This window comes from Girardinichthys multiradiatus, chromosome X (assembly GCF_021462225.1).
Source record: "Girardinichthys multiradiatus isolate DD_20200921_A chromosome X, DD_fGirMul_XY1, whole genome shotgun sequence".
Classification (NCBI taxonomy): domain Eukaryota; kingdom Metazoa; phylum Chordata; class Actinopteri; order Cyprinodontiformes; family Goodeidae; genus Girardinichthys; species Girardinichthys multiradiatus.
The window spans coordinates 37,917,934-37,990,022 of NC_061817.1; the positions used below are offsets into that span (position 1 = coordinate 37,917,934).

At 40.4% G+C, this 72,089-nt stretch overlaps 2 protein-coding genes across 3 annotated transcripts; both read left to right on the forward strand.

Moving 5' to 3' along the window:
- The first annotated feature begins 22,958 nt into the window (after window positions 1-22,958).
- LOC124863236 (ectonucleotide pyrophosphatase/phosphodiesterase family member 7-like) lies at window positions 22,959-37,656 on the forward strand. 2 transcript variants are annotated; one of them, XM_047357539.1, is made up of 7 exons: window positions 22,959-23,231; window positions 30,420-31,099; window positions 31,283-31,428; window positions 31,950-32,579; window positions 35,152-35,380; window positions 36,489-36,612; window positions 36,775-37,656. In XM_047357539.1, the coding sequence occupies exons 2-7, from the start codon at window positions 30,865-30,867 to the stop codon at window positions 36,821-36,823; spliced, it is 1,413 nt and encodes a 470-aa protein (XP_047213495.1). In that variant the 5' UTR covers window positions 22,959-23,231; window positions 30,420-30,864; the 3' UTR covers window positions 36,824-37,656. The 2 variants fall into 2 exon arrangements, with proteins under 2 accessions (XP_047213495.1, XP_047213494.1); XM_047357538.1 differs by having other exon boundaries at window positions 22,959-23,170.
- Window positions 37,657-38,727: 1,071 nt separating this feature from the next.
- On the forward strand, window positions 38,728-47,013 carry LOC124862257 (chromobox protein homolog 2-like). The gene is made up of 5 exons (XM_047356075.1): window positions 38,728-38,841; window positions 38,952-38,995; window positions 42,370-42,435; window positions 45,331-45,400; window positions 45,476-47,013. The coding sequence occupies exons 1-5, from the start codon at window positions 38,770-38,772 to the stop codon at window positions 46,817-46,819; spliced, it is 1,596 nt and encodes a 531-aa protein (XP_047212031.1). The 5' UTR covers window positions 38,728-38,769; the 3' UTR covers window positions 46,820-47,013.
- Window positions 47,014-72,089: the final 25,076 nt, after the last annotated feature.

A 72,089-nucleotide genomic window follows, 5' to 3' on the forward strand; every position in this document is an offset into this window, starting at 1 on the left:
TTCCTACCAGAGGTGGTACCAACTCAGTATTTTGCACAGGCAAGTTTCAAGTCTTCACTTCAGACTCTAGTCAAGATATTAGAAACCAAAGTCAAAGTGTATAAATTGTAAGTAGTGAATGTTAAGACCTAAACAAATAATTTTACCAAATATATGAAAATATGCAAAATAATGAACGAAATGAGTATAAAGGGTCAGAACTAGTAGATCTGGGGAAGTTTAGGTCCATTTTAATGGAACAAAGGAAAAGCTCGGCTGGTCCGTTGATGCTCTGGTGTTGCTTTGACTGCTCTCTTACTTCTGCTGATTATCATCTGTATTTATAATGGATATGATTGAGAGTTTTGGATGTTATATGTTCAATTTAATTCAATTCAGTTTATTTATATAGCGCCAATTCACAACACATGTCGTCTCAAGGCATTTCACAACAGTCAGGTTCATACATTCCAATTAATCGTAACCATTGAACAGTTCAGTCGGATTCAGTTATTTATTCAAATTGGATAAAAAGTTTTTCTATCTAAGGAAACCCAGCAGATTGCATCCAGTCAGTGACTTGCAGCATTCACTCCTCCTGGATGAGCATGTAGAGACAGTGGACAGTCACTGGCGTTGACTTTGCAGCAATCCCTCATACTGAGCATGCATGTAGCGACAGTGGAGAGGAAAAACTCCCTTTTAACACTATATGTGTTGTTGCTCCAGTGTTTTAATGTCACTGAGACATTTTATCTTTCCAAATAGTAATAATTTCCATGGGTGGATTTATTTATATCCTCTTTACAAGACAACATGAGGATTTTGATGTTTCTCTCATATTTAACTGTAACTTACTCATTATTCTTTTCTTAAACTTTCTTCCTTGGGCACAATTGGCTTTTATTCACAGTAATGAGACAGGACATGGACAGAGACAGAGGAGGACATGCAGGAATGGTCAGATTAATGCTATGATATCAGCATTTGTTTTCCTTATTTATTGCATTTTTTATTGTGTTGTGTTGTTTTAAAATTACATCAATGTTACCTTATGCTCTTATGGTCTGTCAGTGAAAAGTTGTCTCTGAAATATCTTTATATGGTTTCAACTTTTCCTACAGAAGCTACTGCGGACTTAGAGTCGATGGGAAAGTAGTGCTTTTTTCTGGCCACTTTAAGCTGTAGGACTCTTTGCAGGTTTGTGTCCTTGTCCACAGGAGGAACTTCCATCTTCTGTCGCAGGACTGAAGTGGGGAGAAAGCCTGCCAAACAGCCAAGAATTACAGCTGTCACAGTTACAGATGATGAGCTCAAAAACGGCAGTCTGAAAAATGCTAACTGTCAGGGAAAATGAGTCTCACTGCTTCAAGAAGCTGTCAGGATAGAGTGTGGGTCTATGACTGATAAACACAATACACAAACGATGCCTTTTAAGCATTACCGCATTTCATGTTTCACTTAGAGAAGAAAAAAGGTTTAAATGATGGGGACAGTGTCATGCTTGGATTAATGGCATCTCAGGGAAACACTGGAGTTTAGGATGAACAAGGAAAGTTTGCAGAAGCTTTGAAAGTTTTTCACAATTTGTTCGTTTTCTGTTTGTTCTTGTGTTTATATCTTCCAACCAAGTCAAAGGTAACACTGGTAGTAGCAGGTGTTGGTTTAAGTTGCTGAAAGTTTAAGACTGAATGTCTCTTTTACTAAAGTTTCATGCTACTAGAATTTAACTGTGACAGTTAATTAGATTAGAAAAGTGTGTAAAAGTCTTGATCCAGCCCTCATTTCTTCACTTTTCCTTACAAGCAGCTAGATCTTCTTGTAATCGTGTGAAGATGTTTTGATCAGTACATCTACAGGATTTCTCAAGCTTTTTCAGTGTTTTTTAATGCTTTCGCTGCTTTTTACTTATTCACGGTTTGTTTGTGAAGCCACCTAACTCTGACCTATGAATCATTCAGGCAGAAAGACTAAACTATTGTTGTGTTGACACAAACATGGTGCTCCTTTTTAAATGCATCAAGGTGGGCGTAAGTAGAGGCTACCTTTACAGGACCATTTTCTTTCTTGAACCTTTCTGCTAAATTCTGTGCATTCTTCAAAAGGTGAAAATTGTAAACCTGAGTCTCTAGACCAGCATTTCTCAAAGTCCTGACTCTGATCCGTAATAAACAAGTCCTTCCAGAGCCAGCTCACACCTTGTTTTAAAATGTGGCTGGAATCGCACAATTGGAAATATCTAATCTACCTAAAATTTGGTAGATTGTGGATTTTTTTTTCGACACATAATGAGTTTTCTCGTGGTTGGTGTACGCTTTACATCACTCGTGTCAAACTAAAGTCCAGTCCTTAGGTGGAGGACTCGGCAGAACCTGAGTGGATGAGGAAGTTATCCTAACCAGGGATAGAGGCACAGTTAAGTCAGGTGATCCTCAAAAAACAGACGATAAAACTACACAATTTAGTTTTGATTGAACATTAGAACAGCTTTCCGATGCCCAGTAAAGAAGATTTGGTGCAGAAACTCTGGGAGGGAATGTTGGTAGATTACTTAAAGAAACAAAGCATCCTGGAAATGATGAGTTAGTTAACACATAATGCTGATGAAATTTAGTTTCACATCTGAATTTTTATTTTACAAGGAAGACATTTTATTAATTTTACATGAAACTTGTGCAACTATTTTATTACAAAATACACTGCTGAAAAAAATAAAGTGAACACTTAAACAACACAATATAACTCCAAGTAAATCAAACGTCTGTGAAATCAAACTGTCCACTTAGGAAGCAACACTGATTGACAATCAATTTCACAGCTGTTGCTTTCTGGATGATGTTTTGGTCACTTTTGAATGTTGGTGGTGCTTTCACACTCGTGGTAGGATGAGACGGACTCTACAACCCACACAAGTGGCTCAGGTAGTGCAGCTCATCCAGGATGGCACATCAATGCGAGCTGTGGCAAGAAGGTTTGCTGTCTGTCAGCGTAGTGTCCAGAACCTGGAGGCGCTACCAGGAGACAGGCCAGTACACCAGGAGACGTGGAGGAGGCCGTAGGAAGGCAACAACCCAGCAGCAGGACCACTACCTCCACCTTTGTGCAAGGAGGAACAGGAGGAGCACTGCCAGAGCCCTGCAAAATGACCTCCAGCAGGCCACAAATGTGCATGTGTCTGCAGAAGCCGACTCTATTAGGATGGTATGAGGGCCCGACGTCCACAAATGGGGGTTGTGCTCACAGCCCAACACCGTGCAGGACGCTTGGCATTAGCCAGAGAACACCAGGATTGGCAAATTCGCCACTGGTGCCCTGTGGTCTTCACAGATGAAAGCAGGTTCACACTGAGCACATGTGACAGACGTGACAGAGTCTGGAGACACCGTGGAGAGAGATCTGCTGCCTGCAACATCCTTCAGCATGACCGGTTTGGCAGTGGGTCAGTAATGGTGTGGGGTGGCATTTCTTTCCATGTGCTCGCCAGAGGTAGTCTGACTGCCATTAGGTACCAAGATGAGATCCTCAGACCCCTTGTGAGACCATATGCTGGTGCGGTTGGCCCTGGGTTCCTCCTATTGCAGAACAATGCTAGACCTCATGTGGCTGGAGTGTGTCAGCAGTTCCTGCAAGATGAAGACATTGAAGCTATGGACTGGCCCGCCCGTTCCCCAGACCTGAATCCGATTGAGCACATCTGGGACATCATGTCTCGCTCCATCCACCAACGTCACGTTGCTCCACAGACTGTCCAGGAGTTGGTGGATGGTTTAGTCCAGGTCTGGGAGGAGATCCCTCAGGAGACCATCCTCCGTCTCATCAGGAGCATCTCCAGGCGTTGTAGGGAGGTCATACAGACACGTGGAGGTCACACACAATACTGGGCCTCATTTTGACTTGTTTTAAGAACATTACATCAAAGTTGGATCAGCCTGTAGTGTGTTAATTAAAGTAAATTTTTTGTGTGACTCCAAATCCAGGCCTCCATTGGTTCATAAATTTGAATTCCATTGATTTTTGTGTGATTTTGTTGTTAGCACATTTAATTCATTCAGATATAGGATGTGTTGAGTGTTCCCTTTATTTATTTTTTTAGCAGTGTATTTAGAAGTACTTAGAACTACTTATAACTAACTGACAGGTAGATTTGTAAATTTGTAAACAAAATAAACTCTAATTCCATCTATGTTGCTTTGTACATTTTAACTGTCTCTGGATTGTTTAAGCTTTACCTTAGTTTTGCTCATGTTACAGTGTCTTATATTTGTGACATGCTTCCAAGTGGAAGCAAAATCCTGTTTAATGAATGTTCATACAAAAGACCACTTGCCAACAGACCCATGAGTGTCTGACTTTTATCTTTCGTTATACAGTACCAACTGTGACAAACCCTCCTGCTTCTTCAAGCTGACTCGGAGCAAGAGAACATTTTCCAGAAGGATGATGACCAAGAATTGTTGGATGAGCTGGAAGAGGTAGTCACCTGAAATGGTTTTCACTTCACAGGTGGGCCCTGTCAGGTTTAATAAGTGGGATTTCAAGCCTTATAAATGGGGTTGGAACCATCAGTTGTGTTGTGCAGGAGGTGGATACAGTACACAGCTGATAGTCCTACTGAATAGACTGTCAGAATTTGTATTATGGCAAGAAAAAAGCAGCTAAGTAAAGAAAAACGAGTGGCCATCATTACTTTAAGAAATGAAGGTCAGTCAGTCCAAACAATTGGGAAAACTTTGAAAGTGTCCCCAAGTGTAGTCGCAAAAACCATCAAGCACTACAAAGAAACTGGCTCACATGAGGACCGCCCCAGGAAAGGAAGACCAAGAGTCACCTCTGCTGCGGACGATACGTTCATCCGAGTCACCTGCCTCAGAAATCGCAGGTTAACAGCAGCTCAGATTAGAGAACAGGTCAATGCCACACAGAGTTCTAGCAGCAGACACATCTCTAGAACAACTGTTAAGAGGAGACTGTGTGAATCAGGCCTTCATGGTAAAATAGCTGCTAGGAAACTACTGCTAAGGACAAGCAACAAGCAGAAGAGACTTGTTTGGGCTAAAGAACACAAGGAATGGACATTAGACCAATGGAAATCTGTGCTTTGGTCTGATGAGTCCAAGTTTGAGATCTTTGGTTCCAACCACCGTGTCTTTGTGCGGCGCAGAAGAGGTGAAAGGATGGACTCTACATGCCTGGTTCCCACCGTGAAGCATGGAGGAGGAGGTGTGATGGTGTGGGGGTGCTTTGCTGGTGACACTGTTGGGGATTTATTCAAAATTGAAGGCATACTGAACCAGCATGGCTACCACAGCATCTTGCAGCGGCATGCTATTCCATCCGGTTTGCTTTTAGTTGGACCATCATTTATTTTTCAACAGGACAATGACCCCAAACACACCTCCAGGCTGTGTAAGGGCTATTTGACCAAGAAGGAGAGTGATGGGGTGCTGCGCCAGATGACCTGGCCTCCACAGTCACCGGACCTGAACCCAATCAAGATGGTTTGGGGTGAGCTGGACCACAGAGTGAAGGTAAAAGGGCCAACAAGTGCTAAGCATCTCTGGGAACTCCTTCAAGACTGTTGGAAAACCATTTCAGGTGACGACCTCTTGAAGCTCATCAACAGAATGTCAAGAGTGTGCGGAGCAGTAATCAAAGCAAAAGGTGGCTACTTTGAAGAACCTAGAATATAAGACATATTTTCAGTTGTTTCACACTTTTTTGTTCAGTATATAACTTTTGGTCTGTACTGTATATATATATATATATATATATATATAGATTTATATATATAGATATATATACGTAGTATATATACTAAATATGTATATATACTGTGAGTGTGTATATTACTCTTTATATTTGTTTGTGTTTGTGTATTTGTTCAGGATAGTGTCAGGATGTACTGCAGTCTGGAGCTCAGGTACTGGGTTGCTTTCAGTCTTCATTACATGAGATAGAAACTGGTACTGAGACTCAAGTCTCAGACCACGAGTCCAAGTCAAGTCTCAAGTCTTTAGGGCTCAGCTCTAAGTCAAGATGTCTTTAATTTTTGCCACTTAAATGCGACTGGAGTGGAGTAAAAAACTCCAGTCGGGTAGAAATCATCTCTGGTTTCTACCAGTCATTAGCTCTTGTCTTTCCTTTCCTTTTTGGTTGAATCATTAATTTGTGCATTACGTCTACTCAAGTTCCAATCCTGAGAAATATACATAAATATCTGGATTCTTCCCACAGTATGCAACAGAAGTGGCTCCCAAGAAACACAAAAAGTTAATACATCAGACTGTATTTGATAGATTATGAAATTGATTGATTTATGAATATTTTTCCTAATTTTGAATAGCTTAATGGAAACTAAATGGAAACTAAATGGAAACCTAGTATTTGGTCGTTTTACTTTACCTGTTCAACTGTTTGTGTCTCCTCCAACATTTCAGGCCAGAGCTTTTTATCCTGTTTTTTTCATGAACTTGGATTCAAACAGCTAAAATGTCTTCTATTTTTTATGCTGTGCAGTCCCTTCACAATTATCCGTCACTTCAAAGTAATTAGGTCAAAACACAATAAATCATTCAAGTCCTCTGTGCTCTTCTTTAATTCAGCATCGTTCTGATTTTCTAATTCTAAGTATTCATTTATCTGGTCATGTATGCAGTAACAGAGCCTATGTTAATTATACCATATTGCTAAAAGTATTGGGTCACAGCAAAAGAACAATGAATTCTTGTGGTCCAATCGCTTCCATGGCTGCAGTTGTGGAGAAACTGGACTGATCTGCACAGAGTCCTGACCTCAACCTTCTTGAACACCCTTGGGATGGATTAGAGCAGAAGCTGCGGTTCTCGTGTTCTCCTCTAACTATGAACACACTCCTAAATCTTGTGAAAGATGTTTATAAAATAGTTCAAGTTGCTATTGCTTCATCAACAAATTTGACCTTATAGGTTAAGAACAGGACGTCATCCGAGTTCGTTTACATGTAAAGGTAGCCAGACAAATATTTTGGCGATATAGTGTAACAGATCTGGATTAATGCTGTCTTACTATCTGGATTCATCTTTTTTAAATACTACGACACACTGGAACAGCGGTATTTCTGCAGGCAGAGAGCTTCTGCTGTGTTGACGGTAGTGGGAGGTGAGAAGAGGCAGCTGATGTTCATTTCCAAGAGAGGAAGGCCGCTCTCAGAGAGGATGAGTGGAAAGGGGCCTTTTAGAAGATCTCTGAGTCAGAATGAGTGGGGAGGCATCAGGATATTATTAGGGAGGTGTTCCTGCTGCCTTTCTGTTGGAGCTGAAATAAATGACTGTTGCTCCAGACTCAAGACCAACCTGCCTTATGTCGTTTGATCCGGGTTTCCACATGAGGAGTGGGAGACACTTGGTGCTATTAGACCTGTAATTCCCAACAGATTATAGATCTAGTGACACTTTGGATTACTGAGAAAAGTAGCCAGCTTGACATCTGCTCCTGGTAATGTGGCTGCTGCAAGCAAAAACCATTGACTTTTGGGGGTAATTAGCCCACCATCGTCTCCTCAGGTTTATGTTGGCTACCTGAAATACTGACAATCTGTTGTAAAACAAAGCTCACAATTAAAGAAACCCAACTGAGGACCTGCTTGTTATTCTGAGGCTCTACAGACTCTGTTTTATCTCAAGTGAAACAGCCACAGTGCATTTAATCGCCAGTTTAAATGCACCTAAAGAAATGATAGAAAGTAAAGCACAAAAACAGAATGTCACTGATGAACACTTTTTTAAAGCTTTGTGCAAAACATAATGGCAGAAAGAAAAATGTTAATGAATTGTCTACAGAATAGAAGATCAGAGCGGCCAAACAACTTTCATATCACACCTAAAGACCTGGCATTTAATTAAACTGGCCTGAAAAAGTGCTGCTTGGTTGGCTGACAACTGTTTCTCTTGAAGCAAATTAAAGAAATCAATTACTGCTGTGTGAAAGTGTAATGCCAGCACACCGGAGTCCCACAACGCCACAGTGAGACACCAGGCCTATTGGAGAGGAGCGAGAAGGAGGAGGAGGTGCCACATCTGATGGGCTCGGCTGCAGAGTTTATCACGTCAACCTGTTATAGGCAACAGAGCCTGAAAGGGCCCACACGCTGGAACAAAGCCGCAAATCAGCCGAGCTGCCTCCACAAGCCTGAGCATCCTCCACTCCCTTCCCAGCTCTTACTCATCCTCTCACATTCTCTGTGGTTCACACAAATTCACAACAAACACATATGCTACATAAGTTCAGCATGTTCTAGAGTAATAATAATCATAAACTACAGAATGTAGATTCCCTCATAAATAAATACTGCCCACTACAAATATATAACAACACCTGGAACAGTTTTGATAAGGTTGTATTGCCATTGTTGAAAGTTTTGGAGACATATAATCACCCATGAGACAATGTTTTCATGCATATTTCCACCAAAACCAACCAGAAAGGAATAGAGAAATGTCAGTTAATCTCAAAGAAGCACCAGAACAATCAGAGTGTTTTCTGTTTTGCCTGATGTTGGGGTTTAAAGCTCAAGTAGCACCAATAAATACAGCCCATACTGGTGTAGTTATCCCCTTCTTTCATTGACCATACCCAGTACTTTCCCACAACTTACAGGGAACGTTCCTAAAATTCATTAATTGTATTCTTTAAATTTGTCAGGGTCTGAACGGCTGATCGTGTCAGTAATCAGTTTCCTCACTAGGTGTCGCAGGAGTCCTGGAATCTGGAGGCTGACAGGTGCAGCCTATCTGGTCATCAGCCACGGTGCTATAAGAAGGAGGACTGCCAACACTTCAGCGGCTGACTGTTTTGCCCCCTGTGGTATTACACCCAGCTCTCTTCGAATCTTGTGTTTTCAAGTGTTTGTCAAACCGAAGCTCCTTTCACACAGGTCTTGCTCTATGCATCGTTACCTTGGTTTCGAAGAATCTTTGGAAAGTCCCACAGACCGTGAACCTCACCGGACATCTTACCTTGGCTAGCAGCCCGACCGGATCAGAGTACCGTTTCAGTTGCGAACCTTGTCCACCCTCCTCGAAGGATTACCTACCTGGCTCCTGTCGGCACCTCACTCTGGATCAGCACTCAGTCCCGACACATTCTCTCCCTGGCGGATACCGACGCCCCATCAGTAAGCATATCTGCAAACTTACCCTTGTTCCTCCCCATCACAGTTCAGCTTGGCTTCCTTGTCACCGGACCCTCGTTCCAGTCTTTAAATAAAATAACTAAAACGTTCTTGGTTTCTGAGTGTTCTCTGCATGTGGGTCAAGTCGGCAGTCAGAACTATGACAAAATTAAATTAGTTACTTTACCAGAATATATGAGTTACTTTCCTGAAATGCTACAGAAACTTTGCTAGGACTTAGAAGTTCCAGGAAAGTTCCTTAAAGCTCCAGGAAATTTCCCCTACTCCATGAAAGGTATGCTATAATGTCAGTGCGAGTAACCAGCAAATTTGGTGAAAATAAACAGTTCATTCCATTAAAGGTTTTGTAAAAGTACCTAATAAGTCCTAAAGAAATCATAAAACTACTGCAAATTATCCAGTAAATTCCAGGAGATAACCTGGAAAGTGAAGGAATAAGTGTATCATGTAGTGCGACCCATGATTTTTACAAGCCCAAAGGGCCTCCAATATATAGATAGATAGATATACACAGCTAAAGCAAGGCCACTTGAGAAGTTCTGGATAAAGATGCTCTTAATCTTAAATGCAAAACATATAATTTATGTAATATTTTGGCTTATTTATTTGGCCTATAGCTTTTTCAGCAAAAGGCATGTTTCAGAGTCTATATACAGGGGTTGGACAATGAAACACCTGTCATTTTAGTGTGGGAGGTTTCATGGCTAAATTGGACCAGCCTGGTAGCCAGTCTTCATTGATTGCACATTGCACCAGTAAGAGCAGAGTGTGAAGGTTCAATTATCAGGGTAAGAGCACAGTTTTGCTTAAAATATTGAAATACACACCACATTATGGGTGACATACCAGAGTTCAAAAGAGGACAAATTGTTGGTGCACGTCTTGCTGGTGCATCTGTGACCAAGACAGCAAGTCTTTGTGATGTATCAAGAGCCACGGTATCCAGGGTAATGTCAGCATACCACCAAGAAGGACGAACCACATCCAACAGGATTAACTGTGGACGCAAGAGGAAGCTGTCTGAAAGGGATGTTCGGGTGCTAACCCGGATTGTATCCAAAAAACATAAAACCACGGCTGCCCAAATCACGGCAGAATTAAATGTGCACCTCAACTCTCCTGTTTCCACCAGAACTGTCTGTCAGGAGCTCCACAGGGTCAATATACAAGGCCGGGCTGCTATAGCCAAACCTTTGGTCACTCATGCCAATGCCAAACGTCGGTTTCAAAGGTGCAAGGAGTGCAAATCTTGGGCTGTGGACAATGTGAAACATGTATTGTTCTCTGATGAGTCCACCTTTACTGTTTTCCCCACATCTGGGAGAGTTACGGTGTGGAGAAGCCCCAAAGAAGCGTACCACCCAGACTGTTGCATGCCCAGAGTGAAGCATGGGGGTGGATCAGTGATGGTTTGGGCTGCCATATCATGGCATTCCCTTGGCCCAATACTTGTGCTAGATGGGCGTCACTGCCAAGGACTACCGAACCATTCTTGAGGACAATGTGCATCCAATGGTTCAAACATTGTATCCTGAAGGCGGTGCCGTGTATCAGGATGACAATGCACCAATACACACAGCAAGACTGGTGAAAGATTGGTTTGATGAACATGAAAGTGAAGTTGAACATCTCCCATGGCCTGCACAGTCACCAGATCTAAATATTATTGAGCCACTTTGGGGTGTTTTGGAGGAGCGAGTCAGGAAACGTTTTCCTCCACCAGTATCACGTAGTGACCTGGCCACTATCCTGCAAGAAGAATGGCTTAAAATCCCTCTGACCACTGTGCAGGACTTGTATATGTCATTCCCAAGACGAATTGACGCTGTATTGGCCGCAAAAGGAGGCCCTACACCATACTAATAAATTATTGTGGTCTAAAACCAGGTGTTTCAGTAGTATATATATATATATATATATATATATATATATATATATATATATATATATATATGTACACCCATTGTACACCCATTACCCTATTAAGACACTGTCTTAATAGGGTAATGGGTGGGTAGCAGTACAGAAGCTGCAGAGAGGAGTGTTAAACTACGACCCTGCTTCCTGGTCTAAACCCTGGGTGCACGCACATGAGTGTGATGACGTCAGTAGCCGCTGGTAATGTCAATAAAGCAAGGATGGCTGATGGAAAGCCCTCGAAAGTATGGATCCACTTTTCAAAATGCAGTGCAGATTAAATAATAAAGAGACCCATTAAGTGAGAAAGTGCAGACTAATACAGAGTTGCAGAAAAGGCATAAAACAATCTTAGTTTTAATTTACTTCATAAACCTGATTGTTCAATGAACAACCTTTTAATGTACAAGATATTAAAGGAGGAATGATTGGGATAATATTGGATTTCACAGCTTCTGAAGCCGTCCTGGAAGGAGCTGGTATCAACAGGCTTTTTTTTTCTTGGTGCGTCAGCTACTTTCGTCTGAAGCCTATTTTATTTTCTGACCACTAATTAAGAACAATTAAACACATTTTATAATACATTCGAAGGCTTTTAATAGCAAAAACATCAAATTTCTGTGAAGATTCAATATTTCCAGGGTTGATCCTTGTTCTTCACACCTTCTGTAGTTCTCTATAAACATGCTGGAGATCACATCTAAACTGATGGTGAATCATTTCTGTCTTATAGAGCTTGAAGTCGATCCCAGTTTGTTTTCTTCTGTTTCTTCCCCTGCTGATTGACAACTGACCACAGGTTCTCATAAGGGATTCAGACCTGGAGCAAAAGTTCAAAATGTCCGTGTCAAGTTTGTGACATGATGCTCTATCATGCTGGAATATTCACAGATCATCACTAAACTGCTCCTGGGTTGCTCCCAGAGGACATTTTAACGTCCTGCTTTACCCACAGGAGCATTCTTGGACAGAACTGAGAGAAAGCCCTCTCAGGAGAAGCAATGCCACACATGGATTGGATTAAGATGCATTACTCTTTGCATTTTAGCTCTCACTTTTTGTTCTCCAGATGTCCCACACATTCAGAATGAGGATTCAACAAAGAAAATAACTTATCTGCTGTCCATCCTTGTATTTTCTTCTAAATGTTGATAACTTTCTTTGGAAAAGTTCTGCAAACGTTCTATTCTGCCCTTGTCACAAGGCTGTTGTCCAAAAGTCTTCACCCACCCCCCTGAAAATGTTGTGTAAGCTCTGCTCTGGTGGCAACACTATTCTGTGATGCCTCAAGAGATTATCTTCAAGGCTATGTTCCAGGAACGTACCATTTATTTTCCTGGAACTTACTAGTTACCTTCACAGAGTTTGCAATATATTTTCAGAAAATTATGTAATGGAAAATTCTTTTAAAGTGCTCTGATATTCCCTTCACCTCTCACATTTGTTTCTGTGTTGTATCACTCACAGGTGACCTTCCATCTACCTCTCACCTCTGACCTCTGTGTTTGATGAGTGTTCTGTTTTATTTAGCAGATGGACTCTAAATTCACATGCTGGAGAGTTTTATGGTTAACCCTTCCTGAAGTGTATATTTCAAAGGAAGGTAGATGGGTGCCCTCATAAATAACTTTGTTAACTCTGACCCGGGGAGGGTCTAGGGGCCATATTTCTAAAACTCTTTGAAGTTGAGATAACACCCTCATTTTTAGTATAAATACTGTTTGTGATTTCTGTTCGTGGCTCTGTTTCACTGACTAACCTCAGTGTCAGGGTCTTCAAACGCTGAATGCCTTTGAATAAAACTTATAAGACAAAGTCCGGATTTTCTCTTGTTATGAGTCAACTTCTACCCACTTTGATAAGAAAATTCCACAACAATTTTGGCGTCACGAACAGGATCTAACGTGCCAGAGGAGACCGCAGGATGGGACACGGACGCCTGGCCAGCCTGAGAGTTGTTCTCAGTCCACCTCCATATTACGGTAGTGGAGTCCTCATGCCCGCCTGCGGCGTCTGGCTGATTAGATCCGAACAATTTGTCTTCAAATATATCTGGGTGAGAAGTTGCTCTGTATGATATAATGTATATTATTATTTTTATTACACATTAACCATCATCTCCTAACTAATTAATTAGGTTCCAGAGTTGCGAGAGGGAGGACATCAGCTGAGGGCCCGGTTACCCTGCAAAAGGAATTGCAGGGAGGTTCTTATTGGTAACAATAAGATAAAGCAAAACACAGGGTTTTGCGGGTGGTTTTTAGCAATTTTCTACACCTCATAAAGGAGAAAAGCCAGTGGGCAGACGTGCCGCTGAACAGGTAAAAAAAAAATGGTTCCGGAACCTTGAGGCATCAGGGGTGTCTCCTTCTTCAGACTCTGATTTATAAAATAATGAAAGGAAAAAGTGGGGATGATTGTGTTAAATGTGCTTTAATTTGGAAGATAAGTTTGGTTTTTCACAGCGTGGACGTTTGAGTGTAAATAAGTTAAATAGTTTAAAAAGTTTCAAGTAAAACAGTTGATGGAAAAATAAAAAAAAAAAACAAGAAAAGATTAAAAAGCACAGAGTGCATCAATTAAGGGGTTAAAGAGTTAAAACTTTCCTGAAGGAAGTTTCGTTTGTCTTAAATATTGCGATCAGTCGGTAAAGAAGGTAAAATTGAAAAAAGGACATTAGAGATGCGAAAATAAAGTTGTTTTAGAAAGGAGTATAGTGCATGTTGTGGAAGGAAGTGACAGGCAGGGGGACAACTGACTGACTGACTGATAATATGTATTTGTACAAAATCTGAACCTATACTAAACTTTTCTTCTGCCTCTCTCACACACAAATACACACATATATGGGATTTAAGTTCAACATCTGCGTTTTTGAGTCTGGATTTTAGAAACCTGCCCTTCTCCAAGGCTACTCCACCAGAGACGCTTCTCCAGCACGGCCTGAAAGAGAGAGATCTGCCTTCCTGCATGTTGAAAATCGCAGTGTGACTTTCTACAAGAAAAAAAAACGAAACTCAGAAGAAAATCCGGATTCTCTGAGATGGACAAAGATCCATGCTGTTTGCAAGAGCCAGAAGAGCGATACACTGGATTTATATTGAAAGCACATCTTATGTGGGCAGAAGAGAAACCGGAGCAAAGTTTCTTCTTTCTCCCTCCTGGAGAAGTTAAAGTGGACAAAGAATGATTGAATGTCTCACCAACAGACCTGGGAAGGGCCTGGTTGTTTTTTGGACTGTTAGAGGACTGTGTGCCATGACAGTCTGACTCTGGAGCGATTAAGAAACTGATGGGGGTAACGTACAAACACACACACATTTGCATAAATCTTTTCCTATTTTCTGCAATGAAGAACGCTTATTAACCGCTTCTCATGTGATGCTTACTTGACGTTGACAGATATAGCGGGTTAAAATATTATTTTAGGGTTAGAAAAGTATCTTTAAAAGGGTGATAACTTAACTCATTTGATACTTTCCAGTTAATTATTTTAGAGGAACAAGTTCTCTTTCGTCGTGGAATATTCAGGGTCAATTATTCTAGTTATTAAAAGTTATTAAAAGCAGAGGAAGTTACAACATCTCCAAAACTCAGCAGTAACCAAGTGTTTCTATGTTATTCTCAGGACAGATCTCATGAAGGAGTATTTTTAAAACCCAGCGAATGCGTAAAACCTGATGGGTTTCTCCTTCAGATATTATTTTCTGTTGTCAGAGTTTGTATCCCATAAATCTAATGGGTAGAGACCTCATTAAAACAGTCTTAGTTCTACTGCAGATGGTCTTCATACAGTCTCTGACACAGTACTTACAGTTTGGTGCAGTTTTTGTCCGCAAGTGTTAACTGACGCTTATGAAAAGTACAAATTCATTGTTTTTCACAGCAGCTGCTGGGAAGAGGTTATATTAGGTTTTTCTTCCCTCTTCTGATTCATGCAGCGTGTTGATTTACACTGTACCTTATATCAGGTCCTGACAAAAAAACTATGAAAGGTTTGGTTCTGCAGGTTCTTTTTTCTCCCTTTGGAGAAGGAAAGGACACCTGATCAGTTCTGTGTTGCACAGAAATATTAAAACACTTGTTGTTTTCTAAGATATCACCAGCTTAAAACTTTTAAAACTTTTGAGAGTAATTGGTTTTGTTAAACATATTTCCCTTGGTAAAACAAACCTTTAAAATGAGTATGAAAAAATTGGGTTATTTAGAAAGAATTTGATTGGACAGTGGTACCACACAAAAATTAAACTGCTTCCTAAAAGACTCTGCATGAAAAGGCCTTCAGAACCGTGGAGTTATTTTCCACCACAGTACCAAGTTTTTAAGCATGCTTTTTCTTTATTTTAAAACAGATCTGGTTTTTGTTTTGTTTTTGGCTTTTTAGCATAATGTTGTCTGAAGCTTCTTATGAACTGGGATAGGAGCAAATATGATCTGAGGTAAATTAGGAGCTGTGAACTAATAATTTTAAATCTGATTATTGTCCAAGCAGAAATAATATATTTAGCCAATCCTTCAATCTCTGCAGAAAGTTAACACCATTGTTCAATGCAGTAGTACTCAACTTGTGGTTCCTGGACTCCTGAAGCCTGTAAGCCATAGATTTTGGGTCCATGAAATTATAAGACTTAATTAAAGGTAGGCTGATTACTTATTAAAATAGATCTAAGCCAATGATGAGTTCCAGTCATTTTGGTGACTTTGAAATGCAATAATACTCAAAATTTCTACTCTGGTGAACACAGATTGGGGTTGAAGAGTTTAGTTTTGGAACCAAGGTTAGGACTTGTATAACGGAATAAAGACAAGTAAAATCCTTTATTTTAGGAAAAGAAAAGAAATAAAGGCTCTCTTAACAGTAAGAGGATGGTCGGCTCAAACTCAAGTCTCCTTGTTTGATTTCTTAGGGTTTAAAGATTAAAGGAATACATAGGAGTACAAAGGTACACAAGGTGATTTCAGATTACTAAGAGATAAAATATTGGAACATTTATCACCATTGGATTATTAAAGAGGGGTTCTAGTGATAAGTTCTCCCCAACTCTCAAAATTTAAATAGCCAAATTAAAGAAAATGATGTTTGTTCTTTTTTGAAACATTATGTGGGAAAAAGTCCAGTTTGGAGACAAGCTTCTTATCTTAATTTATGATTAAGTCAAACACTGCAGTTTTGTTTAGTTTGGGTATAACATAAAAATGTCAATGCTGACTTTTCTAATTTCCCCTCGGGGATCAATAAAGTATCTTTGAATTTGAATTGAATTAAATTAAAAATACTTCTTTGCATTTAACTTGAAATTCTGCAATGCAGCTGCGATCAAATTGAGCCAAACAAAAAGAGAACTATAACAATAACTCTCAGGATTGTAGTTATTATTATTACAGAGTTACAGTACAAAGAATTAGCAAAAGGTTTCAGCATCAGTAAATTTGGATTCATATAAGAGAAAACTGTTGCTGTGCTTCTAAATACTTTGAGATCTCTTTGGACTATGTGCACTCATTTTTAAAAAAAACAATCCTGAAGATTGTCATAACAACATTGATCAATTATAGCATTAAAAGATATGGTTGAGAAAACATATTCTGAAAAGAGATTGTTAAAAATTTCTTTGAATTCTTGAAGCTTCAAATTTGGCCATTTGTCTGTCTCTGATGTTTTGTCTTTGTTTTGTTGGTATGAATGTTTGATTATATGTTGCATGAAACAATAATCCATGTTTGGAATAATGTTTCTAAATCTCAGATTGATTAAAACTTTGAGTTTTCAGGAGAGTTAAGAAGCAGCTTGTTTCTGAGGTAGGTGCATGTTAATAGCTTTGCAGTTTAAGTTACACTAATGTGGGATGGGATGAAGAAACTGTGGGTCCGCCCATAGGCTGTCAATCAGAGGTTAGTTCTGCCTGACTCCGCCCACCTACTAGATTGGTTCATGCCTTTGCTGTCATGGTAACGCTCAGCACCTCCCTTCCTGAGTTTTAACACTGTTTAAGAGACAATAGAGTCAAAATGCTTGTAGTGATTGTTGCCTTAAAAACATGTTTTTTTGTATAATAATTAAGGATGTAGCATGACTTTTAGATTTATGTATTTTACTATTAAAAGGTTAATGAAATAGTTTAAACTAGTTTGAAGAATTAGTTTTGCATACAGAATCATTGGTGATTTATTAGATTGAAAGTTTCCCTGGTACCATTAAGCTAGCTGACAGTTCAAGATATGCAAAAGTAAGGAATATATTTTTGATAAAGAATCAGAGTCATGCCTTTATACTTGGTGGGAATTATTTATTAGATTCAATTTGTAGGGTTTATTCATCCAAATTACATTGGATGTCCATTAATCTAATACTCATCTTTGTACAAGACAAATTAGGATGATATGTGACTAATTTCTAAGTGAAACATTGATGAACTAAATAATTACAGTTTGTGTTTAGTTGTTAATGGAACTGAATTGCAGTTAAAAACATCTGGATTTTCTTTATGTTGCTTTCGTTAAATTCATAGTGACACATAGTTATGTCAGAATTCATTTCTTTGGTTCTAGGTTATGTGATCTTGGTTACTAAAACATTTTTGTACAAACTTTTTGCTGGATTGTCGCATGGGTTGGACCCTGCGCCAGAAGAGGGGAATGTCAGAATAAAGTAACATGGGGTTCCAAAAGTTTTAGCACTCATGGGAAAAAGGGTAGCTCAGACCTCCAGTGAGGACTTAGTGACAATGCGAGAGAAACGTTGTACTTTGTTTATATAAATGGTGCATAGCTCCCTAAGACCACATTATGAAAACCTCTCTGAAATTATGGTGTTGATTCTTTTGTGAAATTTTACATCTCCATAGATTAGACCATTTTTGAAATTATTTTTGGGTATTCTGAAACTATGAAATATTGACCTGTAATCAGACCTTCCTCAAACATCATGTCACATTTTTGATATTCAGAATATTTAGCTGATGGTCATTGCTAGTATATCAGGTGAAGTCAGAAGATCAATTATTTGGATTTTGTTGGATGTTTTGATGAAGTTCATGTAGTTAAGCACTTAGGTTTGAGAATGGGACTTTGAATTGAAAATTAGCCAAGTGTTGTGAAGGCTCTGCCTATTGTTCTCACTTATATGAGATTGAGACAAAGGACACAGGCAAATCTCAGTCCTTTTGAAGTGCTGTGTGGCAGGTCTCCTAATTTGGACATGGGGATATTGCCAAGATAATTTTCTTCCACATCTTTGTGTGAAGATAGGATGTTGTTTTACTGTCAAAACCTGTCTACTGTGTTTTCTCAAGTTTCACAGACGGTGAAGGCTGCATTACCAGAAACAGCCACTTCCACCCTCCAGTCCTTTATTCCTGGCGACTGGATTCTGGTCAGAGAATTTAGGAGAAAACACTGGAAGTCCAGGTGCTGGAATGGCCCATATCAGATCCTACTAGACAGCCAGAAAAGCTGCAGGAAAGCTGCAGGAAAGCTCCAGCTCCTCCAGTTTCATCTGGCTTCCAGGACGCAAGTCATCTTCCAACTGGATCATCCACGGCCTGAAAGGTGTGAGGACAGCGGACCACCATAAGATAAAGAACTGTAAGCTGATCACTGGCGAGTGATTGAACAGGTGGTTGAAGAACACTGTTCTTACAAGGGCACAATAATCCCTTGGGCAGTGCAACGTTATTTCAGAATCTACTTAAGGCCATCGCATTGCCTGAAAGTTAAAAATCATAAGTTGGACTATGGAAGCCTAACTTCAAGCTGGTTAGAGTTCCTGTTTCTAAACATATTTCTAGAGGAGCTTCCTACGACCGCCCACCTGTACCAGACTGGTAACAGGGCAGCTTGAAGCGCAGAAGCCACTCAGGAGAGGCAGCAGGATTTTTGTTTTTTTTAAAGTTGTTTATAATTTGTTTTCTTTGAGAAAAAACTGTTTGCTTTCAGTACCAGAAGAAAGGACATTCCACTTCAAGGTCACGATGCAGTTAAATGGAAGATGGTCTGTTCTGATGCTAATGATTGGTATTTCAAGTATTTTTATAACTCTTGTGTTCATTTGGGAAAAGGTGCAGCAAAGACAATGTAAGGCTAATTTGAGGAATTGTGTAAATAATAGTCATCAGCTGATTCGAAGAGAGATCCATCACTTTTCTGACTACTATGATCATACTGATAATGTCTGGTGGCAACTGATGCATCAAACCATGAGGAAGATAAGAAATGATAGTTGCTATGTTTGTTGTTTGATTCCACATGCTATTAATGATCAACCATTTTTGGTACCAGTTCCTATTGATACTGCTTATACTCTAGCTACTTTCTTTCCAGATAACCGGTTGGTGGAGGTCATTTTTCCTTGGGTGAGGAATTATGCGGTACGGAAAAGCAGAAATGTTGGTAAATTTTCTAGTGAGACTAATTTAACGTGTGCGTCTACAGGAACTCTTTATAGATTTCGGGGTAATAGAAATCCAATTAAAGATCCAGATATTTGTATTGCTCAGGAGGAAAGCACACCTTATTTCCTTGGAAAGACGGTGGGTTGTAAAACTATTATACCAGTTTCATGTGCCTTGATCCACAGTAATACATCTAGACCTTGTCCTGTCAGAACTGATCCGTATACTATTTCAGAATCTTTGGCTCCAGATCCTTTTGTGTTAACTCTTAATCTTACAGCCTTACCGAATGGAAGTCAATTGTATGGCATGGCAGGTAAATTAACCAGGGTTCTTGTTACTTTTCCTAGTAGAGATGGGTTCTCGTGTCCTAAGAACATGGTTTGGATGTGTGGAAACAGATCATATCTGTATCTGCCTGCTAATTGGTCTGGAGTATGTTATCTAGCTCATTTACTACCTACAGTCACGACTTATGATTCAATCAGCCCATTATTAGAGAGGAAGACAATGCTCAAACGGCAAAAGAGAGCTAGGATCCCACATTGGAAAGGGATTTTGGGTACAATTTTTCCTAATTATGGTGCTGCTAACGCCGCCCATAGGATTAATGAGTTGTCAGTTGAGTTAGAAAATCTTACTGCTTTATCTGAGGAAGGTTTCACTGTTCTACCTACGGAGCAGCAGGCTATAAGAACTATGAGTTTGCAAAATAGAATGGCTTTGGATTATCTGTTAGCTGAGAGGGGTGGTGTTTGTCATTTAATTGGGGAACAATGTTGCACTTTTATTCCCGATGTGTCTAAGAACATGACGAATATTCATGATAAGTTTGAGGACTTGCTGACGACCCAACAGAAGGAGAATATGAGTTCCTCTTGGACTCCTTGGTCTTGGTTCTTTACTGGTGGATGGACATCTTGGTTAGTAAAGATTGGAGTGATTCTTTTATGTTTCTTTTTGATTTTGATGTTTCTTTCATGTTGTATTATTCCAATGGTTAGGGGAATGGTGATGAGACTGGTACGTTTTTCTGTGTTGCCTGTTGATGAGGATGTGAACTTAATTTCTGTTTGTCATGATTGTGATGATTCTGCATTTACAGTGGCAGATGGTATGGATACCAATGGATTTTATGTTGCTTGAGATGCTTTACAGTAGATCTTAGAGGAAGCCATGACATAACACATGTATTTGTTATGTATTCTTTTCTTTTATTAGTTTTACTTTGATTATAAGCTTTGGGTGATGGTTTTGTAGAATTTTCTTTTAGTTTTGTGATTATCTTGTAATCAGAAGAAAGGAGTGTAATGGAAAATTCTTTTAAAGTGCTCTGATATTCCCTTCACCTCTCTCATTTGTTTCTGTGTTGTATCACTCACAGGTGACCTTCCATCTACCTCTCACCTCTGACCTCTGTGTTTGATGAGTGTTCTGTTTTATTTAGCAGATGGACTCTAAATTCACATGCTGGAGAGTTTTATGGTTAACCCTTCCTGAAGTGTATATTTCAAAGGAAGGTAGATGGGTGCCCTCATAAATAACTTTGTTAACTCTGACCCGGGGAGGGTCTAGGGGCCATATTTCTAAAACTCTTTGAAGTTGAGATAACACCCTCATTTTTAGTATAAATACTGTTTGTGATTTCTGTTCGTGGCTCTGTTTCACTGACTAACCTCAGTGTCAGGGTCTTCAAACGCTGAATGCCTTTGAATAAAACTTATAAGACAAAGTCCGGATTTTCTCTTGTTATGAGTCAACTTCTACCCACTTTGATAAGAAAATTCCACAACAATTACCAGTTACCTTCCCATTACTTGCAGATTACTTTTCCCTTTAAGATAAAAAAAAAAACTTCTTTCAACTGCTAGATTCTCTGAAGCAATTTCCTCATGTAAGGCTGTTTTGATGCAAAGGGATGTAGGTGGCAGCTTTTCTTGGAGGTATCCAACGGTAACACAAGCAAAGCAATGCTTTCAGAACAATTAAATCAACCAGTCTGCTGAAGAGCTTGATGGAGTGATTTCAGCTGGAATCTTCCACAGGTTCACATTAGCTAGCTGATGTGAAGACATCAGCTAGCTTGATGTCTTCACTCACCTCGAGCTAGCTGATTATTTTTGGACCAAAATACAGTGAAATATTTGTGCCACGGTAAAAACATGTTTGAACGGCTTGTGTTGACAGCAGGATGTTTTTGGAACAACTTTGAAAAAACGATTAAACCACTGAATATTAAGCGTTTTTTACAATTTCAGTAACTGTGGTTCACTGGTTCCACTACAGCAAGGGTGTCCGAAATGCGTTACGGGGGCCACTTACAGCCCCTGGAGGGGTAAAAAAAAAAAAATCACATGAAATGAATTCGTGATTTTAGTTTTAAAATATAAAATATATACTTTTTTTTTTTTTTTTTTTTGCCCACGAATGCTTTTCACTCGACGATTTTTCCCCACCTGACAAAACATTTGGACACCACTTCACTAACAGCATTACTGAACCTTATATCACAATAAAATAAGACAAGTGCGGGAGTGGTGGCCTAGTGGTTAGAGAGTGGGCATGTGTGCCCCAGAGGTACCCACAAGTACCCTTGTTCGAATCTCACAGCCTGCCACTCTGGGTCCCTGAATGCTCCCTGGGGGCCATGCAATGGCAGCCTACTGCTTCTAAGGGATAGGTTAAATTCAGAGGATAATTTATCCATTGTGAGATCAATAAAGTCTAAATTATTATTATTATTATTATTAAGTAACTCATAATGGTCATGGAGTGTTTGTTGGAAGGAGCTTTCTAAATCCATTTATATAACAGGTGAAGCTCTGATCCCATTTAAAAACACTGCTGACCTTATGAGTCTGAATTGTCTGGATTCCTCAGATAATGTCAGCAAGGTTTTTATCTAAACCAAACTTATTGTCTTCATACAAAGAATTTTTATTACGAATAAAATGTTGGCATTTTGGCAGTTAAACCTGTGATCTGAACATGGCAGGATAATAAAAAGCAGGGAGGTAAAAGTACACATCAGCTCTCTTCTAATAGCAGGGGAACAGTTTACAACCATTGGTTTTAGTCAATTATTGACTAGAAATCTGATTATTTTCTTTTCTTATTTACTTACTGAGGTCATATAGCCTGTGCTGGTAATAACTAAAGATAGAGCTTGATGGCCTCTTCAAGGCTTGAACAGATAAGAATGACATGCTACAGCTGCAGCCTGTTGAAGGAAACGCTGCTTTATTATGGAAATATTTGTTGTCACTTTCCTGCTACTCACTTTTAATAATGTCTGTTATGTGTGCTGTGCTGTGCACTTCAGGTAGAAATGACTGCAGCCTCTCTATATGTTAATCTCACTGTTATCAAATCAATGTCAGCGCACATTACAGCAGCCGTATTCATACTGAGGCTTTGTTGAGCCACACAGACAGAAGCTCAAGGTCAGTGTTGGTTTGACGAAGCGCTGACATAGACTTTAATGTTCACCGTGCAAACCAGCAGTGAGGCAAGCTTTGAATGACAGGGAATACATTTATTTAAAAAAGGAGCCTTTGCCTGGATTTTTGGCTACAGGAGAACCTTTGGCTCTCAGCCCTTGTCTGTCATCATGTTTACTGTATGAAGAAACTGCGCTCAGACTGCAACATGACAAAGATGCAACATCAGAAGGAATCCTGTGCTCTCTTCAGGAATGAGGGTGGCAGTATGACAGGTATGAAGAGTCTGTCCTTGTTGCAACATGAGGTCAGCAGAATCCATCATCTTTTATTTCAGTGAGTAAACTGGATTTGTTTTGTGAAGTGCCTTGAGACAATTTTTGTTGCAAATTGGGACTGTATAATTAAATTGAATTGAACGTTATCATCTGGGGCTTCATGTAAGAAGTGTGCTTATGTACAAAAACCTTGTGGCGCAAGTGTGCAGAAATTCACGCAAAATTGTGACCTGCGTCGAAAATGTGCGGAAGCCACGCCAATTTCTTTCAATTGACAATAAAAAACTACAAAGTTTTAAAAGTCATCTAAATATGACTCCTTTCAATTTTATTTAAATCAAGGAACATCAAACCTGATATGATTTCATGACTTTGAGATTTTATGATTTCAACCTGAATGATAAAACTGGACCACATTTAAAGCTGCAGCTTGTAATGTTTGTAGAAATGTATTTTGTATAAGCTGTACAGCGCCCGGGAACTGACATGGGGCAAACATATATATAAAGCGTGCACACAAAATACTAATTCGTTCCCACGAAATACTCATTTGTGGCACAAATGAGTATTTGTGGGAAAAAAGTAGTATTTTGTGCTCACGCTATATGGTTTTTTTCCCCAATGTCAGTTCCCAGGCACCATAAAACTGTCACTTTGACAATATGAGACAGGTAATCTGTGAAAACAATCAAACTCCTCTGGCTCCTCCCAGAGGTCCTACTGCCCTTTGCTGAAATACACCACTCCCACTCAGAACCAACCAATCAGAGCCAGAAGGAATGCCTAAGCAGTGTCAATCACACCCCTTCCCAACACAACACTCACCGTTCAAGCTTAAGATTGCCAGTGTGCTGCAGCTGTGCTAATGGCGCTGTGCTAACGATTTGAGGACCATGTTTGTAGTAAAGTATGGGCAGGCCATTGTCAATGTAAATAATATCGTTGATGTTTCATCCCTACCAGTGAATGTGACATAGCTGTTTATTCACCGTCATCGTCAGCCCTGCTTACTAGCTTGCGCGTTTATGGCAGGCTTCGCTGTGGGGGAGGAGCTGTGGAAGGCGGGCTGTGGCACAGCAGAGAGCAAGGAGGGGGGACCTGTAAGGTGTGCTTGTTCAAATGTTTAGGCTAAGTCCACAATTTTCTCAGAACTCCCTACTGCAGCTTTAAACTCATAAAATAATGCGACACACCATATAAAATTATTGGAAACAGCTTCAATTGGAAGTAAATTGTAAATATTCCTCTTTATTGTCACCTAGATGTAAATGTGCATCGCACTGTGCGCCAATACACATTAAATACATGTAAATTAATGGGCACGTTCATACTCACTAAAAGAAAAGTCTAAACAAGTCAGGTGTGATGATTTCATGATAAGGTGGAGAAGCTGCAGATAATCACACATGCCCATTGCTGCGTAGAGATGGTTTATACAATAAGCAATATCTGTAGGGGAGTCCAACTGTTGCAGTATATCAAATAAACAAAAATAACTGCTGTGTATTGCTGATGGTAGTAATATTTTAGCAGTTTTTACTGACCCTCAACAAAATGCCACTAACACTAGTAACAAACACACAAGGAGACAGGTGGAGTCTGAGAGCTTAACTCGCCTGGCATTCTTTCTTTCTGCACGTTGTTCAGACAGGAAAACAACCACATATTTGAACAGGAAAATGTTTCTCCTTCTATCTTCAGCATGGAGGGGTGCAGGAGGCAGTGTTGCAGTTTGTAAAGTAACACACTTCATCAGTTGCATTTTTATTCAACCAAGAGTTTCACACTTTTGGACAAAAAAGCCATATTACTGCAGCTGTAGTCTTGACTGTCTTGGTTCTGCAAATTTACATTTTGAACGTCTATTTTTGTGAAATAAGAGTGTACTTCCTGTTACAATTCCTGCTGTGTAGTAGTAGTCTATTCTTTACACTGACCCCTTGTGTGTAGTAAGAGTTACTGCAGAGTGACTGACGGGTGTTAACAACCTGTCCGCCATGATGAGGCAACCATTCACTCAACCCGTTCACTTATAAGTCCAATACAAATACAAAACCGTCTTTATTGACTGAAATTCTATAAATAAGCCAATCAAGAATATTTTGCTGCATTTAGGACTCTAAGCAGTGTAAATCCCACAAAAAACTGTAAAGTGAGACAACAATAAAACAGCTATTGAGGCAAGGCAGAAGGACCGACGAGAAAAATAAGTCAAACTAACACTGACTGGATATTGGGGAGAGCCTGTGGTTTATGGAGATAAAATGTGATGATGCTGATTTCTTTCTGTGTGCACTCCATTTATGGACATTTGGGGGGAGTCTTTAGCTAGAAAGTTTGCAGACTGGTGAAGAAGGGCAGGACACCACCTGAGCCAAACCCCAGCAGGAAAAACGTTTCAGTAAAGCAGCAAAGAAGAAAATGAAGAGCTAACTGGTTTAATGTAGAATCTGTGATTCCCAGAGATTACAGGAATCTAGCATCGCTTTCCATGCCGTAAAGTTTCATCCTCAAATTAGATCTTCAGCTGGAAAGCTTGCAGCACTGCTAGGATGGTGGGAGGCTGATTTCTGACAGAACCCACCTTTAGAGGTAATGTGTTGGTTCTGTAACACTACCTTAATGTTAACGTGTAGACTGTTTTTTCATGGTGGAATTTCAGTGAAAATAGCAGTTGTTTGTTGCATCTTTAATCTCAGAAATAATATTGAAAATGTACCGTAAAACCCTCTAAATACCCGGAATTACATCCTGTAATTATGCAACCTCGCTAACCTTTCTATGCACCGTTAGGAAGCCATAACGGTGTTAAAAAAATGAAGACCCACAACTTTTCAGATGCCTTGTTAAAACTATGCCTCCAGGTATTAAGATGGTTCTGAAGGTAACAGATTGTCCAGCCTGGTATTAGCAAGGTATACCTTATAAAGTGGCCTATGTGGTATACCTTATAAAGTGGCCTATGTGGGTGTATTTATAATAATCTATGTATGTACTTATTTTGTTTAGGAAACAGCTGCAATAAACAACAAGTGAACGTATTTGGATTGGGCCTGGGGTTATTTGAGCTCTTCATGAACTTGGTCTGCTTCAAGTGTTTTTAGTTCCAAAATGTTCTTATAAACCAGCAATACATTAAAAAATATTCCAGCTCACATGGACCAGCCCCTCATAAGAGCTACAAACTCAGTTTCTCTGGTATTTCATGTTTCTGAACTCTGCCTGTTTTCACCATAGCTTCATAAATAAATATTTATTTTACATTTTTTCACTGAACTTCTGTTCCCCATCAGCTCGGAGCAGTGAAAGTTTACTGCACTAAAACAGCTTCATGATGAAGTTCACTTTGCTCAATAAGGCAGAGGGAAGCTGCAGATTTGATTAATTATCTGAAAGCTCATTTAATTTCACAGCATTGTATTGTTTTCATGCTGTCATTTGAAAAATGTCTTCTAATTAACCAATATGACAATAATTATTTCTCCTCTCTTCTTCTAATCCCTGCCTATATGTCTTTGTACTTGCTAAGGGTGGAGCAGTTGTTGCTAATTAGCAAGAGTTAACACCCCAGCCATTCTGACACAAGGAACATGAGACCATAGATTCATAGAAATAACACATAAAATCAAGGCAGGAACGTCTAAATGCTCAGAGAACCTAAACACTTCCCAACATCTTTAACTATTTCAAACTAATAGCAGTGTTATAAAGCTATGACCTGTTTTAAACATCTGTAGCCATACAGTTTTTGACATGGGACATTTATGAGAACCTATCTATCAGAACAGGTTACATATTGGCAAAGCAGATAAACAAAAATGCAAAACTAGGATTGGTTACATGTTAATTGAATAATTAGTTAAAATAAATCATTTCTGTTACCTCAGCAACATTAAGTAAGAATGTTTTTTGTGCAAATGAGCAAAACTGTAGTCTTCAGTTTCCTCAGATTCATTATATTCTTAGCAGAAAATCCACATAAAAAACTGATGTGATGATTTGCTGAGATTCTGGTGTCCCCCCTTTGCTCTGGAACTGGTATACTGATCCTGAACATGTATCAAGCATGGTAGTGGTAGCATCATGGTGTGGTCTAGCAGATGTGCAGATTCACTATGAGAAGAGATTCCATGACCAGGTGCTGAAGACAGCTAGAGAGTCCATCACCTTCACCAACATCCTGCTAAACACCAAATAGCTCACAGAAGAACCAATGTCTTCAAGGCTGGTGGGATGTTCAGAGTTGTGCTTCTAGTGTTCAGCGCTCAGTACTGGTGGCCAGTCTTGGAAATCATATTTAGTTTCCTGAATGTGTTCACAACATTATCTCTTAGGCTGGATCTAACAGACAACTGATCCTGCTTGAACTTTAATGTGAAGACTGACCCAAGCATCTGGTGAGCGGGTGGAGGATCCCTAAATAAAAACGATGGAGGCTGATTTAATGTCCGACAGTGAGAAAAACATGGTTTTAACTTTTTACCACTGGTATACACTGAACACACAGACTGCTGTTTTAGACATGCTAGCCAAGCTAATTGTGATAATAAGATGCAAAGCTCTGATCATTTTGTCTGTTTTAAGAGGTTATTAAAGTTGTATTGATCTCTTTAGGTATGTCCTGTTTAATATATGCGTCTGCTTGGTGGATCGATTTCCAGATTTCCTGTTTTAATTGTTTCTAAGTTTATTTTTCATTTTCATCACAACTGTCCACTTTACTACTGTTTTAAACACCCACATTCTGCCTTAGTCATTTGTGACTTTAGTTATTAAAGATCTGTTATTCATGCTGTACCTGTCTGTAAAAGCTCTGAACTATTCATGAAAACCCTGAAAATGTCATGTCGATGCTTGTAGATATCCAGAGACAGTTTATTACTATCAGTGTTCTGCTTGCATTAACCATGTCATAATGTTTTCTCCAAACAAGTCAGCTGCTAAATGAACCGTTACATAATGAGCTGAGTTGCAGCAGGGTGGCGCTCTGTGCTTATAGCTGAATGTAAAAGGCAGCATCCTCCGTCATTTCTGGGACGCATTTAAATTTGTTTTTACGATCCCACAGATGGTTCTGATTTTATATCCCAGCTTTTCATTACACTCAGCCAAAGAAGGTAAAGCTGCACACTGGGTTCCTACAGCATGACAGCGATTAAGTATGTTGAACAGGCCCATTAAAATGTTGTATTGGTAGCGGTTATTTACTACACGTGCACTTCCATTCGAGTTTCCCTGCGGTTTAGAGGTTTCTACTTGGACTTGCTTGCACATAATCTGATAAAAAGTCATTCATGCATTAAAAGTTTGTTTGCACACAATTCAAAACGCATCGATCACAGCACACTGGCATGGACTTGATGGTCTACTTCCAGCCACAGCAGGGAGGAGAACAGCCTCGATTCAAACTCCAAAGTGAGCCGAATACAGATGCAGCAGAGGATTTGTTTTCATTCTGCGGAGGTGTGGTTGTGTTTATGTATTTTAAATTTGGATCTCACTCATCTTTCATCAGCAATTCTGATTCAAGATCAGGCGTGTGGGAAAGTCTGCTTGTTTCTCAGACAAGTTGGAGAGTGAGGTACAACTTGAAAACACCCACAAGACTCTTCAGACTTTAAAATGTGGTTCATTTAAACTGTCTTAACTTCAAGATGAAAAGAAAAAAATGTTTTTTAAAAGTTTCTGGTGACATTTAGCTTGCTGTATGAAGATTAGAGTAAATCCATGCATCCAGAAGGCTTTAAAGCTGAAACACAGTAAACATTTATTTTATTCCCCACAATGCAGCTTTAGAGCTGTGTTCAGAGCAACTAAAGATAACACGATAATATCCTTGGTATTTATCTTTTTATCTAGAACAGAAAGGTCTAATCTTTTAAGATTTATGGCAACAAATAGTAAATAATGGGATAACATTTGGAGTCTTGTACAGTAAACTACTCTTAATTTTCTCCATTCAATGCTGTGGGTGAAAAGTGTTTACGCTCTTACAGATTTCTTCTGGTTTTGCTTCCAAACAAGAAATACTTGTTCAGTCAATTTTTAACATCCTTGTCTACATCCAAGATGACGCTGCAGATGGACGCCTCGGTACTTTGCTCTCTTGTACTTTCATTGTTTTTGTGTGTTAATTGCGCTCTCTACCACTATTATGTGGTCACTTATGTATTCACCAGAGAGGAACTCCTAAACACCAGGAAGTCCTATCAAGGCATTCTTTCTCCATTTTTCAATGACCCCAACATGCACATGCATGCTTCATAGCAGCAAACTGACAAATCGCCTGCTTTTATAAAGGTGATCATATTTGGTGATGATCAATTAATTAAGTGCATTCAATCAGCAGCACCTGGCAGCTGCTTTTCTTGTTAAATCCTATAGAATCAGCAAGGGTGGACATAGATTATCCTATCACTGCATCAGTCCTTTTCCCCCTGAATGTAAGACAATTCAGAGTAGATTTAGACACTTTTCTAAAATATGCACCAGTATGAGCAATGCAGAGTCCTAATTTATGTACTTCTCCTACACTCTACATTTACCAGCTGCAGCTGCTGAGGCCGTTTTTCTGGCTGTTTGTGTGGGAAAGGTGTACCACAGCAGGGAGAGCTGAAGGCAAGAACCTCACATTTTCTTGAAGACAAAAATGGGAGAATCCCGCAGGAAATCCTGCGCAGGACTGAGAGGGTCAAATAAAGTTTGCTTGCCCCACAAGTTCTAAATGTGTGTGTTTGATAAAGTTCTTATAGCAAAGATCTGAGCCTTTCATAGGTCTCAGCAGTTCAAAACACCTCGCCAAATCTTGCTGACAGTGGACAACGGGCCGATAGAGTTAATATGAGAAAGTTGATGAATATGGATAAGGTAAATGAAAGCTGATGAATGTTATCCCTTATCTCCATAAAGATTAGACTATTCTCATGAACTTCTGTCAAGGACACACACAATAAAGAACAAAACTGAAGAGTTAGCTGGTCCAGCAACTTAATGGACAATGATAAGGTTACCTCAGAATGCAGTGATGTTGACAAAAATGATCTGATGTGAAACACTTTTTAAAATAGTTTTGTCCTGCTCATGGCTGCTGCAATTCAAGTTTTATAAGAATTCGAACAACATCCAAAAGGGAAATCTACTGAGACATTACGAGAAATAGGTCTATTAGGGTCTTTGCTTCCCAAGGGACCACTGCTACCTGATGATGAGATATATACTCTCATTCTCTTCATTTTCCTGATGTCAGATCAATCATGCGCCATCCCAACTCAAGGTGAAAGCCATCAAAGTGTCGTTCCCCCATCATCAGTGATTCACCAGAAACTCCGAGACACAGACGAGCAGAAAGGCAGCATCAACAACTGAGTAAGAGGAGAAACGAGCAACATGCTCGAAGAGATTAATCTGCTTTACTGCCAGTACTCTAGACTCAAATGACTGGGAATGAAGGAGGGTGGAGGGATTCACAGTGAAAACAAGTCTCAGCCATAAAACTGGCTCATAAAAATCATCTGGCGGAAGGCTGAAACAGCCAAGATAAAGTCCATCTAATCAATACAAACAGATAACTTAGTGAAACTTTGTTCAGAACATGAACTGAACTGAAAGAGAACTGAAAAGAGGTGGGATCTCCTGTGAGTTAAAGTCTCAATCGAAGGGCGGGGTCAGTTCAGATCCTTGAGGCATTCATCATGCTGTGGGCTGTAAGTCTTTGCATCCTCTGGGCCTCCTTCACCCTCGGAGTCCCGGTAAACAGAGAGAGGCAGAAGCTGCTGCTCATATCCTTCGACGGTTTCCGGTGGGACTACGACCATGATGTGGACACTCCAAACCTTGACCAGATGGCCATAGACGGAGTAAAGGCCCATTATGTTACTCCTCCATACATCACCGTCACCAGTCCTACGCACTTCACCCTCCTTACAGGTAAAATGTTTCACTTTCTGCAACAGTTTATGTGGTTAAGGATCTGCTTATTATGACAGAATTGGAAAATGATTTGATTTTACTTTGAAACAACTGAAAACAAACAGGAGAAACAAATTAGATGTTGAATCAATATCTGTGAATATGGACTGCAAGCCATCTGATGGGGGTTCTCCTCCACAGGCCGTTACATTGAGAATCATGGGGTGATCCACAACATGTGGTTCAACACCACGACGATGGAGAAGAAGCCCTACTATCAGACCCAGTTTGTGAACGAGTGGTGGGACAACGGCACACTGCCAATCTGGATCACAGCGCAGCGACAGGTCTGAGCAGAACCATTTCCATCTTAGCAACAGAACCCCTTTCTGTTCTTCAAACAGCTCTGAAGTTCTTCTGCAGGCCTAGATGTTACGAGATAAAGATTACACAAAAGGTTTACCTGGATGTGGAGGAAAAGTTAAAGGCACGATATATAGTTTGGATTTCCTAACCCAGCTGTGGGTGCTGTATGGCTCACTGCCCAGGGTGGCATGCAGCAGAGAATTAAAGGGCCATTTCATTTTTTAGATATCTAGTCCGCATCTACTCAACATCTAAAATACCTGTCCTGAATTGGATTATTTTACACGGAACAGAGATTATTTAAAATACAAACTGAAACTGATGAAAACTTTATTCGTTTCTGTAGTTTATACAATTACTATGAGGAAGGGACTTGCCCCAGGGTGCCATTTGTGTCAGAACCACTACTATGACCCGCTTTACGACCTGATGAAGCCTGTACCTATCTGTCAATATATTCAGCACACACGTTATATGCAATGTCCCTTTTTTACCTTTCCAGGGTCTGAAAGCTGGCTCTCTTCACTTTCCTGGAACAGCTTCCAGTTACCAGGGACAGGTTGCTATGATGCGCGAAGTGGAGCCCATCCGTTACAACTACAAGAATGAGACCGCTTGGTACGAGAACACAGACAAGGTGATGGACTGGTTCAGAGATCAGGATCTGGACTTTGTGTCTATGTACTTCGGTGAACCAGACGGCACCGGCCACAGATACGGCCCTGACTCACCAGAACGCAGAGAGATGGTGAAGCAAGTGGACAGAACCGTGGGCTACATCCGAAACTCAACTGAAAATCACGGGCTGACCAAACAACTGAACATCATCATCACAGCAGACCACGGCATGACTTCCATCTATCGTGGTGCTCAGCTGGAAGAAATCACCCTGTCAAAAATCCCTGGATTTAACTTTCAAGATGTGTCCTTCCACCTGTTGGACTACGGACCATCCGGGATGCTGCTGCCTAAGCCCGGAAAGCTGGAGACGGTTTACAACGCCCTGAAGGGGGCTCACCCACACCTGCATGTGTATAAGAAGGAGGAGATGCCGGAGCACCTTCACTTCTCAAACAATGACCGCATCCCGCCCATCATTTTATGGACTGACCCTGGATACGTTCTCAATGGGGTGCGTATATTGGTTTAAATTTGTTTTTGCTCAAAAGACTGCATCTGCATCTAATAACTAAGAGGTGGGTGTTCACTACACATGCACAGTGATACATTTCAAGCCCTTATTCTGTTCTATTAATAAAATATTAAAATATTTCATCAGATCAATAAAATAAGATTTTTAACACAGAAATATGATTTTATGATCATGCTATGACCTTCACAATAATAGAGAAGACGGTACAGTTGCCCAGCAGACAGTCACTGATGCCTACTACAGGGAAGGTAAATCTCGTTGCTAAAAAAGCTGGCTATTCACAGAGGTGTATCCAAGCATATAGGTGGAAAGTTCTGTGAAAAGAAAAAGTGGGCTAAAAAAGGTGCACAAGAATCTGTGATAATTGCAGCTTTGAGAGGATTATTAAGCAAAGCCCATTCAAGAGTTTCGCGAGATTCACAACATGTGTACTGCAGCTGGATTGAGAACCTGAAAATCCACCATACACACATTTCAGGACATGGGCTAAACTGTTCCATATCTTCTGGTAAGCCACTCCTGAACCAGTCACAACGTCAGAAGCATCTACCTTGGCTAAGGAGAAATGAACTGGACTGTTTCTCTGCGGTCCAAAGTCCTCTTTTCAGATGATAGTAAATTTTGGACTTCATTTAGAAGTGAATGTCTCAGAGTATGGAGGAAGAATGGAGAGGCTCAGAATCCAAATTGCTTGAAGTGCAATGTTAGGTTTCCACAGTCAGTGTTAACGTGGGGTGCCTTGTCATCTGCTGGTTCTGGTCCACTGGTCCACAGTCAACGCAGGCATCTACCAGGAAATTTTAGATCAGGTGATGCTTCCCTCTGCTGTCAAGCTTTATGGAGATGCTGATTTCATTTTGCAGCAGGACTTGGTACTGGCCCACATTGCCAAAGTTACCAATACTTGCTTAAATCACCATGGTAACACCAGCAAACTGGCCTGACTCAAATCCCACAAAGAACCTATTGACTGTGGTCAAGAAGTGGTCAAGAAGAAGATGAGAGACACCAGAATCAACAATGCAGATGACCTGGAGACCACTATCCAAACAACCTGGGCTTCCTGAACACCTCAGCAGAACCACAGGCTGATCACTTCCTTGCTACACTGCAATGATGCAGTTATTTATGCAAAAGGAGCCCAGACCAGGTACTGAGTGCAGATTCTGCACAGAATATAAACATACTCTTCTGTAGGTCCACAATTTTGGATTAAAATACTTTTTTCTGGACTGATGTAATATTTTAAGGTTCTAGGAAACGGATTTTTGTGTTTTCATCAGCTGTAAGCAACAATCACCAAAAGCAAAAGAAAGAATGAAATGTTTGAAACGTATCACGCTGTGTGAGATTATATACTAATTTATTGAACCACACCTTAACCTGCAGCAGGAAAACACAAATCTGATGTTTCTGCTTATAAATGACCTGACGTACATCATGAAGGACAGTTTAAAGCCAAAGTGACAGGAACTCTGACAGTTCCCTCCCCACAGCAAGTCTCATTGATTTACCCTTTAAAGGGTAAAATAATTTGCCATTTGTGCCACATCCAGGATGCCCCATTTTAAACTGCAAGCATCTCAAAACCAGCTTTGGTAGCATTAACAGCTGCCAGTAAAATTGCGATTATGATCCACTTGATTGGTCACAAGGAAAGAAAATGATGCGCACTTATGTCCAGACGGAGATAATAAGGCCAATAACTGATGTGAGTGCCATTGGGTTCACTCCAGAAATATCCTCACGTCTTGACCTCCGATGTAATTAAATTAGCCCCAGAATTTGCTCTCTGGAAGTTGTGAAACTGAGCTCCTTTCAATCAGAAACAGGAGTGAAATTTTAATCTTGGCACATTACAGTTTTAATCAAGTGCATTTGCACGGATAATCCAGGCCTGGCTGGTGACACGCAGCGCTCTCGAATGCTCTGCGAAGCTTTTCATGCCTTGAAATTCAAAATTAGCATTTTCATTTGGCTCTGCACTCACTTAGCCGCTGCGCAGCCTTCAGCTCAACGTTGTCAGTCTAACCTGTGAAGCACCACATCAGGACTTAAAGAGCAAAAGAAACAGAACACTCTGTGAAAGTGGGTTATCTCACATCTTGAGGATGCGACCAGCAGCGATCAGGACATTAGCCGACTCTTTGTTCCCTCCCTTTATGGCTTATAGACGATTTGGGTTGATCCTAGAGAAAGATAAGCTCATTAAGAGTGTTATGCAATTACTTAGATAACTGGGTGTTTTACTTATTTACTTACTTTTAGCCATAATATACAATGAATTATTATAAGTTTGCATCTTATGTGAAATGTAAAAAAGTCCAGATATATTAAAATGATGTCATTTAAACAGGGTCATGGGTTGAGAGCAATTATAAAAGGAGAAAAGGCCATCACAGCAGTAAACTGACTCTATTCTTAGCCAATACCTCCCTCTGCTGGAAGTAGGCCAAGCTGTGAAGTCCTTGTTAAAATGACTGCTTCTGAAAGTTACACTCTGACTGATCCTTCCAAAATGTGTTACATCATCCACATCCTGTCCTTGCAGTATTTCCCAGTTCAGTTCAACAAAGGAGAGCATGGCTTTGACAACCAGGAGATGGACATGAAGCCCTTCTTCAGGGCCGTGGGTCCGGCTTTCCACAAGAACCTCGAAGTGGGGCCGTTTGAGACGGTGAACATCTACCCGCTGATGTGTCACATTCTGGGCATCCAGCCTGAGCTCAACGACGGCCACCTGAGCGCCACGCAGCGCATGCTGGTGACGAGCGCTGACGGTGAGTTTCCCTGCCTCTGCTTCATCATCCAACTCTCCAGACTGCTGTTCACATCTGGAGGGTTACAATACAGCAACCACACTGTTCTGGTGACTTTCCTGATGGGATTTAAACTGGTTTAAAAGAATAATGTTTAAGGATAAAAAAAAGTAGAATGATGGAAACATTTAAGCTTGCTTCATTAGCCTCCTGTTCTGAGGCAGCCCTGGGTCCCTTGGTTAGTTCAAGCGCAAATGTCAACAAAAAATATGTTTTAAACAAAACTCCACTAAAACAGAAATGTATATTTATTAAAGGAAATATTTCCTGCAATAACAAACATTTTGTTCGATTTCTGACAACCAACTAAATCTTGAAACCTTTAATGAAAGGTAGATATTTCCATTCATAGCCGTCTTTTTCTGCTAAACTATAACAGATAAATTTTTCCAAAATGCCTCCATTTTGTTGTAAAACAATGGCTTTATAAATCAATATACATAATACTCGGACTCACTTCCTGGCAAAAAGGACGTTTCCAGTTTGATTAGGAAAACATTCTTCTTCTGCAGCCTCTCTGACTTGTGAGGTTCCTCAGGGATCTATTTTGGGTCTTCTGCTATTCATATCTAACAGTCATTTTTGGGTTTTACATATCAAGACATCTTCACTATAATCCTGTTTAACACTTATTTTTACCTTCAGCCGTAGAGATATGAGGTTTTAGTAAATGATATGGTGGTGTTTTGGCTATTTTCATTGTCCCTTTTGATTTTGCAACTTTATTTTGTTTTCTCGTTTAGTTTGACCCATTATTTTTGTCAGCTGTGTGGTTATTTTCAAATGTGCTTTATGAAAACATTACTAATTTCAACTACTGAACACATTGAATTGCTCTTTGCAGCGCCTGCATCATTTGTGATATTAAACAATGTAAGTCAAGTTGATTAAGTTGAAATATAAAAAGTTACGTGTGTAGGATTCATATTCAAAGTGGTCTATTAGCTGCACCATGGGTCAGAGTTCTTTACTGCAAACTGTTCATTTTTTAAGCACTGAAGAAACTTTAGAAATGATGTTTAAAAAACACATAATTCAATGTTTCTTTTCTCTCACTTTATCCTTTTAGGTAAAACTGTTAATTACTGGAAAAACGGCTTTATTGGCCTCTCTGCAGTAGCTGGATTTCTCCTATTAGTTTTCACAGTAGCAACATCATACAAAATCCTCCAGAGAAAACGAAAGAATAAACGGTAAGGACCAAGGATTCTAGAAAACGAGTCTTATATTACGATATAGCACATAAAGGAATGTATTCAGTTCTTTTTATTTTTATTTTTCAAGAGTTTGCTTTTAGGAATAAAAGCAAACTTTCTCTCTCTCAGCCTTGATTACAGTCCTTGCATCTGTTTCAGATTGGAGAGTTCAACAGAAGAAGAGAAGACAAAAAAAACTTCACTCTGATCGTCACATAAAAAAAACTTTATTCCTTCGCTCTGGACGGAGAAATGTCTGCCTGTGGACATTTTTCTCTCACAGCATAAATCACTGGGAATTGTGGGACTGTGTGTAGAAAATTACAGAGTTCTTGACAAAGACCACAAATTAAGAAATGTGGAAATAAATACATGAAGTAGCTATTTAGTTTAATTTTATGTGAGTCTACAGTACATGGATGTTTTGGATAATAATGCTGCTCTCTTTCATATGTCTTAATATCTCTGTTGTATCCTGTAAAATAAACTGGTAATTAAATGATGTCAATTTATTTAGTTTCAAGCAAAGGCAGAGACGTTTCTGCTGCATTAATTCATCAGGTTTCCTGAAAAAGAAAAAAAAAAATAATTTTGTTTTTAAATTTTTATTAGTAGGCAACAAATGATCATGTTTGTTTCAATGAGCCTACGGTAGCTGCAGAGTGTCATATTTCATAGTCTGATTTACCCGCCTCGCTGTTTCACAGTCAAGCTGCGTCAAGAATCATAGCACTTCCGGTCAAGAATGTCAAAATTAAACCAATTTAATTAAACTAAAGACTAACTTTAAATCTATCGTTCATATCAAAATGCCAGCTCTCTAAGCTTGTGTTACTCTAATTTTCTTTGTCATTTATAGGTATCAATAAAAGTTTGTGCACTTCAGTTCTATCAAAACCTTTAACTACTAATAAATTAAACTTATTTCATATGTTAAATATAATGTTTACTGACTATATGCTGTCATATATATGTTGTTATTAATGGAGGAATATTTAATTTCAACTTTAAAGTAAAATAAAGAGTTCAAATAATTCAGCATCTATGTTTTTCTTATTGGAGGTTGTTGATGGTCTGCAAGTGGTTGATAGTATGATCATAGTCTGGCTGTGGGCAGGAAGCATCTCCTGTAGCGCTCCGTCTTACAGCAGATCTGAAGAAGCCTCTGACTGAAGACACTTTGGTGTTGTAAGACAGTCTCATGAAGAGGATGCTCAGGGTTCTCCATAATGTTCTTCATTTTATGAAGAATCCTTCTTTCCACAATGATCTCCAGAGGTTCCAGAGGAGTCCCCAGAACAGAGCCAGCCTTCTTTATCAGCTTGTTGAGCTTTTTTAAGTCTCTGGCTCTGATGCTGCTTCCCCAGCAGATGATGGTAGAAGAGATCACACTCTCCACAACAGACTTAGAGAAGATATGCAGCATCTTGCTGGAAACACTGAAGGTCCTAAGCTTCCTCAAGAAGTACAGTCTGCTCTGTCCCTTCTTGTAGATGGCTTCACAGTTGCATCTCCACTCTAGTCTGTTGTCCAGGTGAACACCGAGGTATTTATACTCCTTCACTTCTTCTCCCAAGATGGAAATAGTGTTTGACATATTCGTGTTTCTCTTAAAATCTACAACGCTCCCTGCCACAAAGACAAATGGTTCAGAAATTTGCTTGAGAAGCACCACAACGGGCCTTGGTGTTGACTTGGACTTGAATTGATTGTTTCTGGACTAATAAATGGTAATTGGACTGCAGTTGTAAAATGCTTTATCAAATCCCAGAGACCCCAAAGCCACTCATTCATATGCTGAGAGTGGTGAGCAACACAGAAGTGAGGCTGCCATACAAAAGGTGCCACCGAGCCCTCTGTCCACCATGGCAAGGTGGGTGAAGTGTCTTGCCCAAAGCGCTCAGCTCCTCCATGATCCATGTCTGATCCATGACTCAAATTATCTGCTGCTAACACCTTCAAGGTAGTCCAAGCTGTTCTATCCACAAAAGGGGAACCAAGTGGTCATAATTGTAACGTACAGTATTTCTACATTGACCATTTTACATATCAACAGCTTTTATTCTGAAGGCGCCACAACGAACATCCGGTGGTGTCCCATCGCGCCTCTGATTGGCTGCTGAGGAAGCCTCCGTTTTGTGGGTGAAGGCAGTCATGGAGGAGCTGAGCGCCGTGGGAGAGCAGGTTTTTGATGCCGAGTGCATTTTGAACAAACGACTCAGAAAGGTGGGCCCCCTTGAAACAACGTCTTACTTTTCGTTCCGCGGTTTTCATCCTCCGGCGGCTGCTCACTAACGTTTCCCTCCGCTGTGGCTGTTTTTCCGCTCTTGTTTCAGGGAAAGTTGGAGTTTCTGGTGAAGTGGAGGGGATGGTCATCCAAGTAAGTGCAAGTGGCGCTGCTCAGCCCGAACAATGAAAACAACACCAACGTGTCTGATAGGAGCCTGCTGCCTGCATCAGAACCGAACCCTTACCTTTTTTTTCCAGTCCAAAGCACCGAGTCAGAACCAGAAGAACACTTCAGACTTGAGCTTTGCGTTTCGGCATTGTTTATTTATACCTTCCTAGTTGCTTCTTTTGTTCAGAAATCCAGATTTTTCTGTGCAACATTAAACTGATTCAGCTTCAGCTCTTTACAGACAGCCACAAACAGTGATTTTATTACCCGTTAAGATGTATTTTGCACATAGATCACCCAGGCTGGCGATAGCTTCAAAAATCACATCTATACCTACTTTATACAGCGTTATATCAGGTTATAACAGGAAATGTTAGTTTTTTCTCTCTTGTTGCTCCTTCCATGTCACTTGCCATCAGTAATCCTCCATCAGTGCACACTGTTGCCTGCCAGCTCCGTGGCTTTCTGTTGGGACCACATCCTTTGTGTGTTGGCAGAGGGTGGGGGTGGATTATTTCTCTGACTGCTGATCAGAATAGACTGTTCACTTCCAGGGATAAAGAGAAAGCTCATTGCAGATCAGTTTTCCGCTAGCTTCGGTGTATTGATCAGCTCCTTTGACTCATAATAGGGCTCATAAATGCAGCCAGGCTGAGGAAGGAAACCTGCAGGTGCCTTAAAAACTGCTGCACCAAAAAGAAGTGCAGCTAGAGATCAAAATCGGGTAATTTTCCCTTAATTTGAAGGTTAAATTCTGAAATGGGTGCGTTTTAAAGTCATTAAAGCCAAGAGCTTCCACCATTTTCAGTGTTCAATCATCAACTATGCTCTTTTTCTTAGTTTAAACAGCTTGCATCATGTTTACAAATGTTCCTTCAGGTTTGTGGCTTAAACTTCAGTCCAAAAGATGTGTAAAGATACATCTAAGAAAAGTAGGGATAGCAAAATCTTGAGCTTGAAGATGAGTTAATAAAGTTGAGATTTCTATGGGAACTTGTCTGGTAAGGAAGAAAAGGTCGTCTGAGAACAGTAGCTTGTGAGACCTAACAAACCAACACCCTACCCGGTGATTTAAAAGCCCTCTGTGTTGAGAACAGTCTGTGTGTAATTCACCCCAGCAGAGAGTGGAAGCTGATTAAAAATAAAACTACTAATTCTGGAAGCTTCAAGGCAGGCCTGTAATTTCTGCTCCAGTTCTGACCAGCATCGTTACGCTGGATTTGCACAGACATGTATGAGGAAGATGTCACCTGAATAATCAGTGAGCCATGCAGGTTTGACTTTTCTGCACATGATGTTTTACTCGTCAGGCTGTACCTTGGAAGCCTGCTGATGCTTTAATGTCGGCCAGAGTTGTAATCAGCAGATTTGACCTGTTCAGCTCTAGTAGGTGATTTAGGTCAGATTCCTAAAAAACTGTTCGTTTGTTTCTGCTATTCATCAAATGCATCAAAACTAGAAACTCCCACCATTCAGTCTATTAATGTGTTAACCAGGAGGATTTACTTTAACTGAACCTTTGAGTTTCTAAAACTCAGATAAAAGTTAGGGACATATGTTGAAATTGGTATTGACCTCATCTATGTGTTTCTTAGTAAATCTATTTTTAATGAGCCTGTTGGTAGAATATTTGGCCCAAATGTCTCAAATCAACACCCGGGTCCCATCCTGCTGGTAGATTTTATGTACCGGAGTCTTAAAACTGTTCAATATCCAAAATGCAAAGGACAGCTTGGATGCAACATTTGATTGGATGTTATAATTCCAAGTGCATTCATGCTCAGCAAATAGAGAATATATTTGGTCAGTTGGATGGACTCTAATTGCCCTTAATGCCCACATCGGGCGGCAGTGGTAGGAGTTCGTCCTGTAATGGTGGGTTGTCGGTTCGAACCCCCGCTCTCTCTGTCTCAGTCGTTGTGTCTTTGGGCATTCAATTTCACCTGCCTTGCCTGCTGATGGTGGTCAGAGGGCTCAGTGGCGCCTGTGTATGGCAGCCTCACTTCTGTCAGTCTTGCCCCAGGGCAGCTGTGGCTACACCACTGTCCGTGTGTGAATGGGTGGATGACTGAGTGTAGTGTGAAGCGCTTCGGGGTCTTTGGGGACTTGATAAAGCGCTATACAAATGCAGGCCATTTACCATTTGTCTTTAGTGGATAAGATGCTAAAACTGTCAGAGTCGTAGGGACATTATGTAATGGTAGAAAAAGAAAAGTGTCAGAAAAAATTTGGTTAACTGGAATCGGTATCATCATAGTATCGCAGTTACGTGTTCTCCTGATATCGTGCAGCTCTAAAAAACACATTTCCTTACAGTTGCCTCTGAGAAGGAAATAGAAAATTACTGGAAATCTTTGGTTGTCACAGCAGGTATGTAACGTCTCCCCAGAGCAGTACGAACTGACGCAGGATTGGTAGGAAATGTCCTGTCCCAGATGTCTGTACCAGGTTCAAAGTGACCGAACTGCAAAGGTACGAAGGGGAAAAACGAGCAACATCCCTGAAAATCTGCAAAAGCCTTTTAAAGTCGATAAGCAGAAAATGATATTTTAGCCGGTTAGGACAAAGACACCTGAAAGTTGATTTTGATGCCATATAAGGCTTTTAAAAAGTTAGGAAAGAGGCAGATGTACAACCGAGTTTCATAACTTCTCTAGAGCCGTTATTTATATCGGACCATTCATACACGAGTACACCAGAAGGAGAAGAAGAGTACAATAAAATGTAAGAAATACATCAGTTGATTAAGCATTACATAAGGGCAAGGAAGAAATAAAATGCTAATTTAAATGGAATCCCTCAGAACCGATCAAGTAAACTTAATAAATGTCTTTTTGGAAGAAATTAAGGAAAGCTTCTAGTCCTGGAGGACATTCCTGCCTAATGTTTGCTCAGCAGCTGGATGGTTTTAGGTTTGATGGTCAAAACATCTGGATTGTTGGTCCAACAGTTGGCACCTTCACGTTTTAGAGCTTTGTTCTAGTTTGCTCTTGCAGATCAGGACCCGATAACACATAATAATATGGATATTTTGGATATTGTGCTTTTGACGGTTCTGGCTAAATATTTTATTGTTATGGTACCAGGAAGATTTTCAGAAATCCTGCTGAGCTTTAGTATAAAATGATCGTTTCCTGTTAGGAAATCCTGCCAATGACTTTCAGCCAGTCATTAAAGAACCCGTCTCTCTCTGTCAGGCAGGGTCCAGGTTACCCAAACCCAGTTTGTGGCTGCTTGAACAATAGACTCCTCTGTTTCTGGATCAAGAGCCTCTTATATTGAACATGGGATCAGAGAACATGGAGGTTCCTTGAACCCGACTGGACCAGACTTTGATCACTTTCTATATTTTTCAGACACAACAGCTGGGAGCCACAGGAGAACATTCTTGACCCGAGACTGTTGGCTGCGTTCAATAAAAAGTAAGTTTCTGTATTTAAATAAATCATGTCAGAAGTAGCTGTAAAACTATTGTCTTTGTACTTTAAAGAGTACCAAAAGATATTTGGGTTTTTGTAACATGGAGATCATAGTGTAAATTCTTTTCTTGGTAAGGCGAGTTTAAAGAGCATTCACACAGAAGGTATGGCTGTACAGAAAAAATTAAAAACAGAGGTTTAAAGAAATATTTGAAACCATAAAATTAAATTAAAATAAATAAATGGTTAAAACATGGTAAACAAAAAGTGATTATATTATTTGACCTTTAAGGGAAAGCTGCAGTAAAGGGGTCTGATTTAAAGGAACCAACAATTTCTGATCATCTCAGGTTTTCAGGCTGTTGCAGATCCGAGGAGCATAGAAGCTAAATGCTGCCTCATCTTGTTTGGTTCTGGTTCTGGGAACACAGAGTGAAGATGTCTCTGAGGACCTGAGGGGTCTGCATGGTTCATATCTGACCAGAAACTCTGAATGCAGTCAGTGTCTCAGCGACCCATAGCAGAGGGAAACCTGATATGATTCTATTTCTGTAGTTGATCAGGACTCTGGCTGCAGCTGCTTGATTAATAATTTAATCTACCAAAAATCAAAGTATGCATCCATTTTTTTCGGTTTTACTGTCATTCTGCCAGTGTTTTTTTAGATGGCTGATGTAGTTATACACAGAGTGTTTAACATTTAACGCTGACAACATAATTACACCCTGGTTTGTCGTGCAGTTTGTGGTCTTATTTCCAGACATCTAACACACAACAAATATAAAACCTACAATCAGGCGTGGTCCGGTGTGACATTCTGCCGTTATGATAACCTTAAGCAAACACGTCACGGTATTATGATTACAGCTCGGAAATGTGTTTTCTCGAAATGCCTTTATTCAAAAACAGAAAATGTTTCCATAAAACAATTGTTTATTTTTAAACATACATACAGAACATGGAACAGAAGAAATATGTATTTAAAATAAAAATGTATTAATACCGGATTTCTTTTTAAATTAAAAAAAATGCAGGCAGGAACTTAAAACTGAATCTCCAACTTATAAACGTGTGTATACATAATGCGCTACTTTCGCCTTTCCCTCAAGACTAATCAAATACACAATCCAACAACTCCAAAACGCTCTCACAGACAAGTCATGACCAGCGCGATCACCAAGCTGTGTACCTCAGTAACATGGTGATTGTATTTGTTTTACTAACGCCAGACGCTAAAGGCGGCGCGTTTATTTCAAAACAGCATTAACTTTACCTTGATGGGAGGTGCTCCTGTAGATGCTCCTGTAGATGCTCCTGTAGATGCTCCTGTAGATGCTCCTGTATATGCTCCTGTAGATGCTCCTGTAGATGCTCCTGTAGATGCTCCTGTATATGCTCCTGTAGATGCTCCTGTATATGCTCCTGTAGATGCTCCTGTAGATGCTCCTGTAGATGCTCCTGTAGATGTTCCTGTAGATGCTCCTGTAGATGCTCCTGTAGATGCTCCTGTAGATGCTCCTGTAGATGCTCCTGTAGATGCTCTATCATGTTAGATATGTTGTGATAGATGTTTACTGTCACTCTCTACTAGAATGCTTCTTACGTAGGGCAACCTTCTTCCTCTAAGCCGTTGCCGTCCGTCTTTTTACGGTAGCCGAAGTATTCCCGTACAGTGGGGAGAACAAGTATTTGATACAAATTACAAACTGAATGCAAATTAATTACTTCCAAATCACACAATGTGTTTTTCTGGATTTTTGTTTTAAATTCTGTCACTTACAGTTGAAGAGTACCTATGATAAAAATTATAGACTTCTAGATGGTTTGCAAGTTGGAAAACCTGCAAAATCTGCAGTGTATCAAATACTTGTTTTCCCCACTGTATGGCTGCTCGCCTCCCTCAGCCATCATACATCCTGCAGAGCTGCTATACAGGACTACGTGGAGGGGGGGTTATGATACTGCAGCTGCACACGAACTGAGTGATTTGACCTTTGCTTCCTCTCTGACAGCAAGACATAAAAAAAAAATGCTTATATCCAGGAAAAGTATGACCGGAAATTGTGGAGGTTTTGAAACTGACTTTCATAAAGTTGTAGAACCGTGAACGTGGTAACCAACCTATGCCTACCTACAATGTAGTTTAAAACAGAAGAAATGAGTCGTGATCTCTACCCTCGTTAAGATTTTTGGGACCAAAAAAATTATTTAGTCCTTTCTACATTATTTTGGAGGAAATTCGGATTACTCAAAGATATTATGAACCCACTGACTATTTGACTGCAGTGGACTCTGGTCATGTGGTGACACAGAAACGTAAAGTTTTGTGGTATCAGTCTACATATGGTAAGAGATGTAGTACTCCATAATCTAAATTAGGGAAGCATTCAGATGATAAATAAAGGTGGCCTTAGAATAGAGCCTTGGGGAACCCCACATGACACAAAGTTGTTCCTAAACCAGTTTGGCCCAATACTAAACAATCTCAAACACTTTTCCAGTCTTTCAATCAGTACGTCACGATCAGCTGAGTCCAGTAAAACCAGGACTGAAGTTTTTGGTGCATAAAAGCCTTTACTGGGGCCGTCCTGTGGTTTGGTCGAAAATCTGATAGCAAAGTCTGAAAGAGATTTTTTTAATCAAAAAGAAGGAAATATGTTGACAAACTGCCTTTTCAATCATTCTTGCCATAATGTTCGGTTCAGGTGCAAAACAGCCAAGGAAAGTTTAAAAACCTCGTGGAACCATATGACGGCAGCAGGTCGTGGGTTTCAGGGCACGACGTTTGTCAGATACACAGTCCAATAGTTTGAAATAATGCAGATACACCGAAGGTTCTGGAGGAGGACAGGAGACGAACCCAGTTAACTGCTCAATTTTAACTATTTTCCTCACCAGAGAACAAGAAAAGGAGCTTCTGATGCTTAAAAGACGCAAAAGACCCAGAGGACGACCCCGAAAGATCATAGTAAGTACAAAGCATAGCAGAACCTTCTCTCTGGACCTATAATGGACCATTTAACATTTGCTTTTGAAATTCTAGGAAAATATACCGGAACCCCAAAAATCAAGCAGCTCTTCATCTGCCTCATCCTCATTGTCCTCAGACTCCTCATCCTCGTGCTCCTCTTCTTCTTCATCATCAGATGATGAAGATGAGGGTGATGACAGCCACGTCAAACAGGCAAGCCCAACTGTCAGGCCGCGAGAGCTACATCCCGTCCCTCAGAAGAAAGCACAGATTGTCATGGCAAAGCAGGAGCCCCCAAGGAAACAAAGCAGGAAGCCCCCCCCTCCTGAAGCAAAGGAGTTTCAGCAGAACAAAGGTCCACGCAAAATCCTGAAGACCCCCAAAGAGACGGATCTTCCAGGAGCGATCAAGAAGCCAGTTCATCCAGCGAGCTTCACCTTCATGGGTTTCCACCGCAGCTCAGCCAAAGATACGGTGGCTGGTCAGTACAGGAGCCCACTGACCCAGGGTGGGGTGGTCAAAAATCCCATCAGCTCTGCTGGATCTGGCAGGTCATCAGTCCAGAGCTCGTCTCTGCCCCTGAAGTCCAACCAGAGCAGAAATGCAACTGAGGGAAAACTGTCCATCTCCAGCATGAACAGTGGCACAAGTCTTGATTTGAAAACAGCTGCTTGTAAATCCAAAGGGGTAGCTGCTCTGAATCTGAATACCTCCAAACATCCAGTTCAAGGAACCACTCCGCATACTTTAAGCCCACCTGGTGGACAAAAGAAGCCACAATCCCTTGGGTCCGTAATGCAGCGGGTACCCAGTACTAAAGCAGGGGCTTCCCAGCGTTCTAAGAACACCTCCTCCAATCAAGGTTCAAGTCTTCAACCTCTCAACCTTCAGAATAAACAGTCTCAAATCCGTGATGCTCCTGGAAGTGGCTCTACAGCAGTAACAGGTCTGAGAAATCCAGCCTTCCCTGCAAGAAAGACCAGTGTCACACAAAATCTGGAGACAGATGCCAATAAAGCTCCTGTGACCTCTGGCAGACTGCCTGCCAGGAAACCCCAGCCAGGAGGAGACAAGTTCAGAGAGATCACTGACATCCAGACCACCAAGGTCCAAGGCCGATCGGACAAGTCTTGCCCAGACATCCAGAACCCCCAGGAGAGAACAGCCACTAAAGGCAGCAAGAAAGCCAAAATGACCGACATGAGCACTGGAGAAGAGGAGAGCAGCTCGGACTCGGATCACGATTCTTCATACGCTGGGCAGGGTCACCCGATGGTGGGCCAAAACCAGGACTGGAAGCCCACACGCAGTCTGATCGAACACGTGTTTGTGACCGATGTCACCGCTAATCTTGTCACCGTTACAGTCAAAGAGTCACCGACCAGCGTGGGCTTCTTCAGCATTCGCAACTACTGACAGACAGTCTGATTAGGTTTGGGCTCCAACAGGGTTCATTCAACTCATCTTATATTAGTCCAGCTGAATTTTAGATGCAAACAATAAAGATAGTCAGTTATTGATTGTAATTATTTATTTTGTCATATGTATAAAGAAAAGGTGCATTTTGGCCTCACCTGGTGGTCGCAGAGAAATAAATGTTTTTCCACTTCTGTTTTGTTACTGAGGTTGTGAAGGAGAGAATCCACTGAATATATTCAGGTACAGAGTCCATGTGATCATCAACCAGAAAGGTTGAGATTCTGTACAAAGGTTAGTAGCAGTAGTTATCTTACCTGCAGAGATCAGCTCTTTTCTACAGTTCCAGATAGTTTTAGTGCCAACAGCCAATCATAGCAGGGCCCAAACACAATGTTAAAAGGAGTCCAACCTCAAACATGTACCAGTACATGAAGATGCTCCAATATCACATCTGTTCAGATATAGTCATAATTATTCCACAAAATGTAATGTCGCTTTGGGGCAAATACATTTAAATTTTTGAAAACTGCATTAACCAATAGGATTGGTTGTCAGTTCTGATGTTTGGATCAGTTTCCCATCCTCAGTACCATGAGAGCATGAAGAAACGGTACCGAAGTCACGATGGAAACGGTATATCTTTATTTCACACGAAAGCTTAATGCTCAGTGGTCACCCTGCAGAGGTTAAGTAGGAAAGTGTTGCACAAATGGGGGTCCAAGGTTACTTTATTGATACCCAGAACCATTCAAATAAATAGAACAGTTCTTAAAGTGATCCAAGCTCCATGAACCAAAGCAAAGGAGGACCCAGAAGAGGAGAGCAAGACTTAAAAATAAGATAAAACCAAAATAATCTAGACTTCATAAAAATCTATTAAATCCATTAAAACCCGATAAGGGACAGCATCATTGCAGCTTGTTCAGAAACAGTAGTCGGAACAAAACTGGTTTTATCGAGGTCTGATCCTACATTTAGAATGTTCTTCCAGAGGGAAGAAGCTGAAGCTCTGAAGGAGATGAAAGTGGCCACCTGCTGCTGATTGTTGGGGATCTCCATCAGTCCAGGGGACAGTTTCACAACCTGCTAAAAGGAACAAGTCTCTGAGTTGGGTGACCCAACCATGACACCAGGAAAAAGGAAAAAACTGATTTGATAAAAGCACAATAAAAAGGCTCATTATGGTTCCGTCTGTATTAAAATGACTCTGCACACAATTTACTCTCCAAATTAGTCCTAAAGGTATTTGGAAGAATTGACACGATCAATGGTGAGGTCTTTGATTAAATGACTGTGAGGTTTCCTCCTAAAACTAATAATTGTATCTTCGTGATTGTTCTGACCCAACAAATAATTACTGAAGTCCGACAGTTCGTGGAGCCTTCTGATTAAAATATGCTGCTGAATTGTATTAAAGGTCAAGGAAAAATCCACAGGTAAAAGCCTGGCATGTGTCCCATTAAAATCTTTTTTAAATCCATGTTTAACAAAGTGAGGGTGGCATCCTCCACTCTATAAGACCTGGATCCAAACTGAATGGGATCTAAAAGATGCTTCGTCTGCTTTAAAATCTCACATGGCATCTCTCATGCTGGACCAGGTTTGTGGGCATTTTCTTTCTTTTACATCTGTACTTTTGCTTTTAAAGTTTTAATTTTTTCCTTTCTGAATGCAGATCAGAGACGATTTCTTATTTAAAAGCAAGTAATTTTTTATATAGGCTGATTTGGTAACTCAGAACATGCTTATAGGGAATAATCCCAATCATCACCATGATTGTTTAAAATATCCCGATCAGTACTCTTAAAACTGACAAAGGAGCAAATGAAACCAAAGCCTCCCAGGACATACAGAGTATGACCTTCTATCAGTTTCATAAAGCTAAAACAGTCACATCTAGTTATATAAGAATTTCTACGGCCATGGTGGCTGAACATCAATCTTATTCTTACAGTAGGAGCAGTGAAGGAAGATGGATGATAACGAAGTGATATTTGAAAACAAAAAGAACCTAAAATGCAGCAGGTTTGAGAATATTCCAGGGAAGAAAAATGAATTTCCTCGTAGGGCTGCAGAAATCAGATGTTTTTCAGTGGAGTCCATTATTAACCCCTAAATGACTAAGTAACCAGATCCATGTGTTCAAAGATCCCGTCCGTGGTGATCCAACATCAGCAGCCAAATCAGCAGTTAGTGGTGAAACATTTTGCTTCGAGACAAAAACATGATGAATAATACTGGGTTCACCAACAAGAGTTTGAGGAAAACAAGTAATTCTCATTTTATATAAAACTCAAACACACCAAAACCAGTTTTAAAGAATCTGTAATCAGCGGAGAATAATCTATTCCAGGCTTGTCTGTTTAATGCATTATTTTATACCTGTCTAATTCTAATGGCTGAATTCGACAAACATTTTTTTTGTCTTCACAAATAGACAGGTGTCAAACTCCAGGCCTCGAGGGCCGGTATCCTGCTACTTTTAGATGTGCTACTGCTTCACCTCACCTGAGTCAAATTATTAGGTCATTAGCAGGAGGCCGGACGACTGAATACTGAGGAGGTAATTCAGCCATTTGATTCAGGTGTGTTGGACCAGGGACACATCTAAGGGTTGCAGGAGACCGGCCCTCGAGGCCTGGAGTTTGACACCTGTGGATTAAAGGTTTCATGAATCTCAGACTGTTTTAAGCAATCTGTTTAGGGCAGAATAATCCGGTTCAGGTTTTATTCTCAAATCGGTTTAGACTGTTAGGAAGAGATGATCAAATGCTGTTTAGCCTCCTTCAAAAATGTAGAAATAGTCTTTTAGTTTACTGATGGGGAGTGAACAAATCAGAAGCCAGCTTCAGCATCATTAGCTTCTAACAGTTAGTCCCACAATGCTTACAGTTCAACAGTCACTTCTTTTCCACTGTGTTCCCAAAACCATTTAAAAGTGTTGGGAACCTCTTTCATGCTTTTGTAACAAAGCGTTTTTTTAGCTGACTCTGTCAATATAGCAGGGCAGCTCAAAAGCTACTTCCTTTCTTCAAAATAACAGTCTCAAACTTGGGACATGAATATGAAGTCACAGGCTCAAAGTAAGACAGGATTTTCAGATTTCATTTGACAGATAATATTGCTGTATTGACAAGATCTCGTCGAGATCCCCAAGTAAACTGATTAACATACCATACCAACTTTAATTATGAAGCACATTATACACCGACAGGACCAAAGTGCTGTACACAATCATAAAAACAATGCAAAATGGAAAAAGATTGAATATAAAATACATATTAATGTACAGACACAATAAAACAAGGAAAAACATCTCAGATTTTGCCAAACGCCAAAGAGAAAAGATGGGTCTTAAGGAGTGACTTAAAAACAGTGAGTGAAGATGTCTGTCTTATGCCCAAAAGAAGATCATTCCCAAAGCTTGGGAGCTGCCACAGAAAAAGCATGACAGAAATTACTCAAAGTTTTCAAACCCCACTTTTTGAAAGATCCAGAGATTCTTTGATAAAATTCTCCGTAGCTGCAGCCCTCGTTTGAATCACAAAAGTGAACTTTGGCTGCCACATTTTTCCAGCAGTGTTTGTTTTTTTTTTAGGCTGAGACTAAAAGATTGTGACTGCAGTACAAATCAAAAAAAGTCCGTAGTCTGAGGAGGGTTTGGACATAAGTAAGTTCCTCACAAAAAATAAAGCAGTCAGTAACAGGGGAAACTGAATGAGGCAACAACTGCATGAACTGAGAATGATGAAGAGGGAGAGAGAATCACCTGGTTAAATGTGCATTTCTTCTGTTGTATAAGCTTGTAGCTCCATGATGATATTATGTCTCTGTTTTAGAAAAGTGTAGGACTCGTAGAAGAGGAGAGAGGAGGAAATCAGAAAGACAGAAAAAACAGTGAAAGAGCAGAGGAAAATAAGAAGAGTTGAAGAGAGAGGAGGGAAATAGGTGGATAGAAAGAAGAAAAAAGCTAAGAGTGAAAGAGAGTTAGACAGAAAAAGGAGGAGAGGAAAGGAGACAGACATTTATACTGCAACTAATATTACTATTACTCATTTTATTACTCTTAGGAAATGCCAACAACAGTGTGGACAGACACTTCCTGCTGTTACACTTAATTTTTATTGTTTAATCATGAATAAAAATTTTGAAATAAATGAAACCGTAACCATACCAATGTTTTCGTTATATCTTGATAACACTTAATTATTTTAATCTCTGAGATGTACCCTGAATTGATTTCAGTCACCAGAAAATGCTCAGCAATTATGCTCAGGTTTTCATAAACTGATACTGCCTAAGGCCCATGCTGCAGCTAAGCTATCGACAGCCTCTAAGTGCTCTCCGCTCTCCGACCATGGACAAGCAACGGAGACGTCCAAAGGAACATGGTGACTAACAAGACAGATGACTTCGGCGTGGAGCTACGTGACCACATTATAATGGTGGCTAACATTTCTAAGCTAGTTGAAATGAATGCAGCTGATATGAAGGATTGTAGAGCTAAACTGTCTGGTTTGAACAACATGTACCTGCACTTATTAGAAAAAATGTGGAGATGAAGGAAAGATTGTTGGAACAAGAACGTTATAAACATCGATGGAATTTGAAAGAAAAAGATAATGAAGATACCCACAAACAAGTCCTTGATATCTTAGCCATGACTGCACCACATCAGGAGGTTAGAGCTACAGTTTGGCCCAAAATGGAGCCAGCCAGGAATGAGGGGAAAAATGTCTATTGCCAAGGGCATGTCAGATACATCAACGGAGTTGGGGTCTTCCCTGGATGACTGTAGACCCAGTTAAACAGTACATGATTCTTACACAGTATTACAGGAGGAAAACAATGTGTTAACCTCAGATTCCATACCACTTACATTCCCTAATCCAAAATGCCTTATGTTTAAATACGCAAATTCAAAGTTCAAATGCTGGATAAAACCTATTTCATAAGTAACAATGATATTTTTGTCTAGAGGTCGACTGCTCTGTTTTGGGAAGTTAGTGGCTCATCTTTACTAACTAAAACTTGTACCTGAGCACGTGAAGTTCTCATAGTATTTTTGTTCTTTTTCTTCTCTTTTATCTTCTTGTTTTCTTCCAATTTTAACTGTATGTCTAATTACTCAGTGCTTGAGAGATAGTCTTAAGGGAAAATCAATATTTCTGTTCTGCAAAAATGTAAAGGCTGACTGCATAATATTACAAGACACACATTCTATTGAGGCGGATGAAAATATTTGGTCTAATCAGTGGGGGGTAAATTCTTTGTTATGGCACTAACAAGTCAGCTGGTGTGTCTTTATTATTGAAAAACCTTAGGAATAAAATAGAAACTCACAGGAAAGAGACCCTGGGTCACTGGATAATCTGTGTACTCAAACTGGAAAACTGCTTCCTAATTCTCTGTAATGTTTATGGTTACCACAGTATTATTATTATTATTATTATTATTATTATTATTACTCAGAATCCTTATTGACTGAAATATTGACTGAAATAACTAGTCACCTGAAAGAACTTTCTCAGAAATACTCCACAAACTACTTTATTTTGGGAGATTTCAACATGGTGTATAATGATTGGCTTGATAGATCACCCTCTAAATCCTAATCTCATCATATAAATCTAGTTTTACATAACGTTTTACTAGATCTTAACCTAGTAGATCTTTGGAGTGAGGCACATCCACTTTGACAGACCTGGTTTAAACATGATGGCTCAGTTAAATCCCGTATTGACTTCTGGCTAGTCTCAGACAATATAATGCAAAATAGTGTGGATGCTGGTATTTCATCAGCACCTTGATTATTGTCTGATACAACCTATTATTGCAACTCAATTGAGTGTCTGCTGTGGACCACTCCTGGTTCCTGGGAACCACCATTTCTGGAAACCCGAGATGTTCCTCACACATAGACAATGCTTCCTGCAGCATGTCAAGAAGTTCAACCTTCCACAGGAGCTGCTGGTCATCTTCTACACTGCCATCATCCAGTCTGTCCTGTCTTCATCCATCTCAGTGTGGTTTGGCTCATCCACAAAACAGGACAGGTCCAGACTGCAACGAATAATCAGGGCTGACCTTCCCTCTATCCAGGACATATACAGGTCAAGGGTCAGGAAAAGGGCAGCTAACATCTCAGCAGACCCCACACACCTTGCACACAAACTGTTCAGGCTTTTACCTTCAGGTGGCGCTACGGAGCACTGTCTGCTAAAACCAGCTGCCACAAAGACAGTTTCTTCCCCCAGGCTGTTTGTCTGATGAACTCTTGACAGTCAGAGCTCCAGAACGACACCATGCATGCTTGGACTGAGCTCACATTATATTCTATTGTAAAGGCAATTGTGTTTATATGTACATTTAAATATATATTCTTTATTATTGAGAGCAACGTGTACTGGAGTCAAACTTCTTGTTTCTCTGTACATACTTTCAATAAAACTGATTCTGAAAATCCTATAAGAATGTACCATGGTCCTCCAAGCCCAATATTTTGAAACCAGAACCTTGAAGTTTGGTTGTATGGCAACTGTTGTTCTGTTTCTAGTTTTATACCAGCAGAATATTTTCCCTCCTCTTAGCGACTTGCTCCTGTGAACATTTATTCCTCCTTCATGCATGTGTTTCAGGAGCTGCAGGTCCGGCCAGAGGGAGGAAAACATTATCTGGGTCTTTAACTGATGTAAAGGAAAAGAAACCGCAACAATGTGCGCTACTTTCTGCTCCCGTGGGAGGAGTTCAACAACAAAGCACCGACTGAACTCATCTTGGTGATCCTGCTCTGCAATCTCAGCCTTTCTGTCTCTTAAAGACTTATCCCAAAGAAAGCTCCGGTTTCAGGTAGCTGAATAAAGGGAGGACCCCAGAGCATTGCATGGAGCCTGTACCTGTTTTATTTTCTTATTTGTACTCTTGTGAAGTGAAGGAGGAGATCCTGCTGGGAAAAAAATCCTATATGGAACAAACAAATACTGTACGCCTCATTGAAACCATTTGAATGGCTTAGTTCTGTGTTCTTCTTTCATTTAGAGCCAGCTCTTGGAGCAGAAGATGTGATGTTCGACTACCAGCTGGGAGGCTGCGGGATGATGCAACATGCTTTTTTACTTTTCTGACATCTACTTTTTTACAGATAATAACATCATGGCATAAACTATAATATGATTTGTAGTCACAGATCTACTAACCATCTCAGTATAATTTGGTTTTATTTGGGACCCATTTATTTCTAACTAAAAGCATTTAAGACACCATCATTAATCTGTGTATAGTGCCGCTTGCATTATTTACTGATGAACGCAACAAATGGCCTCTATGTCCTTTTATTTGTTGTTTTTATTCACCACTATGATGCCAGTGGTTTAGTTAAACTCGATGCATTTTTCTTTTATTCTCTGCAGATTTTTTTTAGCACTTTGAGAGAACAACACATCCAGCCTGTAGCCTTCCAGAAGCTTCTTGCAGTTGTTTGCTTTAATGGATTTTTTTCACTCCTAGAAAATCAGAGGCTCCATAAAGAGAAGACTTTTGGATGGATTTTCTAACAAACTAGGTCATATTTCAATATATAAAACAGTGCATGTGAATGAATCCAAGCACATTTCCTTTGTACATCCTAATCAATATGGAATTGATTACCTCGATTTAGATATGCCATGGAAGTGTTGTATGCCTCTGCACAATCAAAAATTACATCTACATGCTGGAAGAGGAGGAATTTTGTGGATTTAGATCAGATGTGGAAACTTCATTAGTAGTTATACATAAAAATCACACTCATCTGTCCATGTTATGCACCACTTAAATGGATTACACACATGTTTACTGTGAGTGAAGGTGTGTGGTCAGCAGCTGGATGGGTATGGGCAGCTCATCACTGGGTGATACTTTAAAACTGGCCACAACTCCATGAACAGCTCCTAAAGGATTGCCGTTGGAACTTAATGCAGCTGCCATAAGGAGCCAGAAAATCGATGTCAGGCTTTAGATTGCACATTATTTTTACTCGGCTTCATCTGCAACACCCTTTTGTTATACTTTTATTGTTAAAGGAAATTCTGAATCTTTCTGATCGTGCTTTAACATCCACTCATTACTCATGTAATGTTTGTAAACTTGGATGTAATTACAGTTGATTATGTTTTTCTGGTGTGTACAACAAGAATCTTCAACAAGCCAATACAATTAGAAATGTGTGTACTCCCGTCATGAAGTTGAAGTGTGGCTGCTCATATTTCTGGAGTCAGTTCATTTTCAGTTAATCTAAAACTCTTCTCCGGGAAAGTGTGTATTCCATATTTCTCTTTGTGACCGAGGCCCCTGGTTTCTGAGATGGTTTTACTTAAAGAAAACAATGACATATTTATCATCTTGTGGCAGATCTTGGACTTTGACGGCCTTTAACCTAGTTCTCTGTCTTTACTAAATAATGTTTATGTTTAAAATTGCTCATAGTGGATCATTAAGCTGATCCAGCACCAGAACCAGCAAAGGAGACCCAGATTTAGTTGTTGTTTTTAAGAAATGCACTGAACTTTAATTCAGCGTTTTTTCACTGTGTCAAAAGACACTGGGTATAATCTAGTAATGGTTTGGCCACAGTTCTACATTTTTGTACATTTGGCCTTGACACAAATGTTCAACATTTATAGATTATTACTGTATGTTTCTGGGGTAAAGCCTACTGGAGAGCAAAGAAAACATTTCAGTTTTAAAGGCTTTCAGTAGCAAATACATCAAATGTATGTAAAAAGTGAGTATTTCCAATTTTGATCCTTCCAAATCCTCACTTATTGTGAATCATTCCTGTCTTCTTGGTTCTTGGAGTTGAGCCCAGTTTGTTGGCTTCAGGCTCTCTACTTGATTTTTAGAACTGACCACAGGTTCTCAATGGGGTTCAGATCTGGGGAACTTCCTGACCACGGGTCCAGTACTGACATGTTTTGATTTTGAAGCCACCTTGTGATCACTTTAGCCCTGTAACACTGATTCAGCATGCTGGATTATCCACAGATTATCACCGTTGTTGAAAGAAGTTGCTCTTGGGGGATGTTTTGATCCCACTCTTTATCGATGGAAGAATTCTTAGGCAGAACTGGGAGGAAGCCCACTTTCTGGGACCAGAGGCACCCCACATATGGACTGGATCAAAAGGCTTCACTAGGTCCACACAGGATTTATGGTAGCCCTCAACCTTTCTTCTCCAGATATCTCAACCAATCAGAAGAAATATCTGTCTAAGAAAATAAGTTTCCACCAGTCTGTCCATCCTTGTACGTCTTGGATTTCATTCTGTCTGTCTTGGACAGAAGTGGCTTAATTTGCTGCTCTTCTTGTCAAAGAGCTTTTTTCCAAAAGTCTTTCCTCTGACTGCATGTACAGGTGCTTCTCAAAATATTAGCATATTGTGATAAAGTTCATTATTTTCCATAATGTCATGATGAAAATTTAACATTCATATATTTTAGATTCATTGCACACTAACTGAAATATTTCAGGTCTTTTATTGTCTTAATACGGATGATTTTGACATACAGCTCATGAAAACCCAAAATTCCTATCTCACAAAATTAGCATATCATTAAAAGGGTTTCTAAACGAGCTATGAACCTAATCATCTGAATCAACGAGTTAACTCTAAACACCTGCAAAAGATTCCTGAGGCCTTTAAAACTCCCAGCCTGGTTCATCACTCAAAACCCCAATCATGGGTAAGACTGCTGACCTGACTGCTGTCCAGAAGGCCACTATTGACACCCTCAAGCAAGAGGGTAAGACACAGAAAGACATTTCTGAACGAATAGGCTGTTCCCAGAGTGCTGTATCAAGGCACCTCAGTGGGAAGTCTGTGGGAAGGAAAAAGTGTGGCAGAAAACGCTGCACAACGAGAAGAGGTGACCGGACCCTGAGGAAGATTGTGGAGAAGGGCCGATTCCAGACCTTGGGGGACCTGCGGAAGCAATGGACTGAGTCTGGAGTAGAAACATCCAGAGCCACCGTACACAGGCGTGTGCAGGAAATGGGCTACAGATGCCGCATTCCCCAGACCTGGGCTACAGAGAAGCAGCACTGGACTGTTGCTCAGTGGTCCAAAGTACTTTTTTCGGATGAAAGCAAATTCTGCATGTCATTCGGAAATCAAGGTGCCAGAGTCTGGAGGAAGACTGGGGAGAAGGAAATGCCAAAATGCCAGAAGTCCAGTGTCAAGTATCCACAGTCAGTGATGGTCTGGGGTGCCGTGTCAGCTGCTGGTGTTGGTCCACTGTGTTTTATCAAGGGCAGGGTCAATGCAGCTAGCTATCAGGAGATTTTGGAGCACTTCATGCTTCCATCTGCTGAAAAGCTTTATGGAGATGAAGATTTCATTTTTCAGCACGACCTGGCACCTGCTCACAGTGCCAAAACCACTGGTAAATGGTTTACTGACCATGGTATCACTGTGCTCAATTGGCCTGCCAACTCTCCTGACCTGAACCCCATAGAGAATCTGTGGGATATTGTGAAGAGAACATTGAGAGACTCAAGACCCAACACTCTGGATGAGCTAAAGGCCGCTATCGAAGCATCCTGGGCCTCCATAAGACCTCAGCAGTGCCACAGGCTGATTGCCTCCATGCCACGCCGCATTGAAGCAGTCATTTCTGCCAAAGGATTCCTGACCAAGTATTGAGTGCATAACTGTACATGATTATTTGAAGGTTGACGTTTTTTGTATTAAAAACACTTTTCTTTTATTGGTCGGATGAAATATGCTAATTTTGTGAGATAGGAATTTTGGGTTTTCATGAGCTGTATGCCAAAATCATCCGTATTAAGACAATAAAAGACATAAAATATTTCAGTTAGTGTGCAATGAATCTAAAATATATGAATGTTACATTTTCATCATGACATTATGGAAAATAATGAACTTTATCACAATATGCTAATATTTTGAGAAGGACCTGAATATCCAGTTGCTCTGCACTGGTGGCAGCAAATGTCTGTAGTGCCCTCCTTAGGAAACAGCCAATGATACGATCTGAAGTCACTGCTGGACTTTCCTCCTCAAACTGACCTTAAGCAGTTTCTAGTTTTCTATTTTTTCAGTATTTCATCTATAGTGAAACCATCTTAAACCTCAAAGTTATATTATATATACAGAGCTTGACATCCAAAAAGGTTTGAATAAAACCTCTCCAGGTATTTTGCAGGTTCTTCAGTATTCTGGGGCATTTGGTGTTTTTACTCCTTTCTGAAAGTGTGGATTTTGTAGTTCTTTTAAAAAACCATGTTGTCTAAATATAAAAGACAACTTTGAAAAGAACAATTTTTAACAATTTTTATTTACCAGCCGGCTGACCCAAGATTTTTTCCCAATGTTCTTTGCCACTGTAAGTGATTTGTGCTGAAAACAGTAATGTTATAAGGATGATAGATCAACAGAGGGAGGATGCTGCTGTCAGGTCCGTTTTTATGACTTTAACTGATCATCTGATGCAGAAACTTTTTCCTGCATCAGATGATGTCGTCATTCATCGTTTGTTCTGTTTACTCACATGTCTTTAAATAAGGCTATCCTATTAAGACATGTCAAGGGAGATAATAGGTAAGTAATAAAGAATTAACAGCCAAAGAAAAACTGTGAAAAACCATCAAAAAGCCTGAAAACAGACTGATGAAAGTGGATTCAAAGCAAGTCTGGCTTTTTTTTTCTGTATACAAAGTATAATAAAACATGACATCGATTGATTCAGCTTTATTATTGAAATGTTCTACTTCATTTAAACCTTAGCAATCCAGAAAAATGCTTTAACAGAAGGTGATATGTTTACTAGCCACTAGATGGTGTCCTTACACTTAATGCTACAGACACAAATAAGCTGTTTATTTTGTACACACTGGTGATCAACCACACCTTCTCTAATCTGAAATATTTCAGGATAAATGTAGATTTTGCTTTTTCTAATGATTTTCTGGACGAAACTGAAAACCCAAACAAGCCTCTAGTAACCCAAATTCATGGCCAGGTTCCACCTTTCAGACACTGTTCTCCTGTGATCGGACTCCAGCTTGGCTCTGCAGGGTCTCCAACCCTGAAAGATTAAGCCTGGAAGTAACTGCAGAATAACTATTTATCATTTCTTTAACAACAAGTCATTTAAAATAAAATAAAAATCTATTGAACCTGTTGAAAATCCTTTTGTTGTTCTTTAAAAGTTTGAGTTTAATCAGTTTGTATCTTTGTAGAGCTGCAAACTGCTGCCAGCAAAGTCCATCACAGTAAGTCAATACCTCGTAAAAGGAGATATTTTACTAGTTTTACCTTCACCAGTGGAGCCGTTCTGTTGCTGAAGCTACAAGAGAAACTTGTTCTCTTCACAACTGAGCTATCACTCCATCCAACAATAACCTGTTCAGGGGTTTCCTGCCTTTTTCACCCTCTGTCAAGGCCAAGAGAATTCAAATGGTCTACCAAGCAGTCCATGGTACCAAGTCAAAGTAGATCTGCTCGTGGTTTGGAGAGAAATGTCTGTATGGCATCAGGAACGTCACTCTTTAGCTGCTGAAGCAACTCTAAGCCATCAGGACCCGAAGTAAGAACTGTGGACTCCTGGGGTTTCTGGTACCACAATAATATATTCAATGTATTATTGCCAACCCTGGAGAGGTTACAGAGGGGGGGGCATCAGATCTACGCCATTGTGGTACTTTTCTGGTCAACACCTGCAAATCACAGTTTTATGGGGAAAAGATTTCACTATAGACACTATGGTCGAAGTAGCGTCTCTCCTCTCAACTCCACAGGAAGAAGATTTGATACAATCCAGTGTATCGAACTGCAGCAGGGGCAGATCATCACATGCTCTTTAACCTCAATAGCATTTTAAAGTCCTCTGTTTGAAAGGTTGTATATGAATTTTAAAATACATACTACATCCCACATCCAGACGGTTCCTATGAGCTTTTCAACTAGGCTTGAATAAAGTTTTATCTGTTTATTAACGGGTTCTAACGTCTTGCTGTCTCGCCACTGAGCTGTTCTATTCTAGCCCCCCGTCTGGTTTGCTAACTGCTACTGTTTACTGCTGGGCGGCGCAAAATTGTGACGAATGCGACGGAAAGTGACATCAAAGTCACATCAAATCCGCCTTGGTCATTCCCACGGAGTCCATTCCAAAGAGTCACATACGAATCAGATTCCGGACCACATATGAATGTGGCTTAAATGTGACATGAAAAAGTCAGATATGGGCCAGATGTGAGCTTTCACACTTGTTCTAAAAAGTCTGACCAGGTCACTTCACCCCCAAGAAAAATCTGATTTAGGCCACATTTGCCTGCAGTGTAAACGGGGCCTTTCAATCCCACTGAGAATAAAATGGTGTCGGTTTAAGGATGGTTTGAGTCGCTGTTGACATTCAAGAAGTAGTTGGTTTGTTGTAATTCATCACAAACATCCCTCATGGCGTAGATACACTCTCTCTTAGCGTTTTTCCGCTGAAAGGAATCGGTTCTTTGACTTTCACCGCACTGTTGCCATGGTTATTTGGACACTTGATGGGTGACTTCCGGTTACTTAAACTAGTGCATATGTAATTAGGGGCAGGGCGCTCCAAGCGTGTCTGCAGCTCTGTTTACCTTCAACCATATCAGAAGATGCTGATGCTCCCTTTGCCTCCACCTTCCACCTGTGTGTCTCAAGAAGTCAGGTGAAGATGCAACTGGAGAGACAGAATAGGAATAAGGCTGCAGGTCCAGATCATGTCAGCCCTAGAGTCCTGAAGGTCTGCAGAGCTGCTCTGTGGGATTCTGCAGCACCTCTTCAACCTTAGCCTGGCCCGGAAGAAGGTTCCGGTGTTGTGGAAGACCTCCTGTCTTGTTCCGGTACCAAAGAAAACTCACCCATCAGTCCTCAATGATTATAGACCTGTTGCCCTGACATCTCACATCATGAAGGTCCTAGAGACTCCTGTTGGCCCACCTGAGTAAGCAAACAGTAAACCATGAGGACCCCCTTCAGTTTGCTTATCGCTGTGGAGTTGGAGTTGAAGATGCCATCATACACCTGCTTCAACTAACCCACTGTCATCTGGACAAAGCCAGCAGCACTGTGAGGATCATGTTCTTTGATTTCTCCAGAACATTTAACACAATCCAACCTGATTTGCTTTGTCAGAAACTCCAGAAGACTCAGGTGGAGGCCTCAACAATCTCCTGGATCAAAGACTACCTGACAAACAGACCACAGTTTGTGAGACTGAAGGGTTGTGAGTCTAACCAGGTAGTCAGCAGCACAGGAGCACCACAGGGGACTGTACTCTCACCATTCCTTTTCACTCTGTACACCTCAGACTTCCAGTACAAGACAGACTCCTGTCATCTGCAGAAATACTCGGATGATTCTGCAGTCGTTGGTGGATCAGAGATGGACAAGAAGCTGAGTACAGGAAGGTGGTGGACCTCTTTGTGGCATGGTGTGGAAACAATCATCTCATTTTGAACGTGACTAAAACAAAGGAGATGATTGTAGATTTTAAGAGAAACAAGAATAAGTCAAAAACTATTTCTATTATGGGAGAAGAAGTGGAGGTGGTGGAGGAGTATAAATACCTCGGTGTTCACCTGGACAACAGACTAGAGTGGAGATGCAACTGTGAAGCCATCTACAAGAAGGGACAGAGCAGACTGTACTTCTTGAGGAAGCTTAGGTCCTTTGGTGTTTGCAGCAAGATGCTGCATATCTTCTATAAGTCTGTTGTGGAAAGTGTGATCTCTTCTACCATCATCTGCTGGGGAAGCAGCATCAGAGCCAGGGACTTAAAAAAGCTCAACAAGCTGATAAAAAAGGCTGGTTCTGTTCTGGGGACTCCTCTGGAACCTCTGGAGATCATTGTGGAACGACGGATTCTTCATAAAATGAAGAACATTATGGAGAACCCTGAGCATCCTCTTAATGAGACTGTCCTACAACAACAGAGGCTTCTTCAGATCTGCTGTAAGACGGACCTACAGGAGATCCTTCCTGCCCACAGCCATCAGCATCTACAACGGCTCTTTGAAGAAACCTTCATAATGAGCTAAAACATTTAATTTCCCTTTGGGATTAATAAAGCATTTTTGAATTGAATTAAATCCATCGCAAGTTGGGATGTATGAAGGCTACGTGTGCGGTGACATGTCTACACACAGTTTCATACATCTGAATTTTTTTGTGAGCCATAAGTCTCAGAATTTCTCCCTGCTGCAAACTTAGTATGAAAGCAGCATGCTCTTTAATACATGAGACCCCAGGTGAAGACAGCTTGCTATAAGTGACTCTGAATGTGGCATGGCTGTTTTCAGAAACTACTGGGATCTTCATACGTCGCTAAGGTTTACTGAGAATGTCCAGTTGTGATAAAATATCTTGTTGAGATCAGAGGACATAAGACGTTTATTAAGTTACAGAAAGGCAATAGTAGCATGAATTACCATCCACTCAACACATCCACGATACCATCTCTGAAGGCACATTGGACCTTGAAGCAGATGAGCTACAGCATCAGAAGACCCCAGAGGGCACCACTCCTCTCAGCTAAGAGCAGAAAACTGAGCCTATAATTCTCAGAGACTCACCAAAACTACAAATTGCCTGGTTCGATTAGTCTTTATTTCTGCTGCAGCATTCCGAAGGTTGGGTCAGAATGTGATGTAAAAAGGTCATAAAAACATGGGTCCATCCTGCCTCGAATTAATGGTTCAGGTTGCTGGGGGAGGTGGTGTCATGGTGGGGATTTATTTTCTTGGCACACTATACCCTCCTTAGTACAAACTGAGCATCATTCAACCACCAAGCCTTCCTAAATATTCCACGAAGAATTAGGGCAGTTCTGGAGGCAAAAAGGGCTCCAACCTGGTACTAGCAAGGTGTACCCAATAAAGTTTCATGAGAGTGTATATAAATATCACGACTGAAAAGAGGCTAAAATTAGGTCACAGTAAAACAGCATCATCTCTTTGTGCTTTATAGCATTTCTGCGTGAGTTTAAGGGTAAACAAGTTCTCGGGGTTGAAATGCTGGAACTAAATGAGGTCTAAACTTAAACAGAAACATTTAGATCTGAATTAGAACCACACAGAGACTGAATGTTGAATGAATGAGTCCCATCTAAAAGAGGCTCTACATAAAGCCATAACATTAAAAACACATCTGTGCTCTGTGGGTCCATGTAAATAACTACAACATTTTCTGTACTGTCACAAGATGACAGTACAAAATAAGACTAAAATATGACAGGAGCTGTTGATGTAATTCTGGATTCAACTGTTATAGATTAACAACTATAGTTTTATTCCCTGTGTTTTAGAACCTGTAGGTTGGTCTCAGTCTGTGTTAGCTTGTAATTTAAACCGTAAAATCTCATATCGCCCCATTATTTAAATGAATTAAACCTATTCAAGATGAAGATCTAAGTCTAACAAATCCAAGACAGGTTTATATGAAACAGTTATACAGAAGGTAATTTAAAGTGCTCTGCACGACAATAAAGGAACAGAAGAAAAGAAAATTACATTAAAATAAGAAAATCTGGAACAAAAAACAAACAAAGCTTCAAATAAAAAGAAAATGGTAAACTGTTATGTATGACAAAGACATAGCTAACCCATGATAAACAATTAATTGACCCATTTAAGCTTAAAACCACGCAGCGTCCTTTAGACTATAAACAAGATTTTAGGATTTTTTACACACAGGAAGGCAGTGCAGTGATTTAAGCAGTGGTGTTATATGACCTTTTTTCCTGGTGTTGGTCAGAACTCTGACAGCATGACCTGCAACTGTCTGAGACACCTTGAAGACACCATTAACACAATCTAACCCACTAAAAGAAGCATGCACCAATAATGTTGTGTCTTGATCGGAAACTCTTTATTACGTTTTTAGGGTGATACTACACTGATCTAGTGATAAACTTTATTCGAATGTTAAAAGCTAGCTCTATGTCCATGACACAGAGTTTTTTTGGATGCTCTGAGGTCTTTAGCTTCATCAAGTCTAGTTGGGTCCTAATCTGAAACCTTGTTAGCATTTTTGGGACCAAAAACAACGAATCCCTCTTGTCTTTTAAAGAAGAAAATCCACTCATTGACATTATGGAGACATTTACTTGGTGACTGTAATGGACCTTGGTGACAGAAATATAAAGTTGTGTGTCATCAGCATACATATGGTAAGAAATGCTGTAGCACTGGTGGGATCATATAGAATCTATAATCTGTTGAATCTATAAAACTAAAATCTATTGAATAAAAGTGGCCTGAGAATGGAGTCTTGAGGAACCTCACATTTGATTTGTTTTTTGGATTTATAATTAACAAATGACACCAAGCCGTCCAAGTCTACCAAGTCAGAATCAATCCAGCGGAAGGAAGCAATGCATTGTGACCATTGCAGCGTATTGTGTTTCTTCCTTCGACACTGAGCCAAAGAAGCCAGAAAAGAGCAGAGATTCAGCGTTAAAATGTTTCAGTGTTCAAAACTCTGAAAATATGGGAGTTATTAGTTTTACACTGAGTGCGAAAAGAATGTATGCAGCAACCTGACCACAATACAGATAAACAACATAACATGCATGAAGATAAAGTAGGATGCAAGCAGTCTTTTTCTAGCCTGGCTTTCAATCATCAAACTGCAGGGATTTGTTATCGATCTACAGCTGGTCATAATATTGATCAATCAACAACTTTCACTAATAATTTAACAGATAATGAAAAATCTGGATAACCTGGAGTAATACAAGAAAGATTTTCCCTGCATTGTTTCCTGCTAGGGTCAGGAGGAAACTCTGCAGCACCTTTCAGCCCACAGACGCCCCTCTCCATCTTTCACCACCACAGTATTTACACACTCTTAACAACACTGTCACACAGCCTGAGTAACTGACAGAAGTTATCATTACACAAAGCCCTCTGTTCCATAATTTATAGAGATCCGTGTCCCAGCCATGTGGAATTCTCCCAAAATAAATTCAAGTAAACACTTATGCGACAAAGAGGCACTCACAGTGGCCTGGTATGCATAAACAGTATGAACAGTGTAATACACCCCCAATCCCGAAAACCCAACACACACACAGGTCGGCACTGACTTCAGGCAGAGTTCGGAAATGACCCTAAAGCCCAACCTCGCCCCCAGCATCAATGCACCGTCAACCCTACCCCTCTTCAACCTTCCACCCTCCCCTCACCGACTCCTGGGTGAATAAGCCAGACAAATCCATCTTCAGTTATAACAACACACATCCCAAAGCATGTCATTTTGCAGACCTCTTCTGGGACGTCATTGGTTTAATGACACACGTCACACAATATCAACCCTGAGCTTCATACTGGACTCATGAAGATGGCGATGCATTCATAAGGAGGAGCAGTGACAGAGGAAGGAACCATATATATCATCACAAAGGCATTTTGATCTGAAGAAAAGACATACAGTCACGATAAAAAGAAAGTACACCTCCCTTTCAATTACAGGGTTTACCAAGTTCTAAAATAATTTTAAACCTACATAAATTATAGAAAACAGACAAAGTTCCACTCTGCCATTATTTATTTAATAAAAGATGAAGCCAAAATGGAAAAGCAGTGTGAAAAAAGTAAGTACACCGATTGTCCAAGAACTTTTAGAACCTTCTTCAGCAGCAGTAACTCTTGGCAGTGCTCAACTGTCTGACATATTCTATTGTTGTGAAGACATTTTTTCCCAATCTTTCCAATATTGCTTCGGTTCATTGAGGTTTGCAGACATCTGGTCATGCACAGCTCTCTCTCCCAACATAAATCATGTTGAGGTCTGGACTTTGACTGGGCCATTGCAGCATTTTCATTCTTTTCTTTTCCAGCTGTTCTGTTTAGGTGTTTGGGATCATTGCTCTATTGATGACCCAGTTTGGATCAAGTTTCCACTCTTGGACACATGGTCTCACGTTGAGTCCAGAATACGTTGATCTACAGAGGAGTTCATGGTTGATTCACTGACTGTAAGATGCCCAGTCCCTGTGACTGCAAAACAAGCCCACATCATTACTCCTCCACCATCGTGCTTAAGCATTAGTATGAGGTGTTTGTGCTGTTGTGTTGAGTTTTCTCCAAACATGGACCCATTATTTATGTCAACCATCTCTGCTTTGGTTTCTGTTCATTGTTTCTTTCCTGTGCTTCAGTCAGATGCAGCAAACCTGAGCTATGCTGCCGTTTTAAAAGGGAAGAGGTTTAACTCTTGAACCCTTCTAACAAGCTAATTTCTAATTGTTCTGTCATCAACTTGAATATTTAACTTGTTAACTGCGGCTTGTAATCTGAGCTGGATCTCTGAAGAGCTTTACCATTTTTCAGAGCATCACACGCTCTGACCTTGGGCTACCTGTGAATAATCCTGCTCTCTGTAGAATGGTGGAGAGTTTAAAAATGACCTCAAAAGTAGCAGTTGCTTCTTAGCTCATTGCTGATGTCTTTCTGTCTTGGCATCAAACAGTCAAAACTACTGCCTTAATAAAGGACAGCTCACTCGCTGATGATTTGTTAATTGAGTAGATTTGATTTTCAGCACCAGACTGCTCATTTTCACTGTAAATACCATAGAATTAGGAAGGAAGTACTTATTTTCCACACTCAGTTTTCCATTTTGGCTGAGTTTTAAACACTGGAGGTATTATCACTGTCCTTCTGCTTCTTGATGGATCCACAGTAAAACCAGAACTTTATCTTGTGAAATCCATCTGAATGGTTTTTTTATTTTCAGTTCAGCTCCTTCCTGTTCCAATCATTGTGACGAAACTGGGCCTGTTGGGTTTCAACCACCAGAAATAGCTGCTATTCAATTTCAAAGGGAATGTTTGGAAACCCGACCCGACCCTTCAGTGAACATACCTTACACCCGTGTCTCCCTCACCCCTCCTTCTAAATCACTCCACTGGAGCAGAGTAAACAAACTTCAGTTTGCTCTCTGATATTGAGAGGTTAAGACAAGCGGCAATCCTTCGCTGTGACAACACAGGCTCAGACAGACGATGTCATCCGTCTTACCTCACTGTCCATCCATCACCGTGCTGGAGTCGACATGTCTGACAGTCCCACTCTCGCTTTTCTCATTGGCATGGGTGTCCACATTTGTCACATTTTCCCTCCAGGTTTCTTTTATTACAGCAGACAGACTCCGCCTCCTTCACACCGAAATCCACAGACACCTGAAGGACAACCAGGCACAGAGAAGTCCTATTGATTGGTCATAGTATCTGATGTCATTTGGGCTCAGGAACACTTTCCTGCTATCACCAAACTACCTGGAAAACTGAGAAAAAGCAAAGTCACCATCCTGGAGGACTCCGTTAAACCTTTTCATGAACAGAACGATTCCTCCATACTTAGTGTGAGGTACTTTCACAATTATACTCTGTTTAAAAGACATCACTCTATTTAATCTTTGCAATTATTGGTTTCATCTTACAGGTGACTAATAGCGCTACCACTTTGGACTAGCAGGGATTTCATGAGTTTCACTTGCAAAGATAAATCCTAAACATCTAAAACAAAGTCATCTTTAACATAGGCTGCATTTTATTTGCCTTTTATTTGCCTCTGCAGTCGGATCCGGGAGTAACGCCACAGCCAAATGAAGCATGGTCTAGGCGCCAAGCAGGAAACCAGTAGGATCTGCTAAGTGTGGTACTCAGTGACCAGTTTAAATACTGTTGGCAATGATGATCTGATTTATGTTTGTTGTGATTTAGGGTTGAAGAGGTTTTTAGAGAAAATGACTAATCCTAATCTTATGTTTTCATGAACAGAAAAAGAGTATCTCAAACTTGTTTTAAGAAATCTGGAACCAGTGTAAAACAATCCAGTTCAGCTCTGATCAGTGAAGGTATGCAGGCTGTATGGCGGTGCATTGTTGCTACATAATAATGTCCTGGTTTCAAATCCCAGCCCAAGTGTTTGTCTGGAGTTTTTCTATCCCTGCACATTTTCTCTGGATCCTCTGGTTTCCAGTCCCAAAACATACAGGGGTTGGACAATGAAACTGAAACACCTGTCATTTTAGTGTGGGAGGTTTCATGGCTAAATTGGACCAGCCTGGTAGCCTGTCTTCATTGATTGCACATTGCACCAGTAAGAGCAGAGTGTGAAGGTTCTATTAGCAGGGTAAGAGCACAGTTTTGCTCAAAATATTGAAATGCACACAACATTATGGGTGACATACCAGAGTTCAAAAGAGGACAAATTGTTGGTGCACGTCTTGCTGGCGCATCTGTGACCAAGACAGCAAGTCTTTGTGATGTATCAAGAGCCACGGTATCCAGGGTAATGTCAGCATACCACCAAGAAGGACGAACCACATCCAACAGGATTAACTGTGGACGCAAGAGGAAGCTGTCTGAAAGGGATGTTCTGGTGCTAACCCGGATTGTATCCAAAAAACATAAAACCACGGCTGCCCAAATCATGGCAGAATTAAATGTGCACCTCAACTCTCCTGTTTCCACCAGAACTGTCCGTCAGGAGCTCCACAGGGTCAATATACACGGCCGGGCTGCTATAGCCGAACCTTTGGTCACTCATGCCAATGCCAAACGTCGTTTTCAATGGTGCAAGGAGCGCAAATCTTGGGCTGTGGACAATGTGAAACATGTATTGTTCTCTGATGAGTCCACCTTTACTGTTTTCCCCACATCCAGGAGAGTTACGGTGTGGAGAAGCCCCAAAGAAGCGTACCACCCAGACTGTTGCATGCCCAGAGTGAAGCATGGGGGTGGATCAGTGATGGTTTGGGCTGTCATATCATGGCATTCCCTTGGCCCAATACTTGTGCTAGATGGGCACGTCACTGCCAAGGACTACCGAACCATTCTTGAGGACCATGTGCATCCAATGGTTCAAACATTGTATCCTGAAGGCGGTGCCGTGTATCAGGATGACAATGCACCAATACACACAGCAAGACTGGTGAAAGATTGGTTTGATGAACATGAAAGTGAAGTTGAACATCTCCCATGGCCTGCACAGTCACCAGATCTAAATATTATTGAGCCACTTTGGGGTGTTTTGGAGGAGCGAGTCAGGAAACGTTTTCCTCCACCAGTATCACGTAGTGACCTGGCCACTATCCTGCAAGAAGAATGGCTTAAAATCCCTCTGACCACTGTGCAGGACTTGTATATGTCATTCCCAAGACGAATTGACACTGTATTGGCCGCAAAAGGAGGCCCTAAACCATACTAATAAGTTCTTGTGGTCTAAAACCAGGTGTTTCAGTTTCATTGTCCAACCCCTGTACATATTAGGTTGATGCCCTCAAGCGTACACAACTGGTGTTTGACGTATGTACCGGCAACTTGGCAACCTGTCCAAGCTGTACCCCACCATAATCCCATTGATCAGCGTCACCACCCTGAGTGGAAACAAGCAGCTATAGATAATGGATGAATGGATGGATCATGGAATTTAATCCAGATTTCCTTACTGTGGTTTCACTGTGCACATGGGGACACTCACCCCGTATTGACTGGACATCTAAACAAGATTACAACTGATTTATAACTTTGTTGTCTCGCCCTTTAGTGCATGGCGCCCAGGGGAGTCAGGCGGATAATAATCATAACCATATTGTTTAACATATTGAAAAGGTCCTGGGTTCAAATCCCGGCCTGGGGTCTTTCTGAGTGGAGGTTGCATGTTCTCCCTGTGCATAAGTGAGTTCTCTCTGGGTACTCTGGCTTCCTCCCATAGTCCAAACACATGACTGTTAGGTTAATTGGTCACTCTGAGTTGTTCTCAGGTATGAGAGTGTGTCCTATGTGTCTCTTTGTTGCCCTGTGATGGACTGTCGACCTGTCCAGGGTGGACCCGGCCTCTCGCCCAAGATGGGCTCCCCAGCTTCCCCATGACCCTGCAAGGATGAGCAGCTATAGATAATGAATGGATGGATGCATGGAACATGTACGGCAGCCATATTGAATATTAAGATCTGGGTTCATGAAGAATTTCCACCTTTCCGGAATTCAGACTTCAGTTTATTCTGAAATTCTGACGTTTTGACTCCTGAATAAAAAACATTTACCTGAACTTGTCAGCTGTTTAGCTCATGTCTCTGAATGCCTTTAGTTTATTCTTAATGGATTACACAAGCTAAGTGACTTTCTCAACATGCTCAGTTCAAGTAACAGCAAGTTTAATGTAGGTTTTATTACGTAGCTAACGTTAGCAAGCAAACACACAAAACAAAGATGCTAAACATGGATTATGTGCTCCAGTATTCTGGATGAATGATCCTACGTGTTTATAATATTCTGGTGGTGTACTGCACATCTGCATCAAATTATTGTTTTTTTTATATCTGAAACGGGTCTTAACTGATTTATCCAAACTGCTGCACACTTAGCATGGGAACAATCTGGCTCAAAATGCTCTCAAAGACTAGTTACAGGCCTTAGGTTTCTGCAGTGCAGAAGTGTGTTTTTCTCCAAACATTCATTGTAAAACACATACACATGTTCAACAATGAGGACATTTTTTAATGTTCTTTTAACTTAAAAAGGTATGAAGCTCGTGTATACGGTGGCCCAGATGGTTCAACGAAATGCAAAAGCCACAAAAAAGTTATAATGAAACAGAAGTAAAAAAAAAAAAATGTATTAACGGAAAAAGGGATGTTGTGGTGAGCCGTCGTTATGCTAAAGCAGAAGTTACGCTAATACCTTAATTATGCCAAAAATAAATTTTGTCTTTGTTTATCCATCTGGGCCACCGAACATGTAGTTGTAGATTCCCAGTCATTCAGAACATTGAAGGTGTGTGAATAGAAGAACAGTCACACAGTCAATGTAAATGTTTTTGTCTTATTTATAACCATAGTACTAACAGCTCCTTATCAGAACTGAGAAGCTGTTTGGAAGAAAGATGAAACATCCTCTAGAAACAGGAGAAGTTCTGCTGACTTCTATTTAAGCACTCGGAAAAAGGTGCAACCTTGCTTACTTCAGCTCTCAGCATAACTAATTTCAAAGCACACCTCTGTTGACCTTCATTTTGTCACCTGTCCCATGGGGCAAACCTACAACTCTGCTATTTGGTTTTAAACTCTGCTTTCACTGACACCAATGCAACAGCACAATCTAACCCTAAGGTTCCCAAAGTTGGGTCAGAACTCCACTGTGGGTCAAGAAAACACCAGGTTGGGTCTCCATAGATGATGATGCATGGACGGGTGTATAAACAGTGGATTAAAAAAAAAAAAAAAACTTTCCCACTTTCCCTGTAAGGTTTAACTGGAAAACAAAAAGGAGAAAAATATAAAACTTAGCGAAAAGTTTTTACACCCTTAAACTAAACCTTTCTTAAGACACGTTTGTTTCAATTTCAGGATTCAGTTGGTTGGAGAGTTTCACCCCCACATGTTGACCTGGCCATATCTTTGGGGTCACATACAGGTGACCCCAAAGACTGTCTGTCAGATTTAGTTCTGGACTTTAAATAGGCCACTTTAAAAGCCATTGTTCATCACTTTAACTCAGTAATGCTAATCAAATAAATCATCATTTTGCTCTATAAGTATTTTCTTTTGATTTATATTCATTTTTTCTCTGGAAGAGATAATAGTATTAAAGTTGACCCAACAGTTTGAGCTTAATATGAACCTTAGAAATAAAAAGAAAAAAAAATTTCCCACTAGAATATAAATAAGCAGCTTTTCTGTCGTGACCTAATTATACCCAGAATGTGTTTAAAATCTGGTGAAGGTTCCAAATGGGCATGAAAGGAAAACCGGCATATGAACAATGTAAGCAGTTAAATGCTTGCTGTTCATTAAAAAATCACGTTCAGGCGTCTTCCATCTAAATTATCAGGTAACATCACATTATTACCTGTAAATTCTCAAATAAGTAACAGGAAGAGAAGGACGCAACAGTGGCAAAGAGTCTAAGGAGTTATTAAACAAAGCAGCTTCTGACATGAAAGCCATTTTCTCTCCCACCGAGGAGTTTCTTTTAACACCCACGGGGCAGGAATCAGGACGTTTCTCCCTCTGCTGTGAAGCTGTGGTAACAAAGTCAAACTGTATCTTCCAGACTTAAGGGGCCAGTGGGAAGTTTGGCCTTCTGATCCTCGTATAATCTGCCCTGGGGAAGACACAGCTCCTTTCCTTACCACCATCAAAGGCGCCAAGCCTCGACTTTCAGCCTCACATCCTGATCTGATTGAGGTGGAGAGAAAATATTGACTAATTCACCAGACAAAGCAG

Excerpts from the sequence above, each read along its gene's own strand:
- LOC124863236 (XM_047357539.1), top strand. The coding sequence starts at position 30,865 with ATGCTGTGGGCTGTAAGTCTTTGCATCCTCTGGGCCTCCTTCACCCTC. Across the intron at positions 31,100-31,282 it reads GCACTTCACCCTCCTTACAG|GCCGTTACATTGAGAATCAT; the intron begins GTAAAATGTTTC and ends TCTCCTCCACAG. Across the intron at positions 35,381-36,488 it reads GCTGGTGACGAGCGCTGACG|GTAAAACTGTTAATTACTGG; the intron begins GTGAGTTTCCCT and ends TTATCCTTTTAG.
- LOC124862257 (XM_047356075.1), top strand. The coding sequence starts at position 38,770 with ATGGAGGAGCTGAGCGCCGTGGGAGAGCAGGTTTTTGATGCCGAGTGC. Across the intron at positions 38,996-42,369 it reads TGGAGGGGATGGTCATCCAA|ACACAACAGCTGGGAGCCAC; the intron begins GTAAGTGCAAGT and ends TATATTTTTCAG. Across the intron at positions 45,401-45,475 it reads GACGACCCCGAAAGATCATA|GAAAATATACCGGAACCCCA; the intron begins GTAAGTACAAAG and ends TTGAAATTCTAG.